General features: G+C 40.9%; 3 protein-coding genes across 4 annotated transcripts; all 3 read left to right on the top strand.

Moving 5' to 3' along the window:
* The first annotated feature begins 43,858 nt into the window (after positions 1-43,858).
* LOC134841477 (eukaryotic translation initiation factor 2 subunit 1-like) lies at positions 43,859-48,269 on the top strand. Its single transcript, XM_063857487.1, has 6 exons — positions 43,859-43,997; positions 44,860-44,970; positions 45,240-45,575; positions 45,647-45,744; positions 47,151-47,294; positions 47,747-48,269. The coding sequence occupies exons 1-6, from the start codon at positions 43,862-43,864 to the stop codon at positions 47,939-47,941; spliced, it is 1,020 nt and encodes a 339-aa protein (XP_063713557.1). The 5' UTR covers positions 43,859-43,861; the 3' UTR covers positions 47,942-48,269.
* A 1,194-nt stretch (positions 48,270-49,463) lies between these two features.
* Positions 49,464-67,728, top strand: LOC134842325 (transmembrane and coiled-coil domain-containing protein 3-like). 2 transcript variants are annotated; one of them, XM_063858608.1, is made up of 5 exons: positions 49,464-50,184; positions 50,421-50,652; positions 60,237-60,452; positions 60,858-61,325; positions 66,550-67,728. In XM_063858608.1, exons 1-5 carry the CDS (start codon positions 49,474-49,476, stop codon positions 66,993-66,995), a joined length of 2,073 nt encoding a protein of 690 aa, XP_063714678.1. In that variant the 5' UTR covers positions 49,464-49,473; the 3' UTR covers positions 66,996-67,728. The 2 variants fall into 2 exon arrangements, with proteins under 2 accessions (XP_063714678.1, XP_063714677.1); XM_063858607.1 differs by lacking the exon at positions 66,550-67,728 and adding an exon at positions 61,847-62,933.
* Positions 67,729-69,876: 2,148 nt separating this feature from the next.
* On the top strand, positions 69,877-72,038 carry LOC134841524 (uncharacterized). The gene is made up of 2 exons (XM_063857554.1): positions 69,877-70,898; positions 71,005-72,038. The coding sequence occupies exons 1-2, from the start codon at positions 70,038-70,040 to the stop codon at positions 71,614-71,616; spliced, it is 1,473 nt and encodes a 490-aa protein (XP_063713624.1). The 5' UTR covers positions 69,877-70,037; the 3' UTR covers positions 71,617-72,038.
* The last annotated feature ends 51 nt before the right edge of the window (positions 72,039-72,089 follow it).

Here is a 72,089-nt window from a genome sequence, read left to right as displayed (position 1 = left end):
ATCCCCCCACTCTAGAAAATAAGAACGTCCCCATACTTAGGTCTCGAGATACCCAAAATACACGAACGCCGTTAAAAACAGGGTCAGAACAATCCGTTAAGTTACTTTTTATTGGACAAGAAGAAGAAGAAGAAGAAGAAGAAGAAGAAGAAGAAGAAGAGACTTTATTAGTGAATGATACTACATATAAAAGTGAAATTTTGAGTTTGCGTAATTCAAGCTTTGAGTTAAATTGTTAATGTTCAGGAACGACATGTGTTGCAACGGCATTTGATGAAAAAAGTGCATGGATTGTTGAGATTGAAGGTTGATTGAAGTTGCTGTTTAAGGAAATTGAAGAGTAGAGTCTTCGTTTGTGAGACTGTAGTTGTAGAGTTGATGTCGACTTTTGCTAAAACACTATTGACGCTATGAATTGTTCTTTGGAAAAAGCTCCCAAGGGAACAGAATTTGCGGGTAAGAGGTACAGAGAATACCATTCTCTGACTGGATCTGTTACCCGGTCTCGATTCACCAACAGCAACATAGTCATTAATATCGAAGTCATAACAGTTATGTAACAGTTTGAAGAAGAGAAGACAATCAGTAAAAATAATTTGATAGCAAATAGGCAGTATGTTTAACATCACAAGACTGTCTGTATAATTAGTGGAACCAATTATCCACTTTACTGCCTTTTTCTGGAATTTTTCCAAATCACGTAGCTTTGATAAATTTGGGTACCAAATACAAGAGTTATAAAGTAAAATGGACCTCACACAAGAAATGTACATTTGAAGCTTAGCTTTAACAGGTGAGTTGAAAGGAACATTACGCTTTAAATAATGAAAACACTTCGTGGCTTCACCAAGTTTCGCAGAAACATGGTGATTCCAAGACAAAGTAGGCGAGATATAAATACCCAAGTCTTTAATATGATCCCAATGATCCCAAGACCACTGTCCCAAGACCACTGTCCCAAGACCACTGTCCCAAGACTACTGTCCCAAGACCCCTGTCCCAAGACCAGTGTCCCAAGACCAGTGTCCCAAGACCACTGTCCCAAGACCACTGTCCCAAGACCACTGTCCCAAGACTACTGTCCCAAGACTACTGTCCCAAGACGAGTGTCCCAAGACCAGTGTCCCAAGACCACTGTCCCAAGACCACTGTCCCAAGACCACTGTCCCAAGACTACTGTCCCAAGACTATTCAGTGTTGTCCCAGTACTTCTTGTTAGTGTCCCAAGACTACTGTCCCAAGACCCCTGCCCTAAGGCTACTGTCCCAAGACTAGTGTCCCAAGACCACTGTCCCAAGGCTACTGTCCCAAGACCACTGTCCCAAGATTAGTGTCCCAAGACTACTGTCCCAAGACCACTGTCCCAAGACCACTGTCCCAAGACCACTGTCCCAAGACTAGTGTCCCAAGACTACTGTCCCAAGACCACTGTCCCAAGACCACTGTCCCAAGACCACTGTCCCAAGACCACTGTCCCAAGACTAATGTCCCAAGACTACTGTCCCAAGACCACTGTCCCAAGACCAGTGTCCCAAGACCAGTGTCCCAAGACCACTGTCCCAAGACCACTGTCCCAAGACCACTGTCCCAAGACTACTGTCCCAAGACTACTGTCCCAAGACGAGTGTCCCAAGACTGTTTCGTACCAAGACTGCTCTGGTCCAAGACTGCACCGTTCCAAGACTGTCCCAAGACTGCTCTGTCCCGAGACTGTCCCAAGACCGTGTTGCTCCAAGACTGTCCCCAGACTGCAATGTCCCAAGACTTCTTCGGTACTGTCCCAAGACTTTTCACTCAGTGTCTGGATGTAGGATCTCCTCTTCTTCGTTGTGGGGACTCTTGAACCACTGTACCGTTTACCACCACTTGAGCTCTAGTAAAAATTTACCCAAAACCCAAATACTGACCCCACTGTATTTATCTCCCTCTCGTCGTTTCAGGCTATTTGGAACCCTAAATTGCCCGCAGGTATCTTGTGATCACCTGTTCGTTCGTATATCAACAACAAATATTCACCAAAACGTCAAAATTTAAACAGGAAAAATTTCAAAAACAGAGAGATGGACCCACCTAAATTTCAAGGTTGACAGATGTCAATCTTTGTCCGAAAAAATGTCTGGTAACCGATTGCCACGCGTTTTCCTCCCCCTGCTAGCGATCTTATGGGGTATCACAAAAACTGTCTATGTCCGTTCCCCCCTACCGATCCGACCAGGGTACCTACCTTAACCTGATGTTAAATTTGGATATCCGCTTCTTATAACCAACGCGTGTAAGTATCTAATGTAACTAAATCGACGATGCCGAACAATTAGTTACTCTAATGTCTCCCCCCTTTTTTTATCATTTATAACCGCTAACCTCTAACCTAACCAGCCACCCTTCTAACCTCCCCCCTCTTTAACCCCCCTCTTAAGCCGAAAAATCCCTTAAGCGCCGGGTGCTAAACCTCTCGAGAGAAAACCGTAGACCTGTTTCCAGGCCTGCTTGTGTAAAAACTTCCTCAAAACAATGGGGCTCGGCTTATCCAATTTTACACTTATCTCCTATAATGTAATGTGGATTTTAACGATACCCGTTTGCCCAACTTGAGAACACCCCTGTGCGTCCTCTTGTAGTGATCCCGTGCTGGTTGTCTCCGTTGACGTGCACTGCACTTGACAGCAGCACCACCTTCCCACTTGGCTGGTCACCTCTTCCAGTCAAGTTTCCTAGCGGTTCAGCTCAGTCCCTCTGAACCACTTTCCCACTCGGCTGGTCACCCTTTCCAGTCAAGTCTCCTAGTGGTCTGGCTAGGTTGCAATCTATCTGAAAAACCTTAACAATGCCCCCCACTCGGGCACCTTATTGAAGTCACTGATTTAGATTGCTAGATTGATCGAAACGATCGGTCTTATAAAACAGTATGGGTATACTATTTAATTAATATAAAGATTTGATCCAAATGATCTGGTATCAAAGTCACTGTCTTTTTTGTTTTATGGTTTTTGTTTCTTTTTCTATCCTTTTTTCTTGTTTTTGTTTCGCTTTTTGTCTTTTTGCTCGTGTTTTTATCCCCCTAGTTACCCCCCCTTACTCGGTTAGCTAGGCCTCGTTCGGAGAGCGTACCAGGAAGTTTTCTCAAGTTTTCTTAAAAAGCTATCACGGTACAACCGGAAGGTTTACACGTTCCCGCTGAACCGTACCACCGGTACTCTAGAATGGGCATGCAGCCCGGAGCTGTGTCAAGTGGGTTCGACTCCGTAGTCATGATGTCGTAAAAACACCCAGGAGCGCCATAAAAACACTATGTAACAGTCGCCTACTTCGGTCACATATGAGGCTTAAGAAAAATAGGCCCTATTACCATTGGCTCAAGAGTCAGGGACACTATCTCTTGTGTTTTTCTACCTCAAGAACGGTCGGAGCCAATTCGGTTCGCTTGCGACAAGAGACTAGAACCCGTTACAGCTTAAAGGCCACTACCAAAATATCCCCCCATTTTAGAAAATAAGAACGTCCCCATACTTAGGTCTCGAGATACCCAAAATACACGAACGCCGTTAAAAACAGGGTCAGAACAATCCGTTAATTTACTTTTTTTTGGACAGCGGAACTTTGATCCATTTCGGATGGATCAACCTAAAAATCGCCTTATCTCAACATAGCAATCATAAAACACCCTCGAGAAAACTAAATTTGGAACTCACATGTCGACACACTCGAGAATAGGGAGTAATTAAATTGATGAGCAACTCGAGAATTAAATATAATAACTTGAGTAGTTCAATACTAATCAGTTTTAATAAAGGAAATATGTTTAGACTCTAGAATTGAAGTTTTAGTCTGAACCATTGGGACACTCCAGCCGTCCACCTTTCCATTGAAGGTTCACTCTGGTTCAGTTCGAATAATTGTACTCTTCTCTCGTGATTGTCTCGCCTACTATTTCAGGATAAGACGGCTCTACTCGTGTCTTATTTTGTATCTGGAAATTGCGAATAGCAATTTCCTGCTGTTTTCTCAAGTATTTTTTACCCGCAATTGTAAATTCGGTCGTTCTGATTTTTCATTTTATGTTTTCAGTTGTTGCGAGAAAACTGAGCATGACAGGCTCCATTCGAAATTTTGAAAATTAAAACTTCACTCCAAAATCACGTATATTCGTGTCCCTCAAGGTTAAACTTCCAGACATGACCGACTGGCACATACTCCCCGGACTCAAGATCGATGTCCTCATCGCGTGCTGCCTGTGTCAGTGAATCCCCAGAAACCCGAGTGTCACTCAAGATACAGTGCCAGTGGTCATTTACAGAAGTTTGCAGCAGACTTAAGTTTATCTACCTTCCAAAATTCACAACCATATAAAGTTTTCACACTATCGCTAAACAGCAATCAAAATCTGCACACACCTGCACCTATGAATTCTCGCTTTTTAAGCTAGTAATTTAAAATTTCTTTTGTCCTATTCAATCAGGAAATTGTCATGCAGCATTTTGATTTATATAATAGATATAGCATATTAATAACAATATCTCATTTGTTAAAATTTCTTTTTGGTGAACCCAGATTTCATCCGAGTTCACCCTCGAGCCCCCTCCCTCTCAAGACTCAAGACTCTAGAATTTCCTTTCGAGCCACCGGCTCACCTCGTGTTCTTCGCCCTCGAGGTACCAGACCCAGATATATTTGACACTGTGATCTGTTTCAATAGTGCCTCTTCATCATCGGAGCTGATCACAATCTCCTGCCAAGCCTTCAGCTGTTCATAGGATCGCATCCACTCCCTTTTCTCCTGCAATCTCTTCGCTTGATTCGGTAAGTTCTTCACCTTCGACTCTCGGTTCAAACAGAAGGAATTGTGAAGACTCAGGCTTACATTCTTCGCCAGGTCTTCCTCTAGCATCTCTAGTGTTGTTTCTGGATACTCTACCCACTCTTTTCCACCCCGTCGTGATCGCATTTCGATGGGTCAGCAGAGGTCTCTTGAAGGCATCTGGTCCTATCTCGGCCTGGAACTGTCGATTTTCCTTTTGATGTTTCCTCATGTGATCCCTCGTTACCATGTATAACCAGGACGTTAACGTGGCGCGAAACCAAGGAAAGAACCTTAAGCGGCTCCATACGTGTCTGACCTCCATTGGTATGGCGAACACCTTGCATGCGGTCTCGAACAACTCAAGTCTCCTGCTGTAATATATCGCGTGAATCGACTCTGCCGTAGGCGTCTTCGATTCCCGATATTTTGCTATATTTTCTGCAATCCATCGTAGGGCCAGCATCGTGCTCACCACCATGATGGTCACCTTTTGCTGATGATCGGGCAGTCCCAACGACCTGATTTCCTCCACATCCCAGATCAGGCAGAGATTGGCGTGGTCTGGGTACCACACTGTTTGCGCCAGACAGTGGCATGGACAATCCCCATGTGTGAGGTCGATGCTCCTAAGATTGAGTTCCCCCGATTGCGTTCTATCATTTTCTCGTGTATTGCGTCGATCTCTTCCAATTTTGGAGCACCAACCATGGGTTTCCCGATCACGTTTTGTCTCTCGTGGTCACTTGTGTTTTCACCCTCCAAACCTAGAAGTTCTTCACCCCAGATTTCACTCAAGTCGTCCCTCTGTTCTTTCGGCACTGTTCCTCGGATCTTCCTCAACAGCTTGTGTGAATGATGCGACATCCGAGCCAGTCTTACGCATTTGGGCACTGAGAAGACTTTGTCTATCAATACCTTTTGGCTGGATACTTCCACCATCGCCATGTGTAATGGATAGTGGCTGCCACATAGGTTGGCCATCACTGACCCCACTAAGGACTTCGCATTTAGAGGCAGACCATAGGCTTCGCTCATGGGAAATCCCATCTCCGCTTCAAGTCCAACCTTCCAACTCTTGATGTGTTTCTGGGTCACTTGCAACACCCCGGGCCATGACTCCAAGCTCAACGCGTTCACAAAGTGGTGTTCTGACTCTAGCCTCTCCAGTGACTGGAGACTGCACATTGTTGAGAAGAATCCCAGAGCTGTTGCTAGGTTTACCGTGGTACTCGCGTAACACTCAGCCACTATCTGTATCTCACTCTTCTCCCTTTCGGTAATGTCTTCAAATCAGGTGACTAGGTCTTTTTTCTGGAAAGACTGTATCCTGACGCATGATCATCCATCGCAGGTGTGCTCGCCATTCCCACACGTCGAATCAAGACAACTTCCCGGCTCCATTTTGTTTACCGACCCTGTTCCACTCGTCACTTCACTTGACTCCTTCACCTGAGGCATGATCAGTCTATGCACTATACTCAACTCCAAATCTTCATCCTCCGTCGGCGCTAATCTCACTCGTTCCGTGACTTCCTCGATCAGGCTCGCATGGGGATGTGGACACCAGGAGGGCCTCAGCAATTTCCACACCACTCCCAGATTCGTGGCCAACATGCCGTTCCCGTTAACCATCTTTAGTTCGACTCTTTTACTTGAGCGCGGCACACTTATTACTTCTGGTGTCTTCTCGAGAATCAAACATAGGCTAAGTCTCTCTCTCTCTCTCTACAGTGTCTATCTCCACTATCTTCTCTCTTCCAGAACTTCAGCAATTCCGCCACCTCTTAGTTTCTGTGGGCGCCTGCGGCTTCCGAGTCCAAGAAAGGGTTGTATGCCATCCCCATCACTCCAGACACATACTGGTACTCTCCCTTTTTGTTGGGTTTCAAGTACTCTCCTGTCGAAGCCAAGTTACGGTGTACGTCGTGTTTCTCCTCGAACTTCTTGTTGTAGAATCTCCGTATCTCATCTAGCTTCCTGTGGATCTCTAGAGACTGCCTAGAACCATCCTCCTTTTCTATCCCAGTACTCTGGTACACGTTCAAGATGACTGCTGAGACTCTCCTTTCCACAGTCTTTCTTCCGATTGCTCTCTGGTGACATGCTAGGATGGTACTATCAGTCATCATCGACATTATCCACCTCAAGAAACAGGTAGCATCTTTCCTCCTTGCCAGACTCAAGCCTGAGTTATCCCTAGCAACGTGTTGCATTAGTACTCGATACACCTCTAGATTCTTGCCTCCCAATTTCAACTTATCGTACGAAGTCAGTGTCTCTAACTCTATTCCCACCAGGCTCCACGCAAACATCAGTTGTCCTGCGGTTCTAATGAAGGGATTCGCCATCAACGGCGATGCCGATGAGGATGTTCTCATCGCTTCTTCAAAATGATCCCTCAACAAGTTCTGCCAAGTTCTCTTCAGTTGGCTCCCCAATTCCAATTTGTTGATATCAGCCTTCTGCTGGGTAGCCCAGTTGCGTCGTTTGCGTGACACTCCACTGTCGAGCTTCTTTAGGCAGTCTTCCAATTCCTGCAATGTTTCCAGGGCCACCCACCACGGTCGGGAGGTGTTCCTCGTTTTATTCTTCTCAAGAGGATCGCTAGTCACTTGCTTCCCAGTGGCCTGGTGTTCATTCGAGACCCATTCTTTGCCGACGTCCACTTCCCATGTCTGCCCGCTCGTCGAACTTCGTTTCATTTTTGTCCTCTGAGGCTTGAAGTCTTCTTCCGTTGTTGAGCTGGAGGGGATCTCCATCTCTCTTTCTACGTCGAGCAGTTTCCTTGGCTCGTAGCTACTCTTGTAGGCTGCTGTCTTCCATCGTGCCAGAACCATGGGGGCCGCCTCTCTCAAGTTTTTCTCCGAGACTGCATCCGCTGAAGGACTGCCCAATCCCTCCACGTCTCTCTTCCTCTTGCGAGACCTCACGTCTTTACTCGGGGGCGTTGTCGTTATCATTACTCATTCGACTTCTTTGTCTCCATCCAACGCTTCCAACTCTTGCCTCCCCCTGCTCGAGCCTTAAGGATATTAGTACTTTTATTTATATTACTAGTTTCGACCTTATCCCCCCTTACACTTTCAATTATTTTGTTGTCAGTTTTTTGTTTCAGAGTAGAGCTGTCTTTACATTTGTCTTCTTTGGTCTTCCGTGATGCCTTCCTCAACTCGACCATCTTGCTCAGCAGTTCTCCTCTAGTTTTCTCCTCTAGATCTGTCCCCATCAGGACAGCCTCTCCGAATTTCACCACCGTGTCCCACAGCTCCTCTTTGAAATCATCCAATGTGGTCTCGTCATTCACTTCTCGATTAAAATCGCTCAAGAATTCTCGCCAAGCGTCCTCATCCAGAGTGCCTAGAAAAGCATCCCTGTTTCCCTCGAAGGTTTTCTTCTCCCTTCTTTCTACGCCCAGGAAAATCATTCCCTGTTAGGATTCTCGCTCGTCAGTGGTAACTATAGATTCTTGCGGGGAGATGAGGTCAGAGGTGGCGTGGCAGTGTCTGCCCAATTTGCTCCGCTCAGATCCTTCAACAGTTCTTGAGTGGTGAACTCCTCCTCTGATGGTTTTGGCTCCGGTGTGTTTCCCACTTCCAGATCCTCTCCTGCCTCGCTGAGAGTCTCGTTCATGCTTTCCTCTCCCGATTCTACTCCTCTTCTCTCAAGAATCCTCCTGAGTCGATCTTCTACAGGGCCGCTCCTTTTATCCCCAGGAGTGCCCACCGATAGGGGTGATGGTGTCGCTGGACCCGTTTTCTTATACTCTGTCAGAGCCACATACAATGGGCCTGCTGCATCCAGCTCCTTCCCCTCCTGTCTCATCTCCACTTGCTCCAGTCCGTAAGGTGCCCGGTATCTTCTCGTGGCAAACATCATCTCATCTCCTTTTAGTGCGATGTGTCCTTCCTCCACGATCATCCTGCCATCGTCCCACACCGGCAACTTGTTCTCCAGACCTGCCCGCTCAAGTGTTCTCAAGACTTCTCGCACCTCGAATTTCGGGGGCATGGAGCCTCTCATTTTCTTGGCTTGAGTTGTCCATGAATTTATTTTCGCATCGCTAGCATGAAAATAAATCGCTGCAGTGTAGCCGATGAACAGGGGATCCCAGCCATCGATGAACTCCCTCTGTTGTTCTTCGGCTGCTGCTCTCGCGAACAGGGACGGGACCACCAGGGAGCTGTTCATCCCCAGGGTCATTCTTTTCACTGTTGGAAACTCTGGAATGCTTGCTGGTAGGACTTCCTTCTCCAATATCGCATCTAGCTCCCTTTTCACCAACTCGAAGCTTCTCTTCCATGCGGGAATTCTCAAGATCTCTTGTCCACTTGCTGTCAGGGGATTTAGGTTCCAGAACTTGGGGTAGGTTTCGATGGGGCCTTCGCGTTTACCTCCCATCCTACACTGAAGTTGTCCTCGGAAACTGTATATCACCAACTCCGGATCCTTCACCTTTCCGAAGAGCACCGTGTTGCTCATTTGTGCCCTTAGCACCTCCTGCTGGCACCAATTGAGTGTCGTCCCATCTAGTATGCTTATGAGGCTCAAGTGGGTCACTGAGTAGCGATAAGCTGTCACCAGAGGATCTGGAAACGCGTACGTCACGGCCGGTCCATAAATGCAGGTTACGACCTCCTCTAAACCCCGGATCATCCCCATGGGGTCCTATCTCATGTCCAGGCACAGGTCTGTCAACAAAAGCATGCCCCTATTCGTTTTCCTCCATTCATCTCGCGTCTTCGGGCTCTTTTCTTCACCAGTCAGGTGCCGGTTTTGCATCAGGAGGTACTGCACTAGCAGCGTCTTTAGTCCGGCAGCACACTTGTACGAATAGATGTCAATACTCGAGTGTGTTCTTCCCATCGACAGGGGCTCTCCGTATTTCATTAGCCGATGAAATGACATCAGTTCCCCATGGGTTAGAAGCACCAATGCCAAATACCCGTCAATCCGGAGTGTGTCCACGCCCCGACTGAACATGTACGCTGGGCCCATATTGAACAGGTACCTCGAGTAAACCAGGTACAGTGCCAACAACAGACTGATGGGCATGTTCAAGATTTCCTGTATAAAGGCTCCAAAGATGGTCTCTTTCGCGCTGTACACTCCAGCCATGAACTCCTTTCCCCAACAAGGACTCAAGAACTCAAGAATCTCGTGATCCTTCCTCGTCCTCAGCTCACCCCTTGCGTGCTCCCTCCAGAATCCTCCAATCGTGACCTCGTTGGCCGCTGTTACGAACCTGGCCACCGTCATTTCCCTCTTCTCAGCCACTTCCAGCTGCTCCTCAAGAAAATCCCAGATTTGCTTCACAAGAGGTGGGGCATCCTCTCTTGTCTTCTCCGTAGCGTTTTCCAATCTTGGTGTCAGGAAGGGCCATCTGCCTCTCTCTTGTGTCAGTCGATACAACATCGACTCCAGCTGCTTCTCCGCTGCGGCCACGTTCTTCCTTTCATTGCTCGGCCCTCTAGACTTACTGGTGGAGCTTGTGATAGTCAACTTCATGCTTCGAAACCACAGGCTGGCCGTCAGGTGAGTCACTATTGGATGATCATCCCCTATAGCCGGACTGAGCTTGAGTTGCCTGGCCAAGTTTGACATCTCCAGCAAGAGGACCTCGTCCAATACAATGAGGATGTCTGCCAACTCGTAGAAGCCCCTCAACGCGTGGAACACATCCGCCCACGCCGCCGCCAGTTCCGACTTGTGAAGTCTCAAGTTCGTTGGTTCCAACTCCCGATTGGGAGCTGCCATCAGAATACGCCAACCATTCCCTTCCGCTATCAAGATCAAGACCGCATAAACAAATTGCAGGGCGGGAGGCATGCTCGCGTACCCGGGGGACGTCGTGAACACTACTTTTGTCTTGGAGCCAAATCGTGAGGCAACGTTCTCTTGTACCTCGTTCATTGCTGCAAATAACGTCTGGATAGCTTCCCAGATTCTCTTCGGTGCTGATTCATCACCCTTGAGCTGCTCAAGAAACCCTGTCTCTTGCAAGTGATCATTGATTCCTGCAAACAGTAGTAGCTCGAACTCGCCAGGCATCTCCGATTTTATTGCTACCACCAAGGTTAACATCTGGTTTAGCTCCGCTCCCGGTAGTGAGTATCTCAAAGTTTCCGGCCAAAATAACTTGGGAGACGTTCCCTCAAAATCCGATCCCGCCACGATGACCACCCTCGCAGCGGCCGGATCTGCCCTGTCATAAACTGCCAAGGTTTTGGCCAGCTGTGTGTTCCCGCAGGGTTTCCCGTATCTAGGGTCGTCTGCTAATCTCGTACCCTCATACGCGGCGTCCGGTAGTTCCCTTTCCCTCGGGTCCAGCAGTTTGTCCACCACCCTCAACTGTGCTGGAGTTGCCAACCTAATCCTGGCAATGCTGGTTCGATGCTTGGGAGGCTCCACCACGAGTCCCGGACTCCCCAGCGACTTGAGAGGCCTATAGTTGATGGGTCCCATGATTGATTTCGTGGGAATCCCAGTCAGATCCGCTGTCTCCGTTATTTTCGCTCTTGAGAAATGCGTCTCGTGAGCCTTCAGCCAGTCCACGCACTGGTGTCTACCCAAGTCTTCGTGTGACACCCGCTCAAGACCCAAAGCTTCTGCTAACTCTTGCCTGCACTCCAGATCTTCCGAGTCCAGCTCCTTCACCTTCTCCACATATCTCGACCTACTGGTCTCCGCTGGCCTCTCCGGTTTCTTTTTCTCCGCCACCACCACCGAGGATATTACCGAACCCTGAGGAGTTGATGACGTTGCCTCCTCGGCCTCCATAGGTGCGGCGCCTGGCAACCTGGTCCGGCTGTTCCTCGAACTGTCTCTAGAATTGGCCGTCGCTCCCAGGCGACTGGACAAAGCTCTCGGGTTGAAGAAGGGTGGATTTGGGGGTGGTCCGAACGTGACTTGGGCCGTCTCTAGCAACTCTGCCTCCAAGGCGCTTATGTGCCTTTGGAAGACGTCATTTAACCACTCCACCCCTCTGGGCCTGTCAAAGTGAATCCCGTCCGAGGATGCATCGTCGGGGAAAGCAGATCGCTCCATCTGCTCGGCTACATCCAGTAGTCCAACGGGGAGGACGCTCCTTTGGTGTATCTGTCTGATTATTTCATTCAGGTTTCGCACCTTCGTGTTCATCTTCATCGCATGTTGATCCGCTTTCATGTTATAAGGAATGGTGCACACCGTGAGAATGGCAGGATCCATTTGAATCCGCAATTCCTCAAGAATGCAGCTCATCTTGTCATGCAGCCTCGTCACCTTCCTTGCCTCCCCCCTAGACACGTCATTCGTCCCGACCATCAGAGTTACCGTGTATACTCTTGCCATCCCTAGCATCTCAAGTGTTGCCAACATCTGTGGCGTTGCAGCTCCAGCGAAACTCAAGATCCCCGTTTGCCAATGGGATTGAATCCGGGTCAGCACCCGCAACAAGCTGTCCCCTATGATCAGGTGGACCGCCCCCTCAGGCACACGTGGCTGCGTGAGGTATTCCACCCAAGCCACGTCATGGAAGCAATCCCTCCTGTCTCTCTGCGCCGTGCTCCAATCCATCCGATTGTGCCTGTGGTATCTGCCTTCTGTATTCTTCTTGTAACTTGAGATCACCACACTCCTGACAGGTTGCTCCCTCCACGTCGAGGGTAGCTCCACTCTTGCTGGACTCTCACGACTCCTTAGCTGTAGCCGCTCGTTCAACTCTTTCAGTCGTGACGAGCTACCGCTCACCTGACTACTACTCGGGGTTGAACTTGGGGTATATCCAGGCAGCTCGACGTCCATCAATGGTCGTATTATTTGTGTCTCTAGGCCGCGCAGGGAGGACGTTGATTCAGTTGGTATCCACACCTCCAACCCCTCATTCATATGCTCTTGAGCCGCGCGATCAAGGTTAAATCGTCCCTTTGATCTAGGAGCTTTGTCCACCTCCATACGCGACTCTGGCCTTGAGCCGGTAACCATCCGCTCTTTGGGCCTAGCCCCTTTCGGCATGTCTAGCTCGCGTTGTCGTTGCTGGATCCTCTCAAGCTCCGACTTCAGCTGCTCACAATTCGCGGCATTCTCTCGTATTCTTTGTTCCTGTAGATGCTCCGCTTTCAACATATCCAGTTCCCTCCACGCTTGGTCCTTCTCGACGACCGCTTGATCTCTCTCAAGTTTCGCCTGATCTCTCTCAAGCTTCACTTGATCCCGGTCGAGGTTCGCCTTGTTCCTCTCCCGCTGAGTCCTCTCAAGCTCTCTCTTCATGATACTGAGGTCTGGATACGCTTCCCCCGTTTGTTGCGCTCGCGACATCGATGGCATCTTATTCGTGCTCTGGCTTGTAGATCTGACTGATGGTCTGATCGGTAGTGGGAACTCCCCTGCGCCATACTCGGTATTGTTGCTCAAGCCAGGGTTCCTTGCCAAGTCGAACCCCCTTATTGCTCCATCCACATTCCAGGACAGCCATCTGGTTTGCTCTTGGTTGGATATTCCATCGGTGGTGTAGCCGACCATCAAAACCGCTTCTGTCGCAGACTCCCGACATTCGCCCTGTTCCTCCAACTGGAGGATGGCATTCAGCATCACCGCCATTCTCTCATCCACTTGAGTGTAATCCAGGTCCCTCAGGCGTCTGTACAATTCATCAAGTGTGGGCCTTTTCAAAGCCGATGGCATGGACTTCCAGAATCGATCTGCCATTTCTGTAACTTCCAGGTGATCTTGAGTATTAACAACTTGAGTTTTACCTGAGCAACTTGAGTTTTACCTGAGCAACTTGAGTTTTAAATTAGCAACTTGAGTATTACTTCTTGAAGCGTTGTTCAATTTGCGTTTTCGTTTAAGGACTTCCTTTCTTCAATTGAATTCAGTTGGGTTGTCAATTTGTCTTTACCAAATCAATCTGAAAATAACACCCCATTTTTAGACTAACAGGCTATGTTCCTAACCTAAAAACCCCCTTTGCCACTATAATTAAAACAATATCCTTCTCGTCCTACTAAAATAGTTCAATTGGAAATTTTCTAAAAGCATGCAGGTTCATTTTATGTTTTAGCACCATCAATCATTTAAAATTTTAATTGTCATGCCAATCACCTTTAAGATCCTTTACCTATTTTGTACCCCACACCTAACTCGAGACCCCCGTGTACCCGACTCAGGCGATGCTCAAGTAGTATTTCTTGTGAAGATGTACCATTATCTCAGTTTCTGCGAAGACCACGTGTAGGATAGCGTACAATTCCCTTGGGCTCAATTTGCCCCTGTTTGGGTCATACACCGGCATTGAGACCTCCGTTATCCCTCTTTCAATCATGAAGTCTCGTAGTCTTGTTAGTGCCAACATCACGTGTTCGGGATCGATCGTGTTCCTGTCATTGACCCTCGTCACTAGAAAGCACAGGTATTTGCCCGGGACTTGTGCTACTGATGGTGGAAGCGCAGCCATTCCTCCCAATCCCGGTCTCTGTCTAAACAGAAACTCCACATTCTGGTACTGTCTCTTGAAGTCAGCCTCCAGTCTTGATTTGAAACTCATGTCCGCCGTGATACAGATTGCGCTAGTCCTGTCTGACAGAATGAAGTCACTATCCGTTATCAGGATATTTTCCGAGTATTCGTTTGATGTTTCAAACTTCGTTTTGAAATTCCATCCTATCGTAGGCTCGGCCTCCTCCCCATCCAGTTCCAGTCCGCACGTTTCTCTCACTTCCCTGAGTTTCTTTATCATTAAATTTTCGGTGTGGGTAACTCCTACCCCCACTCCCCGGACAAAAATATCTATCGACGTCCCCGTCGATGATGCTGGGTCTGAATTATCTGGCGGAATGTCGAGCGGGCTGTCTGTTGCCGTCCAGCCGAAAAGAGGATTCTCCGTTTTCATGTGCTTTCCCGCTGATATGTCAACTTGCTGTATGCTTTGTCCTTCTTCGCTTCCGTTCTTGACATCGCGCATCCATTCTAATATCCTCAGGTTCGTGTTCTCCCTCCTCTCTATCTCACTCTGTTCTAAATCCGTCACCCGCTCCGGTGTCGAGGAGTCTTCCTGTGGGTAGTGTTCATTATCATTGATGATTTGCCATTCACCATCTGCCGCCAGCTCGCCCACACTTAGTAGATCTTTGCCTAGGTCGTCGGGCTGTATCTTATCAATCAGGAAATCGTCCCCATACCTGTTATATTCATGCCCGTGCGTTTGCGATTGCCACTCCTTGTCCCCGCTGGTATTGATAAGTCTGGTTCTGTCCACTTCGGCACCTCACTTTGCTCCGGATCGTTCCAGTCTTCTTCCACAAAAGATTCCGCTTCAGAGTCCGCTTCTATTTTTTCATTGTCATCCAAACTCAAGTTCTCATTGCCATCATTCTTCTCTCTGGTGCCTTTTTCGTTCACTTCACATGCTGGCTCCACCAGTAGGTACTCTAGTCCCTCCATGTCCTTTGGTATACACCAGTCCTCTGGGGATGGGACATGAGGCTTCAGGTTCTCATAATGTGCTGCTCGCCCAGTACTCAAGCGGTAGAACCGTCCTTGTTGATGTACTTCCGTTATCAAGAATGGTCCTCTCCATTTCTTGATTAGTTTCTTTGTCCCTTTGGGCGGTATGGCATTCTGGAAAACCCACACGTACTGGCCCACTTCATACGGCTTTGCCTGTAATATCCTTTCATCATGTTTCTTGCGCTGTCTCATTTGTGCTTGGCAGATATTTATCCCAGTCTGTCATGTATCTTGAGCAGTATACCCTCAGCATATTCACCAACGTTCTATTCTGTCTCTCTACCAGCCCGTTGGCCTGATGATGGTAAGTCGTCTAGTGTGCTTGAGCAATGTGTGACCTCTTCATTAATTCCTTAGTCAAGTCCCCCACAAAGGCCTTGCCGTTGTCTGACTGAAAAGTCATTGGACAACCATACCTCGATATCCAATGGATTATCAAGTGGTCACAAGTCTCCTCTGCCGAAGCTGTCTGACACGGCACCGCTTCTGCCAGCTTTGTGAAGTGGTCAATTATAACCAGTCTCTGGTTATACCCCGACTCCGTCATGCAGATCTTCTGATGGTCTATCTGCACCACTTCATGAAATTCCGAGCTTTCCACCGACTTGAGTGGGAATTTCATCTTCCTTGGGTCTTTCACTTGCAGGCATGCCAGGCATGCATTCACCCACCTCTCGCAAGCTTTCCTCAATCCTGGTCAATCGAACCTGTGAAGTATTCTATGTTGCACCCTGTCTATCCCCTGGTGCCCCATTTGATCGTGCGATCTGAACAGCACCTCTGTCTGATACAATTGCGGTAATATGATGAGGTTGTGTTTGTGTAATACCTTCTCCTCGTCTTTTCTCTTGCATGCTACCACCCCGTCAGTTGTGTGATAGAGTAACTCTTTCCTTTCTTTGTAGAACTGGCTCAGGATCTTGTAGCTGTCTTTTTCAAGTTCCCCTTTCTCCTTGGACCCCATTCGGATCCATTTGGAGAGGTTACTTGTCATCTTATCATTCTTCTGGGCTCTTATCAGGTCCGACAGCCTATATCTCGCCTTGACATGTTCCTTCAGTGCCATGATCTGTCCATTCATTTCCCCAGGGTTGTGGATGTCGTCATTCAGCTTCACGCATACTATCCTCTTTACTATCTTCATGTCATCTTCTGACACCAAATTTGTTCTGACATTTGAGTTGCATGATAGTTCCCTGAATGGTTTCTTCGAAACTGCAATTCTTTCAAGTTCTTCACCTCCTCGTACTTCCTGTACGTCCAAGTTGAAGGTTCCTGACGACGGATCTGTTTGTAATTCCCTGTCGCGGTGTCTAATCTTTTCTTCTGCCAATATCATGCAGAGACTATCTTGATTGTCGCTGCTCTCGTCCGAGTCCTCATCCCACATTCCACACTCCCCGGACAAATTTCCTCCTTCAGTATTTCCTTCCTCCGTGGACGTGGACCGCTCCCCGGACTCTTGACCTAGTACCAGGTATTCAGCCTCTTCCTTGAACTCCGCTCTCTTTTTCCTAACCTGAGTCTGTTCAAGTATGTCAGCCGGGATTTTTTCAACCAGTGACTGCACCACTTCCTTCCCATCAGGGTTAGTCACCTTCGAGGTGTTTCCATCACTAACTATCCCGTCTTTTCGCAGTATTGTGACCTCAGGTTCCTCCTTACTATTTTCATGGATCACGGGCTTATCATCTGCTAGTTTCTCGAGTAACCTCTTTAAGTCATCGATTATTTGTGCCTCTCCCGTCTCCACCTGGTTAAGATCATAGCTTTTTGCTTTGAGCGTCACCCTCACGATCTTTGACTTGAGAATTATTCCTATCGGCATCCCTCGGTTCTTTTTTAAGATTGTTTTCTCCGGAGTTTCTTTTGGTAATTCGGGGTGATCTTCTATTGGTTTGCCTGATTTGTCCAACCATCTCGGGAGTGGAAGACTGTCGTACGTTTCCTTGTCCATGAAGGAGAAGCCATCCTTGATCTCAGGTCTATCTGCCTCCCTCTGTTCTTGTCTCTCGTAGAACTCCGTCTTCTTGCTCAAGCTGTCAGCATTTTGATGTTTATCTCGTGTTCTATGCTCAATTATCATGTTGTATCCGTCCAGGCGAACTATCCACCTCCCAATGTAACTTTGGTCCATTGAGTACGTTTTCAGCCAGCTTAGTGCCCTGTTGTCGACTCGCAGCTTGAATGGCTCGCTGCCTAGGTATGCTCTATATTTCTCGACAAAGGTAACCACCGCGAACATCTCCGCTTTCGGTGCCCCGTACTTCATTTCCGTGTCACTTAGGACTTTGCTCCCGTACGCTATTGGTCTCAAGACTGTCTTCCCGTTCCACTCTTGTTCCTGATGGAGAATTCCAGAAATCGCTACTACCGACGCATCCGTATCCAGCACGTACATCCCTTACTCCGTTGGAATCCCTAGTACTGGTGCCTCGCACAACTCTTTCTTTATTCTCTGGAATGACTCTTCTGCTGCGTTGTTCCACGTGAACTTCTTGCCCTTGTGTCTCATTAACTGTTGCGTCGGATAAACCTTGTCTGCATAGCCTTTGATGAATTCTCTGTAGTAATTTGCAAAACCCAGGAAGCTCATCAATTGGTGTTCCGTTTTTGACGATTTCCAAGTTAGAACTGCTTCTACTGCGTCTGGATCTGGTCTGATGCCGTGTCTGTCCACCATCCTGCCCAAGTATTTTATCGAATCCTTGAGTATCTCACACTTTGATGGTTTGCACTTTAGCCCCGACCTCTTCATACACGCAAATACTTCGTCAAGTCTCTCAATGTGGTCTTCCAGTGTGGGTGTCGCTATTACCACGTCATCCACATAGCACATTACCAGATTGCCGTCAACCGCTGAAATGTGGCAGTGGCATTGCAAAGACCAAACGGCATCCGTTTCCATTGAAACAGACCCAACTCGCAGGAAAACCCTATCTTGTCCCTGTCCTGCTTCCTGAGTGGTACCTGCCAAAAGGCCGAGCCTAAATCAAGAGTCGTAAAAAATTTTGCATCACCTAACTTCGAGAGGCTCTCATCAGACCTAGTTATGGGATAGGCATCCTTCACCGTGACGGAGTTCAGGTATCGAAATTCACAACAAAACCTCAACTGGTCGCCTTTCTTTTTGGCCATCACTACTCCACACGCCCACGGTGATTTGGATGGTTCTATCATGTCATACTCTAGTAGCGTCTCAATCTCCTTTCTACACGCATCCGATTTGTGTGGGGTCATGCGCCTCGCCCCCTCCCTGTGCGGTATTGCGTTTTCCTCAAGTTCTATTTCATTCTCAACAAAATTACAACACCCGATGTCTGCCTTATGTCTTGAAAAAACTTCCTCGTTCCGTTCTAGTACGTCCTTGATGGCTTCGAGCTGTTCGTCCGTTAACTTGCCTCTTAAATGTTCAATTTCCGGTAGGACCGGTTTATCACTCTGCATTTCATCTAGTGTGGGCCATTCCGGGAAATTCGAACAGCTCGATAGTCCATCGTCTGTCTCTGACTTAAGTGACTTCACAAGACCTGATGAACATTTTATTTTCTTCAATCGTCTCAAGATACAAATTTTGTCCCTATGATTGGGACAATCAACAACTTCATTTTGTTTATGGTTTTCAGTCATTTCATATCGAGTTTTTACGGGTAAAGCATATCCCAGTTTCCTCCCCCACTCACGCAGAGACCGCTCTTCGTTATCGAGAAGGATCTTCCTAAAACAGCAGCACTTTGACTATTTGGATTTGGGACTATGCATACCTGCTTGTTGTCACTTAGTTCATTGTAACTTTTCATTCGTAAGCTTACAATCGCCGCTTCGTTCGCCTTTAGCCTCACTCTCCTACTCAAGAATACCGGTGCTTTGGTCTCATTTGCCATTATTAAATTTACCGGTTTGATTGCGTACCTTCTATCCGGGTTCCGTATCCTGAACATTGCGTTGTTTAGATCAATCGCTACATCAAAGTTCCTGATGAAGTCTCTGCCTAAAATAAATTGGTCAGACTCATCTAGGTTTTCTACCACAAGAAAGCTCATCCACAGGTTGCGTTCCCCCAGATTCAAGGCTATTATCGGCGTTCTGCCCAACACCCGCAGCGCCCCTTTGTTTGCAGCTGACAACCGTATTCTTGAATCTATCAAATCATTTTTGTGAAGCCCATTCGTTCCCAAGTTTCTATTGGTATTACACTCAAGACCGCTCCCGTATCAAGTAACCCACGTAACTGAGTCTTCTTGCCACTTATGTCGAGCACATCTGCTGCACATCTGCCTCTGTTCCGATGTGCATTGCATCTTCCTCAAGCATGGCGCAGTGTCCAATCGATCTCACTTTCAACTCTTCTTTTCCCACGTAGATTTGCCCTATTAGATCTTTATCACATGTTATCATTGTTTTCGTATACATGTTGATTCCATCTATATTTAGCATCACCTCATGCGGACCATAAGCTTCTGTGTACCTGTTATCAACTCGGACTGACTTGCTACCCCCTCTCGTGAGTAGTGCCCTCAATGCTCTAGAAGTCGTTTGTGGGCTTATACAACTCAAGTAATCTGCGTACACGTCAATGTGCATTATTGTCTGGTCACTTGGTTCGCTCAAGTTTCTCGTTACCTCATGGCCGCCCACAGTGATTATTGACATTATTCTTGCCCCGATCTTTGTCATACCGAATGGCTTCCCCGTCACCATCTTTACAGTGTTGCAGTTTCCATTTTTTGTCGACCCCGCTACAGCCTCTGGTATTGATTGCGAGCAACTTAATGCTTCGTTCCTTTTCTGTCTTTCGATCTCTTGCTTCAGCCGTTGTTCTATTTCTTTCGCTGCCAGGTCCTGTTTCACTTTGTTGATAGCTTCCGCCGCCGCCTTCTCATAATTTATCTCTAGGGCGTTCCTTGCCGTGGCCTCTGTTGCACAGTTAACTTGCATTACAGCTTTCACTGTTTTCGTCGGCAGTTCCGCACTTGGTGCTTCTAGATTTTTCGTTTGAAATTCACCTTGTCCATTTCTCTGGTTCTGTACCGCTGCTAATGCCAACTTGTGTTTTGGATGACTCTGATTCTTGACCGCCTCCCAAAACAACGGACAGTCCATCCTGAAGTGCCACTCTTGGTTGCAGAAGAAGCATCTTGCACCTATTTTGATGATCAAGCCACTATAGAACTCGTGTTCCTCCATCTGGCTCAAATCTTCCTCATCGGGTGCATATCCCAAACTCTTCATGCCCTGCTTGTACGTCGTGCAATCCGCCCCATGATGGTCAGCTGATCCGCAGTTCGCACATGATCTGCGTTTGTCCATATCATCTCTGGGCTTGTACCGTGACGACCTTTGTGGCTGACTCCCCCCTTGCGTATTCCTGTTGTCTGAGTACGAGTATTTCTTGGGTTTCATTAGCATGTATTCTCTTGACTTCTGCCTCATCTCTTCTGGAGTTGGTACACTGTCTTTCGACAACGTATAGTATGTTGCTAACATCGTTCTCAAGTCATCACTCTTTACCCCATCAATGAACTTTGAGGCGATGCTGAAGTTCCTTCTATTGGTAGATTCTTCCGGGTCACTCCTTCTTCTCAAGCTCTCAAGATCATCTAGGAACCTGTCTATCGATTCATCGTCCCTTTGCCTTCTCTTTTCAAATCGCATCATCGCTTGATGACCCTTCATGCCTGAGCCGAATCGATTTAACAATATTTCGAAGATTTTGTCCGCTGTATCGCGTTCCTCTTCTTTCTTCGCAACCACGCATTTCAATGCCGTGCCTTCCAGGTTGCTCAGTATCGCTGTGCATGCTTGCCTCTCATCGTTCAAGTTGTCTTGTTCCAAGTGTAACCTCATGACTTCTACCCAAGTGTCAATGCATCCGTCTGAATCATCTTTGAATTCTTTTGGTTTCTTGAAAGTTTTCCTGGATTTGTTGCTTCCTCCGTCACTCGAGTCGGTGTTCCTTGTGGCGAAGGCTTCTAGTGTCCTGTTCATCATTTCCCAGGTGCTTGCCCATGTCATGGCATCCGTTCCCACGTTGTTGTGAGTCGTGGAGTCCCCTGGACCACTGGTTGTGTTCGCTGTTCCACTTTTCATAATCGCCTTGCCCCCCCCCCCGGTGCCGTACTCGCAGCCTCCCGGGGTACTGGTAACGGTGTTGACTGTCGTTTGTTCCTTTGTGGTTCCACGAAGTCAACTCTATTACCTTGTGTCCGCTCCGCCGCTGGCCTGTCTTGTGGTGTTCAATTCCTCAAGATAGCGTCTAACTTTGTGTGTATTGCACTTGAGCTCTCAGCCTGGTCCCTACTCATCGTATCCATTCTCGTTTCCAAACTCCCCAACTGGCTATTCACTGCGTCATATCGCTGCTTCATTTCTCGCATGTCTTTTCTGATGTTCTTGTCTCGCTCTTCATCAGTGGTGTCTATTTTGTCCGACATCTGCTGAAGCTTTTCCTCTGTTGCCCTCGCTAGATGGAAATAACTGTCCAGGTATTCATGTTTGTTGTTTCTTATTTCCTTCCTTATCACATCTCTATCCTCTTCGCTGTGCTTCAGTTTTTCGTCTATCTGATCTAGCTTCGCCATCAAATCACCTAGCTCAAGAGTAGCTGTTCCATGGTCCGTTGTTGTCCTGTTGTCAGGACAGTTGTTGGGACAGGTTGTCCTGTTGTTGGTCGCTGTTCCCGGTCTTTTCTGATCCTCGTTTTGGTCGGTGTCTGTCGTTCTTGTGGAAACTGTTCCGAATGTTTTGCCTTTCTCGGCTTTCGTCTCCTCCACTGCTGCGTCTCTCGATTTCATTCCGACCATCATTGCCAATCTTTCAGTAAAAGACGTTCTTTTTGCTTGAGACTCGTCCTTCACCGTTTCTGGCGTGTTGCCTGTTGTGTCTTCCACGTTGTCTATCGGTGAGAACTCCATGGGCTTCGGATTAGGTTCTTCCGCATTGGGCATCGGAGTTGACTCTGTCGTTTTCTTTCCCACTTCATCCACACTTTGATCCGGTGTCTCTAGTTCAATCTCGATGGTGGGTTCTGCTCGTTTCCCTTCCGTGCCCTCTTTTGCTCTGTTCTCTGTATTACTCCTCGTGTTGACCATGCTAACTGAAAAATTCTTCTTAGTTACCTTTGGACCCATTGACGTCGTTTTACTTAGCGACGAGTTATACTTTGTCTTCGCTTCGGTAGATCTTTTATCAGCCACCGGTACCCTGCTCCGCCTCATTATTTTTATTTACAATTGTTCCTATTTACAGTATTACTATCTACAAAATTCTACTCTAAGGTTAAAACCTCTTTTGACAAAATCTTATAAAAGGAAATTTACAATTTGCTAAAAACAACGTTTCCTGAGCTTTTTGAAAATTTTATATGTTCCTTATCCCTATAGTACCGGATCTTTAGGATTGGATTGAAAATTTGATTTTGCGTTTGGTTACTTCAACCAGTCTTAGTACTCTTTTACTACCGTCACCCCCTTCTTTATACTGTTCCAAGACTTCCTCTCTACTGTCCCAAGACTATTCAGTGTTGTCCCAGTACTTCTTGTTAGTGTCCCAAGACTACTGTCCCAAGACTAGTGTCCCAAGACCACTGTCCCAAGACTACTGTCCCAAGACCACTGTCCCAAGACTAGTGTCCCAAGACTACTGTCCCAAGACCACTGTCCCAAGACCACTGTCCCAAGACCACTGTCCCAAGACTAGTGTCCCAAGACTACTGTCCCAAGACCACTGTCCCAAGACCACTGTCCCAAGACCACTGTCCCAAGACCACTGTCCCAAGACCACTGTCCCAAGACTAATGTCCCAAGACTACTGTCCCAAGACCACTGTCCCAAGACCACTGTCCCAAGACCACTGTCCCAAGACCAGTGTCCCAAGACCACTGTCCCAAGACCACTGTCCCAAGACCACTGTCCCAAGACTACTGTCCCAAGACTACTGTCCCAAGACGAGTGTCCCAAGACTGTTTCGTACCAAGACTGCTCTGGTCCAAGACTGCACCGTTCCAAGACTGCACCGTTCCAAGACTGTCCCAAGACTGCTCTGTCCCGAGACTGTCCCAAGACCGTGTTGCTCCAAGACTGTCCCCAGACTGCAATGTCCCAAGACTTCTTCGGTACTGTCCCAAGACTTGTCACTGAGTGTCTGGATGTAGGATCTCCTCTTCTTCGTTGTGGGGACTCTTGAACCACTGTACCGTTTACCACCACTTGAGCTCTAGTAAAAATTTACCCAAAACCCAAATACTGACCCCACTGTATTTATCTCCCTCTCGTCGTTTCAGGCTATTTGGAACCCTAAATTCCCCGCAGGTATCTTGTGATCACCTGTTCGTTCGTATATCAACAACAAATATTCACCAAAACGTCAAAATTTAAACAGGAAAAATTTCAAAAACAGAGAGATGGACCCACCTAAATTTCAAGGTTGACAGATGTCAATCTTTGTCCGAAAAAATGTCTGGTACCCGATTGCCACGCGTTTTCCTCCCCCTGCTAGCGATCTTATGGGGTATCACAAAAACTGTCTATGTTCGTTCCCCCCTACCGATCCGACCAGGGTACCTACCTTAACCTGATGTTAAATTTGGATATCCGCTTCTTATAACCAACGCGTGTAAGTATCTAATGTAACTAAATCGACGATGCCGAACAATAAGTTACTCTAATGTCTCCCCCCTTTTTTTTTATAATTTATAACCGCTAACCTCTAACCTAACCAGCCACCCTTCTAACCTCCCCCCTCTTTAGCTCCCCTCTTAAGCCGAAAAATCCCTTAAGCGCCGGGTGCTAAACCTCTCGAGAGAAAACCGTAGACCTGTTTCCAGGCCTGCTTGTGTAAAAACTTCCTCAAAACAATGGGGCTCCGCTTATCCAATTTTACACTTATCTCCTATAATGTAATGTGGATTTTAACAATACCCGTTTGCCCAACTTGAGAACACCCCTGTGCGTCCTCTTGTAGTGATCCCGTGCTGGTTGTCTCCGTTGACGTGCACTGCACTTGACAGCAGCACCACCTTCCCACTTGGCTGGTCACCTCTTCCAGTCAAGTTTCCTAGCGGTTCAGCTCAGTCCCTCTGAACCACTTTCCCACTCGGCTGGTCACGTCTTCCAGTCAAGTCTACTAGTGGTCCGGTTCAGTCCTTGTGAACCACTTTCCCACTCGGCTGGTCAATCTTTCCAGTCAAGTCTCCTAGTGGTCTGGCTAGGTTGCAATCTATCTGAAAAACCTTAACAATGCCCCCCACTCGGGCACCTTATTGAAGTCACTGATTTAGATTGCTAGATTGATCGAAACGATCGGTCTTATAAAACAGTATGGGTATACTATTTAATTAATATAAAGGTTTGATCCAAATGATCTGGTATCAAAGTCACTGTCTTTTTTGTTTTATGGTTTTTGTTCCTTTTTCTATCCTTTTTTTTTGTTTTTGTTTCGCTTTTTGTCTTTTTGCTCGTGTTTTTGTCCCCTTAGTTACCCCCCCCCCCTTACTCGGTTAGCTAGGCCTCGTTCGGAGAGCGTACCAGGAAGTTTTCTCAAGTTTTCTTAAAAAGCTATCACGGTACAACCGGAAGGCTTACACGTTCCCGCTGAACCGTACCACCGGTACTCTAGAATGGGCATGCAGCCAGGAGCTGTGTCGAGTGGGTTCGACTCCGTAGTCATGATGTCGTAAAAACACCCAGGAGCGCCATAAAAACACTATGTAACAGTCGCCTACTTCGGTCACATATGAGGCTTAAGAAAAACAGGCCCTATTACCATTAGCTCAAGAGTCAGGGACACTATCTCTTGTGTTTTTCTACCTCAAGAACGGTCGGAGCCAATTCGGTTCGCTTGCGACATGAGACTAGAACCCGTTACAGCTTAAAGGCCACTACCAAAATATCCCCCACTCTAGAAAATAAGAACGTCCCCATACTTAGGTCTCGAGATACCCAAAATACGCGAACGCCGTTAAAAACAGGGTCAGAACAATTCGTTAAGTTACTTTTTATTGGACAAGAAGAAGAAGAAGAAGAAGAAGAGACTTTATTAGTGAATGATACTACATATAAAAGTGAAATTTTGAGTTTGCGTAACTCAAGCTTTGAGTTAAATTGTTAATGTTCAGGAACGACATGTGTTGCAACGGCATTTGATGAAGAAAGTGCATGGATTGTTGAGATTGAAGGTTGATTGAAGTTGCTGTTTAAGGAAATTGAACAGTAGAGTCTTGGTTTGTGAGACTGTAGTTGTAGAGTTGATGTCGACTTTTGCTAAAACACTATTGACGCTATGAATTGTTCTTTGGAAAAAGCTCCCAAGGGAACAGAATTTGCGGGTAAGAGGTACAGAGAATACCATTTTCTGACTGGATCTGTTACCCGGTCTCGATTCACTAACAGCAACATGGTCATTAATATCGAAGTCATATGAGCTATGTAACAGTTTGAAGAAGAGAAGACAATCAGTAAAAATAATTTGATAGCAAATAGGCAGTATGTTTAACATCACAAGACTGTCAGTATAATTAGTGGAACCAATTATCCACTTTACTGCCTTTTTCTGGAATTTTTCCAAATCAAGTAGCTTTGATAAATTTGGGTACCAAATACAAGAGTTATAAAGTAAAATGGACCTCACACAAGAAATTTACATTTGAAGCTTAGTTTTAACAGGTGAGTTGAAAGGAACATTACGCTTTAAATAATGAAAACACTTCGTGGCTTCACCAAGTTTCGCAGAAACATGGTGATTCCAAGACAAAGTAGGCGAGATTTAAATACCCAAGTCTTTGATATGATCAACAGAGCATATTTCTGACCCGTTAAGATAAAGGTTGAAAATAAAGCTATTGTTTGAAATGAATTTAGTTTTGTCTGGATGAAAATCAAGACCGTTTTGGGTTGCCCAGGTCTCTACCGAATCTAAATCAGACTGAAAATTGTCATGACAGTTGTCTCGATAAAGCAGTTTCAGGTCATCAGCAAATAAAGACGGTGAGGAATACTTGACAACATCCGGGAGGTCATTGATATAAATAAGGAATAAAAGTGGTCCTAGAATGCTTCCTTGTGGTACACCGCTAGAGATGTAACCTTTGTAAGATAGAATATTGTTAATACGTACTCTTTGTGAGCGATTGGAAAGATAAGATGAAATTAACATGATAAAATTTTCGTCAAAACCAAAAGAAAACAACTTGTTCAGCAACTGTTTGTGTGACACAGAGTCAAAAGCCTTTTGAATGTCAAAATATACAGAACAGTAATTTTGATTGGCATCAATACATTTGTAAATATTTTCAACATATTCCAACAATTGTGTAAACGTGCTGCGCTTTTTAACAAAGCCATGCTGTCTACGAGAAAGTTTGTGTCGAACATTAGAATAAATGAAATTAAAAAGCAGTTTTTCCAAGCAAAGCGATAAGCGCGGTAAAATACTAATTCCACGATAATTTGTAATGTCAGATTTTGACCCGCACTTATGAAAAGGCATGATAAACGCCTCTTTCCAAAAATCGGGCCAAATACAGCAGGTAACAATTTGACTGAATAGAATATATACCATAGGCGTGAGTGCATCAGCATTACATTTGAGAACAAATGGTGGAATGCCATCAGCTGCAACTGCTGTGGTATCTGGTACCTTTTTAAGTAAACTATTTACATCACTTTCACCAAACGATAATTCGCGCAAGTTAATGAAAGTATTATCAGAACAACCATTATACGTAAACGTTTCGCTTTTGTACACAGAACAGAAAAAGTTATTAAACAAATCGGCTTTGGTGTTATCAGTAGAAGCACATGATGCTCCCAATTTAACAACAGAAGGAATTGGTGTGCTGCCAGAAAGTTTGTGAAGAATTTTGAAACAGTCGTTAGTATCAAGTGAATGAAGAGAAGACAGTAATGTAATTTTGTCTAGCTCAATCGAGTTATTCAAATCTCTTTGAAGATCAGACAACAATGTCGAATAGAGCAAATTGAATTTCGCCAATTTACGCTTCTCCGTAGAGACTTTGTTACTGAGATGTACGGAATGGCTAGAAAAATAGAATGGTAACATAGATCTTTTCTTGCATTTCAGGCAAATAGAAGTCTGAACCGACTTGATCATAGCATCATACCACGCAAGATAAAAATCAGTCGGAATCATTTGAAAATAAACTTGGAAAAGGCAATCAAATATAACTAAAGAATTCATGAAAACATTGATGTTAAAAGTGTTTTTAGAATAAATTGGAATGTCATTAGGTAAATCAGAAGTGATGCTTTCAGAATTAGACACATGGAAAATAACTGTAACAGGATAATGCTCGGATGTAAAATGGTCTGGTTCCACATTCACTGAGCACAGCTCAGGTTGATTTGTAACAAAAATATCTAACGTGTTGCCGCAAATATGCGTCGGCTCAGTCACTAGTTGGACACAATTCAACGAATCAAAATTGTCGATCACAGCCTGGGAACTAGCGGTAGTGGCAGAGTGAGATATCCAACACGCGTCTGGCATATTGAAATCACCAAAAATAGAAATAATACCACAAGGAAAATCATGCAGAAACTTTGAAGTGTATAACTCCAGACACTGAGATAAATGTGTGGATGATACTCTATAATTTGATGTGGCGGGGGGATTATAAACCGATAAGATAAGGATTTGAGGATCTGTACTTAAGACAGTGCCGCAAGCAAAATCAAAATCAGGTAAAGTGCAGTCCCAAACCGCCAGGTTTAAACCATCACGCACAAGTATTGCAACTCCGCCGTGATTGCCATTTTTTCGGGCAGTTTGTGAATTTGTGTAATAACCTGTATTAGGTAAAATATTTGTGTCATTGGAGCTTAACCAAGTTTCGCATAAACACAAAACATCAGGAGACATGATTTGTAGAAGTTTGATACAGGATAAACGTTTGTCAAGGCTGACCAAACTACGAGCATTCCAAGATACAACTGTTACACTGGTCAGTCATGCAGTAATATCCACGACAATGTCTTTGTGAAAGAGTTGTAAATTTCAAATTTTCAGATCTTGCTTTGGAATTCCGCTATTGATTAATTCCCAGCGTTTCTTGAGAATTAGTTTTTCCAATGCAAGTTCATCACTTGTTAGAGACTTCGATATAAACACTGGTGTGCGAAATTCTTTGAGAAGTTGTGCTTTTTTCAGAACTTTGCTAGCAGTCCATTCATTGGAAAATTTCACCAAAACAGACCGAGCTCGTGTATTAGTGGATTTGAATTGACCCAAACGCTTAATTGAGGATACATTATGTCGATCCCACTAATTCAAATGCTTAAGTACATCAGATACAAGGTTTTCATCAGACTCCATCCTTTTCAACTGTGTTTTATCAGTTGGTTCAGGAAGGTTCTGAATGCGAATTTCAAGTTTGCGTTCTAGATTCTCAGTAGATACTCTTGACTGAGTGTTAACAGCAGGTAAAATAGTAGATAAGTTGTCCTTCACTAATTTATCAACAGTATTAGGTAACTCTGAAAGAGCTTCCTTGATAGCATGTTGAACAGGAACATGAGAAACAGGTAAAGCTTTCTTTGATAAGCAAATATTGCATCTGAATAACAGTAACTTAGCTTTAGTAATTTGTGGGATAAGATCAGGTGGTAGACCGCAACAGGCATTATGAAACCACTCATCACAAATATCGCACTGTATTTATTGTGATCCAGGTTCTCCAGTCTTCTTGCATTTCGCACAGTTTCCGCTATCCGTTGTGACAACACCCGTTGTGGATACTGAGTCTGCACGTCTGAAGAAATTTTTGCTAAAAAGTAAATTTCAAACGTTTTCGCAACTATGTGCATCGTCAGGATTTTTACAATAAACTACTCTAAATGACAATAAAACATCAATTTACAAATGTTATTTTCAATAAATGACATACAATTTGGTTCTAAACCATCTGCACGTCTGGTTCGCATACTCAAAATATGAAACTATTTAATAAGTGGAACTTTGATCCATTTTGGATGGATCAACCTAAAACTCGCCTTATCTCAACATAAAAATCATCAAACACACTCGAGAAAACTAAATTTGGAACTCACATGTCGACACACTCGAGAATAGGGAGTAATTAAATTCATGAGCAACTCGAGAATTAAATATAATAACTTGAGTAGTTCAATACTAATAAGTTTTAATAAAGGAAATAAGTTTAGACTCTAGAATTGAAGTTTTAGTCTGAACCATTGGGACACTCCAGCCGTCCACCTTTCCATTGAAGGTTCACTCTGGTTCAGTTCGAATAATTGTACTCTTCTCTCGTGATTATCTTGCCTCCTATTTCAGGATAAGACGGCTCTACTCGTGTCTTATTTTGTATCTGGAAATTGCGAATAGCAATTTCCTGCTGTTTTCTTAAGTATTTTCCCGCAATTGTAAATTCGGTCGTTCTGATTTTTCATTTTAATTTTTTCAGTTGTTGCGAGAAAACTGAGCATGACAGGCTCCATTCGAAATTTTGAAAATTAAAACTTCACTCCAAAATCACGTATATTCGTGTCCCTCAAGGTCAAACTTCCAGACATGACCGACTGGCACAGCAATTGGTAGAGACACGTAAAGCTCTTTTTATACGCTAGCCAATCATTAAGGATTGAGTTTTATTTTCCGTCGATATGTACTACCGGCAAATGTTACACAATTAACTTATAAATGGAGTTATTTGGCCTGTAATTCATTGGCAGACGTTTAGTCTGTATCTTTTAAGAGTAACGACATGCCAATAATGACGTTGTTTTGTATTAACTAATGACAATACAGTGATGGAAAAGAATCTTGGGGATAAGAGCAATTCAGAAATGGAGTGCTCTGTATGTCTGCACCTTTTCCAACAACCAGTAAAGTTGTTGCCTTGCAAGCACACTTTCTGCGTAGAGTGCATAAGTCAGTGGTTGGCTGTCAAACGGGACTATCCCAGCTGTCCAAAGTGCAGATCTGTTCCCCGAAGCGCATGCGTAGATCGTGAATGTGAAAATGAAATCAGCAAATGTCTCGAAAACTTTCCCAGAAAGCGTTTCGAAAAGAGCGAAAGGTTCGAAAGAACTGCTTTTGATACTGTTAACTCTCTGGAAGATCGTTTTGGAACCCACCACGATGTTATGAACTCATTGAAAAATCATGATGAAGTTGAGATTGGAGTTTTTGAAGCTCATGGAAGCAGCGTTTGGTAAGGGATAAGTTTCTCTCATGTCCAAGTTGAAGCTATTTCTGAGCATTACCAAATGTTACTTACTAATACAGGGGCTAGGACAATTGGTTACTAAGCAGTTTGTCAGATTCTCTGGCTCGTAATTTTTTATCGTTTTTTGTCGTATTTCGACAGTTAATGCATGGCAAACCACAGAACTATACCACAGAACAGCAAACCACAGAACAGCGAAGAACGAGCAAACCACAGAACTATACTGGTACGAGTAACCTGTCCAAGAGAAATAGACTTGATACTATCATCAACACCGGCCCTCAAAAATTATGACAAAAATGTCTTCATAAGTAAGGAACTCTCAGTCGAAGAAATGAAACTGGAAAACGCCATCCTGAGAGAACGTAGAAATCTCATCAGCAGTGGTAAAAACCCCAAAAATCTTCGAATCAGAAACCTAGAACTGCATGAAAAAGTAGACGACACCTGGACAAAAGTTACAATTAAACCGGAGGAAAACAGCACAATTCAGACTAGAAATGACAACTGACTAGAATCGCTGAATGTTATGTCATTCAATACACGAAGTATACTGGATATAAATAGACGTATGAAACTTATCGATAGTATTATATTCAGCAATATAATACTATCGAACGATTATGACATCATTTGCTTAAGCGAAACTTGGTTAACTGAAAATATCCCTGACAACGCGCTTTTTCTGCCTGCACACATAATAACTAGATGTGATAGACCTACCAACTCAACAAAATCGAAACACGGGGGCGTGCTTATTGCTGTTAAGCAATCCCTAGCTTTCACAAAACTTGAAATACACACTACGGACTGCGTTGGACTCCTCCTTAACACTCCGACACCTCTCATCCTATGCTGTATCTACAGTGCCCCGAACGAAAGCAAATATAAGCTATCCACAGATGACTTCAACAAACTATTGAATATGCTAACTGACTACTCAAATGAATTTCAATGCCCAAATATTTTATTGGTTGGTGACATCAACTTCGCTAATACGCATTGGCAAACCTTGCAATCAACCCAAAAACACGAACAATTAGTACTGCAGACTTTTACTGATATGAACTTTCAACAGTTTATCGAACCCCCTCATGACCAATTAGATATTGTCCTTTGCAACAACCCCGACATTATTTTAAACACCACGATAGACAACCATATGAAAAAACACTTCTCACACCAGGAAAGAGAATTATCAGACCACAACCCTTTTCTAATCACGATATCATCTCTTACACACAATGACGAAAAAGCCACTCCCATACAACACGGATCCGACTTTCTGGACTTTGGTGTCTTCTCATTAAACAACGTCGATTGGATTACTTTAAACAAATACATTTTGGAACACCCATTTCAACCGTACTGTTACTCTAACTTTGACCACTTAATCAACTCATGGTACCTCTGGCTATATATAGCACTAGAAAAACACATGAAAAAACAGACCAAACACCGTATGAACCTAGCACCTTGGATCACACCTGAAACCTCCAATATTATCAAAAGACTCAACACAGCATCAAAAAAAGTAGCCTTTAAAAATACTCATACTAATAACCGCAATCTTGAAAGACTTAAAAACCTTGTAGATCATTTATCCGAATTAGATCAGAAAAATTTCGAAGAATCAACTTTCAAGGGCAGAAATTTCTCAAAGCTCCAAAAATACTTTAAAGGCATACGAAAAAAACTCAAGTACTCCAAAAACAATGTACTGGAATGAAAAAACCGAATCAACAGAGCACGGTAAAGCTAATCTTCTAAACAATTACTTCGTAAGCGTTTTTAACATTAAACAGAATGAAAACATTTTACCAATAGCTGAATTACCTGGCTCAATCAAATGCTTCAATTTCTCTGAAAATGAGATATACGACATCCTTAAAACATTAAACCTCCAAATAGCAAGAGGACCAGATAGACTCGGTAACACAGTCCTAACCAATTTAGCAGATAGCATAACTTCATCTCTAAAACTGATTTATAACACCATCACAAACAAAGCAACATTTCCAACGATCTGGAAACTTAGCCAAATCATCCCAACTTTTAAAAATGGAAACAAGCAATCGGTCACAAACTACAGGCCCATCAGCCTGCTAACTGCAGTATCCAAAGTCTTAGAGAAACTTATCTTCCTTAAAATCTCACCAAAGATCTTCTCGCAAATCCATGACAGCCAATTTGGCTTGTGTCCTAAACGATCGACAACTCTGCAAATGCTCCAATTCCTCGACAAAATCTATGATGACTTTGATAACCCTAATATCAAGTCTCTACAGGCAATATACTTAGACTTCGAAAAAGCTTTCGACAAAGTTCCTCACGACTTGTGCATATATAAACTCAATAAATTTGGCATATCAGGAAACTCACTTAAACTATTAGCAAACTACTTAACCAACAGAAAACAGCAAGTACGAATAGGTGCGGCAGTATCCAGCCATCTTGAAGTTAGTAGCGGCGTACCTCAAGGCTCACTGTTAGGGCCAGTATTCTTCATTACAATCATCAACGATTTACCGTCATCACTCACCAACTCGTGCTATGGTTACGCAGACGATTATAAAATTGTTGCAACGAACCCTTCCCTGCTCCAACATGACCTAATCACGATCAACTTATGGTGCAAAGATAATTCCATGAGTCTTAATTTGAAAAAAATGTCACAATATAATATTCAAAGACCCCCAACTTGACCTAAACATGTATCTCGGTGACCATATACTTGAAAAAACCTGTTCAGAAAAAGACCTTGGTATACAAATAACCAACAACCTAAACTGGTCAGCACACGCAAAAATAAGAGCCCAAAAAGCAATAGGCTGCTTATTTTTAATTAAAAGAAATATTTCAAAATCAGCGAGCTTAAAAATGAAACTGAACTCCTACTGTGGATATGTAACCCCAATTGTGTCATATGGCTCACCCATATGGAAAGCAAATAAGTGTGAATTAAAAATTATTGAAGATGTCCAAAGAAAAGCTACACGTTGGATACTGTCATGTAACAACATCAACTATAAACCTGCTTCCACTGTCTCTCTACCACGAAATGCACGACATTCTCTTGCTTCATAAAATAATAAACGACCAATATAACTTCCATTGGAGACAATTTGTTCAGTTCAAAGAATCTACAGCCCCAACAAGAAGATCAACGAAAAATAACTTACCGCATAAAAATTATCATTACGAAAAATCGAAAAGCAATTTCTGGCACAGAACACCTATACTAGCAAACAAAATTTTACAGACTCAGGAAGAAGAAGACCTGTTTGCGATGAAATACGAAAGACTCAAATCAAGCCTCAAAAACGTTTTCTGGATATATTTCATCAGTAAATATGAGGAAAGTGTCCCATGCACATGGAGAATAAACTGCTGCAATAGCTGTGTAAACTCAAAGAAACTATAAAACTCAGTTTAAAACTCCCAACGCGGGGCATTTTAGCCCCATGGCTTTATGTCTAAATCCTTGTTTATTATTATTATTATTATTATTAATTGGACCTTCACACTAATATGAAACACTAACCTTCACACTAATATGGCATTAAAATCATGATGCTTCGTCAGGTATCCAATCTACCTTTAATGGTTTGGGTATCAAACAAAGCGCTCAATTCGTTTTTTTTTGTGAATGGAGTGGACATGTACATAGATCTCGGTAGATTTGTTAAGTACATTGATCTTAACGACAAGGTTGAACGCAAAACTGAAAAACGGCTCGAATTTTTTGCGCTTTCGATTGATGACTGGAGTAGTGCATCGACACATAGCGTATACATATTTGCCAGTATTGCGAAGTGTATTTCAGTTAATACGACATCACTCGCATTTACGCCGCTGTGCGAAGATCGACTAGACTCTAGTCGAAGATACCTACAGCGCGTGCGACAAAACATTAGTATATTTGCATTCCTTCTTTGAAATGATTTTTCAGCTCTAGTGTCTAGTCTCATCATTACTGATAGCTTTTTCCAGCGTCCAATTAATGTATCGGCGATTCCCTTAAAGAAAAAAAACCTATGTAAAAGCAAGGCTGTGTTCAGATGAGGACTATCAAAAAGGTACTGGAAACTGCTATACGAAATGTTTTTTTTATCTGTCATTGAACGAAGTTCAGACGATTTAATTCGCGTGGTTGTTTTTTCGTTGTAGGACAAGTTTCGATCATGGTTTAATTTGGGTTTTGCAGTTTGACTTTGATTTCTTTACGCCTGAGATTATAGCAAGCGTTATGAAATTGGAATTTAGACTTTTTTCGGGTCTACAACAAGTTTAACAAAATCAGTTGAATCACTTATGATGCTGTTATGCAGCTGACATTCTCAATATCATGAAAATTAAAAGTTACCTACTGGGTTATTTTTAGTTACTACTGGTATATGCTATAACTAGAACTGAAACCATTGTTGTATAATTACAGATACTAATTTTCTGCTATATATAAAGATATAAAAATATAAAGATATTTTGTTTAAAATTAGGCTGTTTTTGTTCTCCTCGGATTAGAAAAATGGAGATATCGCCAGAAAACGTAGATGAGTTTGTTTCAAAACTTAATTTTAACAGAAGCAGAGTGTTTTGTGATGGTACGATGCAATTTTCTCCAACCTAAGTCGCAAATCATATAGCTGCTTTTGCCGCACTTTCGCCAATGTGAAAGCTACTTTTGGGGCATCTTTGAAGCAAGAGGCAGCATTGGCAGTATCAAATTTTGTCTTTACCCTTGCAATGAGCAAGGGTATTGCAATCGGATGCTAGACTTTTTTCCCGTAAATAATTGTGCTCACAGGACTCATCTAACCTGGTTCATAATGCTTTCCCGGTACTTTTAGCCTGTAATTAACGAATACGCCTGTATTTTTAGGTCTATCTCTGGAAAAATGACTTTTGATTAATTTTTCTCCAATGAATCGTTAATTTGATGAAAAGGAGTCGAGTATAAAAGATTCTTGAACTTCACACTTTAATTTAAACATGAAAAAAGTTTTAAGAAAAACGTTTTAAACTTGTGTTATAGTATGAACTATATTTTTTTCCAACCTAAGTCGCAATTATTGTTGCGAAGCAAATATTGTTGCGACAAAATATGTTCATTTTGATCTGTTCCTTTTGAACATTAACTAGCTATCAAGTACAGCCGATGCTAAGGATATTAACACAGACTAATATATTACAAATAGCACTTTATCATCAAGGTATCATGGATCTGTAGCGTAGAGTTCGGGAGGGAGACCCGCAATAGAGTAAGAGGGTTCGAACCTGAGCAGGTTCGGATGTTTTTAATGAACTTTTTCGTATACCAGCTAAAATGCGTCCCCTCTATAAATTGAGGCATGTTAGTTGGTAAATTTCTTTTTTTTTTTCAAATTAATTGGTACTGCTAATGAGTCATGATTGGCTTGCGTCACTTAACAATTATGTTTTTCCCAGAAGCGTTATCGGTCATATTTTTGCTTGTGTATGCGAAGCGCAACTTCGCCTCTGTGTCAAAAAAGTGTTTCTACCCAGTTGAAAAATTGTTTTTCAAATTAAAAAAAAAATTTTTTTCTTTCCAATTCATGTTTTCCAAATTTGTAAGCATTTTTAAGAGAAATAAGTTCAAGATTTTTTTAAGGAAGAATGACTTTTACCTCCATTTATTAAATCGCTCAAACTTCGCTATTCGCCAGCTGATCTGCTTCAAACCGCTGATCTGCTTAGTGGCGTCGAAATCCCTTTTTCAATTATACCTTTTTTGGACCTGACTGGCGATTGAGTTTCTTTATCGCCCATACTCGTTTACCTTCCAGCGTTTTCAATCTTACAATCTTACCTAAAATCGAGCTATGAATACCTTTTTTTTACTGTTGCCTCTAAACTGTTTAAAGTTACAAAAAGGTATTTCGTCTCAGCCTTATTCCTGGTATTGTGCTGAGCAACCAATTGGGCGTTCCCCGAGCAACCAATTAGACTTCAATCGAGTGATTTTAGAATAATGAAAATATAGGCTAATTTTTTATTCAACTTATAGAGCAATTTGTCCAAGCAGTTAACGCATGCAAATAGGCAAGGGGCAGTACAACAGTGCCGAAGTATAATAGAATCGAAAACAGTAGCAGATTTAGGGGAGTCCCCCTTTTGTACTATTTTGAGATATCCATTTTTGGCTGACCGACCTTAAAATTTTTCGAAAGGCGCCTTGGGCAATATATACTAATTTTGAGGGGGGAGCGCGCGCCAAAAAAAAACGCTTTTTTGGCCTGTTTTTTGAAAAATTTGGTCAATATAGGGTCTTACAGTGGTTTGAGAGAGCTCAAGAAAATCAACAAGGTCGACACAATTTTCAAAAATGTTGAGTGAACATTCAGATAAAAAGCCAATTAGTCTAAATTTTCAGATAGTTTCAAAAACCACTAGATTTGTTTAGGAAATAGAAATTTCAATTTCGCCTAATTAAAAATTCTACTGCGTGCACGCTAATAAAAATCGCAAATTTGATTAAGCAAAATTTGAAAAAGCGAGTCTTCAAACTACATTTTTTTACATGGACATGCTACTCGATCCCATTTAATTCAAATTCACGGAAGATGAACACAGAATTGTTTTGTTTAATTAATGCCGCATGTTAAACAAACAAAAGTTCCCCCAAGTGCGGCGTTATAAATTTTTCTGAATTAACAATTGTTTTTATTCAGGTTTTGCTCCACTGTGAAACGTCGAAAGACAGTTGTAAAACAAGAATCAATTCTCCTTGTTATGTTATAATCATATAAATAATATAGATAGTTTAGTATTTAAATTATGTCATGACAATGAAATAATTACAACTTAAATCTTTCATAAGTTGTAGAGAATGAATAGAGAGCGCATGATGTTAAGACTAGAGTGGATTGGCAGGTCGGTCACGACCTTGACAGATAATGGAATTTAGCACGAATAGCTAGCACACTGTTGACGTCATGTTTAAATTTAAGTGACGAAGCACCACATTTCCCCCTCTCGGGAAAAAGAATTCAAACCGTGTTTGAATTTCTTTACTATAAAAGTACAAAATTACTAAATGCGCTCTTACATATGAAAACCGTGAAGAATATCAGGTAGACAAAGAGATTCATGGAAATTGACTATCATATATATATAGAGAAATTTGATATGAAGTTTAAAGTTTGTAGCAAGAACAAGGTACAATAGTTTGTATAAGTTCTGGACCAAATGCTGAATTCGATAAATGCAAAATTTTTATTTATCTGACCGACGAAGGATAGTCGGAAGTACTCTTTTTGGGGAAGCGAATAAATTTCCTATGTAAGACTGCGGAATCCTCGGGTATATCTGCCCTAGACTGCCCTACTTGGTTTGATCGATCTGAACCAGACACGACAAAACGGACTTTCTTGTCCGGAGAGGCAGGTGTTGACGGAGGAGTAGTTGTTGACTGGGACTGAATGACATTAACTGAATGTCTAATAGGACTACCGTAAAATGTAGTCTGCTTTTTCCGTCGAGATGAAGACCGTGACCAATTTGACGATGAAGACATATTCCCATCCTGTTCCGAAAGTATGACGTGACTATCTTGGGTGTTAGAGCCCGATGCTACCAATTTTGATGAAGTTCCTACTTGTGACTTCGGGATTGACGATTCCTCGGCTGAAGAAATGGGAATAAGATCTGAGTCTGCTGGGGTCTTTATTGGAGTTGGCGACCCTGTCTTGATGCTGACAGGAATTTCCGTTCCTAAATTACCAGACTTAGAGGAGGAGACAATAACTGTAGACTTTGGTTTGATGCTAATAGACTTTGGTTTGATGCTAATAGGAGCCTCTGTTCCTTGATTACCCGACGTGGAAGAAGATACTGTTAAGTCTACCACCTGAGGTCGAAACTGCTGGCTGCGCCATGTGAAACGTCGAAAGACAGTTGTAAAACAAGAATCAATTCTCCTTGTTATGTTATAATCATATAAATAATATAGATAGTTTAGTATTTAAATTATGTCATGACAATGAAATAATTACAACTTAAATCTTTCATAAGTTGTAGAGAATGAATAGAGAGCGCATGATGTTAAGACTAGAGTGGATTGGCAGGTCGGTCACGACCTTGACAGATAATGGAATTTAGCACGAATAGCTAGCACACTGTTGACGTCATGTTTAAATCTAAGTGACGACGCATCACATCCACAGCAAACCACTATTCACACAAAATATCAAACAATTTACTAACGGATTTTAAAAAAATTTCAACTGTCATCAGTTTTCGGCTTCGTTGAACACATTTCCAGTTTCGGCACTGTTGTACTTCGGAACTGTCGAACGCCCTCATAGGCACGCATGTACTTCGTGACGGCGGCTATTCTCATGCGCGAAGGACCGAATGAGCGAAAAAAACTCGTGAACACAAATTTAGCCGAAAGACAATTTTTTAAAGAAGCAATTGCCATTCAATTTAAATGAATAAATGAAGCAATATTTTTGCTTCTTTAATTACGAAACCCTTGAAATATAAAGTTTGTCCCAATTTTGCGTCGGTCAATGACAATTTGAAAATTTTGCATATTTCCGCAGTTTTTATATTCGGCCAATATCAATACTCTAGGAAATGTTTACCCTGGAAATGTTTACTTTCTTTCCAAATTTTAGATTACTGAAACCTGATTGGCTGATTTTTATTTTCGCGCTTTCGGTCCTTCGCGTATGAGGGATTGCACCCTTCATGACGGTCCCGAGCTAGACAACGGCGTTCAAGCATGCATGAAGATTACTGGCATGCGGTAACTGCTTTTTTCAGGCATGTATGTTGTGCAATAAGCAAGCCTTTGTAACAAAAAACTGATAAAGCAATAAACCATTCATTAATTCACCCTCACCTGTAATGGCTTAAATCGAACGTTAATTGCCCGCGTAAAGAAAGACCAACAGGCTCCCACCGACCTGTAATGGCTTGGACCGAATTCTGACTACCTCACGAGGAGTTGGCTTAACTTATAATGCTAATTCGGTTTATTGCTATATCGACTAATTAGACTAGCACCATCGCTATTCGCCAATTGCAAGTTCAAAACAAAGGAGGCCTTAAAATAAATCTAAGATGATAATCGAATATCATAAAAATTGCTACGCCTCCCTAGACGGGGACTGGCCTATTAGGATGTGTGTGATCAGCATATAGTTTGAAGACTCGCCATTTCAAAATTATGTTTACTCAAAGTTGCAGTTTTGTCAGCGTACCTTTTGCCGAATTTTTAATTAGGCGAAAGTGATTTTTTTTCCTGAAAAATTCTAGTAGTTTTCGTTACTATTTGACATTTTGGACTATGTTTTTTTATCTGAATGCAGACACAATTAAAACAATTATCGCATGCTAATAGGGACACATGCTAATCGCTACACCCCCTGCCTAGACACTGAACTGTAATGAGCCAAACAAACAAAGTGAACACGCGGGTCGCGGGTAATTGAGCGCCATTTGGTGGGAACGAAAATGAGAATATTTTGAGGCAATTAATGGTACTAGTTTACTTCAAAATAACTGTGGTCCCTCAAAATAACTGTGGTCCTTAATAAACACAGAGATACAGTATTTGGGTTAATTCAGTAATTTTCCTATCTTGGTGACACAACTGGCTTAGTTATGGCTTAGCGGGTACGAATATGGTAGGCCAAAAGTGTAGATTCGAATCCCGCGCTTGCTTTTGTTTTAAGATATAGGCGGGACCAATCAGCTAAACTAGGTTTCTCACAATCAATCATCTAAACTAGTAAACTTGTACCGCTAATAATTATCTTACTACCGGTCTGCACAGCTGAAACATTTCACATCTGTTTTGATTAATTGTGATTAATTTTTGGTAAAAGTGTGATAGAGGGGTCCCGGTAGAAACCAAGTATGAGATAGGGGTCCCAAATTACATAAATGTTAGTCAAATACCGCAAATAAATAATTCAAAATGCGCAGGTCGGTCGTTTTAAAACTTTTTCTCAAGCGTAAATAACCTGCCTCATTCGCACAAATCTATTCAACTTTTAAATTGAGATAATCAAAGAACTTAATTGAACAATTTTGAGGCACTATTTAAGTTAGGGACCCGGTAAAGTTTTTGGGACTATCACACTAGCACCAAAAATTGTTCTCATATTTGATTTGACTAGCTTGGTTTGTTTCATTGGATCAACCGTACAATCCCCCCTAAGTGACCTGCCGTAAAATGTCCTTCCCAAGCATGTAATAATTTTAAAATTCAATCATGTGTGAAGTATGAATTTCGAACAAAACTCACAAATAAATTGGTTTTCAGTGTTTATGTGGGATTGCATTTGAGCGCTGTTTATGACCTAAGTTAATGTATTTTCAATCAATTTTCTCGATTAAAACTATTATTTTTGTATAAATCAAGGCTATGTTCAAAGTTGTTTCCTGAAAAAGAAACTTTTTCTTACCCCTAAATTGGTTTGGGTTGGGGGGATATTCTACAGTTGATCCGTTTTATTGTAGTTCATCTTAGGGCACCGTTCTTTTTAGCGTAAAAAGTGAAGTATATGATTTTAATTGACAGATTTTCTGAGGAACAAAAATTGATGCACAATTTTTCAACAAAACTCGAAGCAAAACAGACTAGTTTGTGGCAAACACTAATTTTAACAATTCCTCTCGTGTCGAATGTAAGCGCAGCAGAGCAAGCCGTCGCTTCTTGTCAGTGCCGCGCGTGTAGTTCATGTTTTGATTTTTAAATTGTTTTGAGTTGCTGAAAAACTGTCTGCTTAAAAACGTAGCCCCTTCGTCTTACTTGCATTTTAAGTTCAGTGTTTAGAGCAGACTTGTCTGAATGGTATATTACGATTTTCGCCCAGGTTTAAGTTAAACTTCGAATGCTTTTGGCTCGTCGCTTGTCTCTTCCTATATTTATGGATTTGTTAAGGCGAAACAAGAGCGATCCAGCAATTTTTCTCAACTACAGTGACAAAGATGTGTTTTCGGAAAGCATTTATAACCTGATAGAAGGCTAGGAGCTTGTCCTCATTTGCTGTAACCAAGTCAACAAAGACAATTAAAATGTGTACATTTTTCTTGCGACATGAAATTACATATTTGTGCACCTTAACTGTCCACCATAATTAATTATTGTTTGTCATTACGCTAGCGAGCAGCTAGTGTTTTAGTACGAACCTTTCTTTTTTTCTAACCTAGCTCGCAAATAAAAGTGTTCATTAAAAGTGTTTTATTGTGTGCTTTTTTGCTATAATCACGATCTGTAGCAGTGGAAATTTCATAGCATATGTTTTCGGCTTTCTTTGTTGCTAGTGTTTATGATGGACTAAATGTCCGTGGTTGAGTGGCTAGTGCGTGAGACTCATAATTTCTAGGTCGCAGAAGGTTGTAGGTTCGACTCTGAGACATCACCGAACTTAACTAATTCGAGTCTTATTTTTACTTTTTAGAACTCTAGAGCTGCTTTTTTGTCATGTACTTGCTATTGTTTGTGAAATGCAGCTTCCCTTCTGTGTTTATTAAAATGAATAGATTTATCGAGAAAAGAAAAAGAAACGATTTTAAAGAATGGAGATAGGTCAGCAAATAGCGCTGTTGACACTTCGTCTGGTGGGACAGGATTCATTTTTCAACCATCCGATGAGATGCTGAGTTCCTTGAAAATGTACGATTTGTATGAACTACCGTTTTAGGGTCTTACGCACTAAATGGTCCAAAATCAATTTTTCGGTATCGTAAGCTAGAATTTATGCGATCGAATTGTATTGGCTAATTTTAGCCAATCAAATTCAAGTAACACGGATCAACAATTCCAGCAGTTATAAAACTGGTACCGAAATTTTCGAAAAGGAACATAATAAAATAATCAAACTAGTTTTGAGTCACTCGTGAAACCTTACCCAGACAAAAATTCAGTAAAAAGCTTGACAAAACAAATTTTATTTTTTTTTTATGATTTGGACTAATTATTTTTTTTTGCTTGAAATTTCAATTGGAATGACAAAGAATGTCGATCGAGCTTGATTGAATAATTAGCCAATCACATTCAACCACAATAATTTCAGTTCAGGAGATTAAAACAATTACTTGAGCACCTTATTTAGACTTGCGAAGCGAGTGTATTAGTACGAACCTTTTTTTTTTTAAACTTAAGTCGCAAATATTGGTGCCTCTGTTTGAGGGCACCTTTACAGCTTTTTGATAGCATGTGCTTTGACATTCGAATACTAATAAGTTAACAAAACTGATGCATTTTTAAGTCATCAAATGAACCGAAAAAAGTTATTTGTTTCAAACAACATAATAATAATGAAACTCGATTTCAAAAATTTTCCAATCCATAACTTGAGATTTTTTTGAAATGCATAACTTATACATAATGTGGCTTTATGCTTTGTGATTTGTTACATTCAAAGTTAGTAGAGGATGCCTTCAGTTTGTTATATTGCAAACTATTACTTTGAGCAAAATTGAGTTTTTTTGTGCCACTTTTGCTGAATTGCATTGGCAAGTTATTAGCATATGTAGCTGCTTTTTGCGTGACTGGTGTTTGTCGGTTGTTAAGCTTGGGTGGCTGAGTGGATCGCAGTAGGTCTCTTGATTGCAGTAGTTCGCAGAGTCGAATCCTACAAGCAGCCGAGTTTTTGCTAATTCGAGGCTTATTTCTACTTTTTCTTTTTTCATTTAATAGAGCTGCTTTTTGTTTGTTTTCTCGCAAGTGTTTGCGAAGCGCAGCTTTGCCTTTGTGTTTTACTCATTTGGTGACCCTTGCCTGAGTAAATCGTTCAAAACTAACGAGAAATTACATATTTATCCAATTTTTCTCAAATTGCGTTGATTTTGTCAAAAAAGTGTCAAACATATTTTTTCGTTTTCTTGCGTTTATTGAAACTTTTCCAAATGTCTGTACACTGTGTTGTTTTTCGATTAATTTTACTGTAGTTTCTTTCACTATATATAGATAAATATAGATACTTGAGTTGTTCCCTCACAAAGTGTAACAGCATAATACACCCTGCAAACATCCGGATAAAGTTTGGCGATTGTAAGTTTTTCAGCCAGTGTTGTCAAAATAATCGGTAAGTCATCGGGATGCATATTTAGCTTTGGTGGCATACAAAGGAGCCTCTTACAACCTTAGCTTTTCACTCATCCATGTCATCAACATCCTCTAAAGCATCCAAATCGACCTGATGCAAGAACCTCCGGCAGCATCGGTTCTTATGGTCGGTTGGAAGCGCTTCCGAGATAACATGAGCTAATTTCATGATATAATGGGGGATCATGATGGGACGACGGATTAATTGGACTTCAAAAATACTGTTACTGGCTTCATAATTATCAGGTCTCATGAGGTTTGAATTTGGCCATCCTCTTTCAGGTGAGAAATGTCCTCTGGGATCCTGAACTGCAGGTTCTACAGGGCCAAGTTCCCTGCACCTGATGAGTTAGTCATGGTCACCATAAAACAGATCGAAGACATGGGCGCTTACGTGCAGCTCCTTGAATACAACAACATCGAAGGTAAAAGCACTTCATTTGCTTTTATGACGTTAATTTTTTATGGCGTCCTGCCTAAATTTATAAGCGAATTGAATTGCGTTTAGGATGCTAGGATGCTAATGCCCCACGAAACCTTTTAATTGCTTCACTGAGACTGGAACTATAATAAAAACAACGGCGTTATAATGAAAATGATAAAACTTTTAATTGATTTAGTTTGAAATTAAGTCTTTCAATTTTTCGAGTGTTGTAAAACATAGATTAAGTATTGGGGTCCTGATTAAGTATTGGGGTCGAAGCTCTATTCGGTGTAATAAAAGGGAAGGATTTTGACTTGATCCTTTTTAACTATGAATCCTCACGATAAAGTATCAATAAACGTAATGAAAGTTGTTTTTGCCTTTTTTCAGTTTTTTTACGAAAAAGTTGTTCGCGCTCGAAATTGAGGTTTCGCGGTTCCACTGTTGAATTTTAGAGGCCAAGCGCCATAAATTATCCCGTAAAAACGTGAATGATTTTTCGTTTCAAAAATGGAATTCTGCCGAAGTTAACTGCGTAAAAGATTTCCCTGCGGAATAAAAAACTCAATTCAGTTCTCTCAAATTGGGTCAGCTGCATCAAGAAAGGGTCAATCATTGAATTCTCTGGAAAGTTGAAGAGCCTGATGGTGATATATGTCTCCTTGAAACTCGAAAATTGAATTTTCGGAAAAGTCAATTATTTTTTGGTAATTTTTTAGTCACTTTTCAACTTTCGTTGGCTATTTTAGAAAAGGATTAGATGCATTTATTTTTTCTTTTATATAGAGATCTGGCGTGAGACTCGCACTAAGGGTTCTTTAAGCGTGCTGGACTTAAACAACAAACTGTGCGTTTGTTTGCAGGTATGATCCTGATGGGTGAGTTGTCGCGTAGGAGAATCAGATCAATCAACAAACTGATCCGAGTGGGCAGGAACGAAGCTGTCGTCGTAGTGAGGGTAGACCCCGTTAAAGGCAAGTATGACGTATGAATTGGTTATTTGAGAGTGATACAATTGAGAACAGTTGATTCTTGAGATGATCTTTTGTTTTTTTGAACACTTCAAGTTGGTCATTTTATCAACCTTATTTCAGCAAAATTTTCATATCAACTTTTCGGAAATTGTCTGCAGAACGAATTGTAAGTTGGTGCCTTAGATATTTGTATATAAGAATTTGTACTTTTAAAAAATGAAATTTCTCGAAAGCTAAGCAGAGAGATATAAAATACCTAGCCGTTGTAGGATACATTGATTGTTCTAAACGGAGAGCTAGTCCCGAAGACAGAGACCTTTGCCACAGCAAACACGCCAAGGGCAACAAAATCAACCTCATCCTCAGAAACGTCGCACAGAAATTACAGTACAAAGAAGACAACCAACTAGAAGAGCTATACAGCAAGAGTGCGTGGTACTTTGACGAGAAGTTCAAGCAAGATAATGCCTCGTTCGAGTGGTTCAAGAAAGCGGTCGCTGACTCTTCAGTTTTGGATGAGTGCCCACTTGACAATAATGTGCGAGAAGTTTTGCTAGCCGAGATCCAGAGGAGACTGGCGCCCAACCCTGTCAAAATAAGAGCTGGTTAGTGTTATGAGAATGTTCTAGACCACTAAGAATTTGTGTATCTTGAAATGACATTGGAACTTTTTCAGATGTAGAAGTATCCTGTTTCAATTTTGAGGGAATCGACGCAATAAAACGTGCTCTGAAGCGAGGAATTGCTTGTTCAACAGAAGAAATGCAAATATCAGTAAGTATTGTTTTAAGTTCTGAATTATGAAGCACCGAATTTAAATTTCTTGACCAGACGTTTTTTTTGGATTCTTTAACAATCCCTCGCCTTTTTGCAAGAGATAAAAAATCGTTATCAAATTAAATACTCGCATATGCTGAACCGTTGAGTAAGTCTTTTATAGGGGTGAATCTTTGAACTAGGAACCACTGGAAGGTTACTAAAATGACGTCAAGCTACAAGGCTCTCAAATAAGTTAGTTTTAAAAATCGATGAACGTAGTTCCGACTCTTATATAGGTTGCGATGATTTTTTTTCAGTAAAAGTCGTAAAATTTGTTTAGGCTCAGATTTGATTTTTCGCGGTCTGACTTTTCATTTCTTTTTAATGTTAATTAAATGGATTTTATTTATCAGATTTCCACAAAAAATTTGCCACAAAGAGTTATGGCCCTCGGAAAAGCCTTATTTTAGATTTGTTGACCGTTTTTTGGACTTTTCTTGCTAACTATCCTGCCAAATCTGATTCATCAAATTTATAGGAAGTTTAATCAAAATAACATGATGTTGAAAGCCTACCTTTATAACTGGCTATGCCAGTTTTGTGTAAGAAAAAGTCATGGCCTTTAATTAAGTCAAAGTTTAGAGTTTTGGCAGTTTTCTTCTTGGGAAAATTCATTTTACCAAATTTTTTTAAACTCTTTTTCACTTAATTTGGTAGAGAAACAACTATGGTTTTGGGCAAAGTCCAATTTTTGAAATTACACTATTCGTGCCGCATCAGTATAGCAAATTGATTCACGTACCAAACACGTACCTCCAGCTTACCAAACACTTGCCGAACATGTACCAGAACATTTCTCGTCATAGAAGTTAGGGTATTCCTTGCGTAAGCATTTTTTTTCGATTTTGGTTAAGAATACGCTATAGGTTTCAGAAACATTTGACTTTATGACCCAATTTTGAACTTTGCTAAGTTTCCCAAAAACTACCATGACAATTCAGAAAAAAAAGAAATTAAATGGAGATGTAATCTCCTCTGCGACAGCGTGTTATCCGTAGTTTTGGTAGGAATCATCTATGGACTTGATAAATGTCCAATTTTAAACATTTTGACTTATTTTGACATATACACTGCCATTCGCGCATTTCTGTACAATTTTTTAAAATAATTATCGAACAGGTACTTTAGCTGGGCTTTTAGTGTTTTACTATTGTGAGCGGCCATGGAGCAGATGCGAGGAAGGTGACTTTTAATCTCCAGGTTTGGGGGATTGATTCCTACACATAGCGGAATTTATACAATTGTTACCTTTTTAAAAAAAATTCTGCCTATTTTTGCCCCTTCTCTTGCTTGTGTTTGCGAAGTGCACCTTTGCCTCAGTTAGAATAAGCTACGTTAGTCTAAATATGTTTGTGCTATAGGTAAATTTAATAGCACCGCCTACATATGTGTTAACGGTGACTACGCTAGACCACACAGACGGGTTGGCAGCGGTGAACAAAGCTATGGGGGAGATAGAAGAGAGCATCGAGGAGTCAGGAGGCAGTTTCAAAGTGGTCTCTGAGGTACGAAACTAAGAAATTGTAGCCAAAGTAACCAGCATTTGTAGGGTGCCTTATTTGGAATTAATACATTTTAACCTACTCGGTTAAAAAGTAAATCTGAAACTTTTCATTCTACCAACTCAGATTGCCCAAAGGTCACTGTGTTAGTTGGTAATATTTGCATTTTTTGGAAATGTAATCAAAGCAAACAATAGGTAAGTAATGAATTACTATTAAAGGGGGCGGTGGTGAAATGGCTGATTCTTCACCTTTTCAATTGCAAGGTCGGTAGTTCGATGCCTACTGTGGTAGGTTCTTGTTGCTTGAGTTCTTGATAATAACATTACCAGCCCCCCCCCACCCCAAAAACAAAAAAAGAGGTTCTCCGTGGAAGAGCAGAACATTTCGCATGTTGTTCATTTCTCTCGTTGACAAATGGGTTTAAAAATAAAGCAAAAAATGTCATTGTTTAGCCAAAGGTAGTGAACAGGGCGGACGATTTGGAGTTTGCGAAGCAGTTGGAGAAATTGGAGCAGGAGAATCAAGAGGTGGCCGGTGACGATTCCAACAGTGAGGGGGAGGAGACAGACTCAACTACAGGGGGAGGGGGAGGGGCTAAAATGGCTAACGGGAAAGGAGACGCTGCAGAGGAAGAAGAGGAGGACTGAATTATTTGTTACTAGATCCGTGATGAGATTAATTGTTCATTGAAGTTAAATTGCAGCGGACCTTCTAATTTTCTTCAGCAGGTTCAGAAATACCGAATCCATGGTTGAAACTAAAAACAACTTGGCCATTGGCTGTACAAATTCTGTTGATTACTCAACTTGAAGTATGTCAACAATGTTTTTTTTTTGCTGAAATCGAACGTTTACAAATGGTTCTGCTGCAGTTGGTCTGATAAATGTTTTAAATTTATTGCTATAATTACTGGCTTGGCGATTCTTTTCCAAGGCATATTGTCGCTTTTTTCGCGCTTGCATAACGCTTTCTCGTTGAAAATTTATTTTTGAGAAAGTAATATTTTTCTAATAAGGAGCACTTTGTCAAAATTTTTAATGCACATGAGTTGAAAGCAATTTTAGAGTGATTGGAGAAATTCTCGATGAGTACTAATGCATTACAAGTGGTTATATTTATAAGCTAGTTACACAGGCAAAGCTTGTGTTTTAGTATGAACTCTCTTTTTTTCCAACCTGAGTCGCAAATATTGATGCGACACAAATATTGTTGCGACAAAATGTGTTCGTTCTTAAAGTGTTCATTTTGATCAATAACCTGCTATTAAGTACAGCCAATGCTGAGGATATTAACAAATACTTTTATTTTACAAATTGCACTTTAGCCTCAAGGTATCATGGATCTGTAGCGTAGGGTATGGAAGGAGAACCGCAATAAAATAAGAGGGTTCGAACCTGGGCAGGTTCTGATGTTTTGAATGAACTTTTTCGTATACTAGTTAAAATGCTTCCGCTCTATAAATTGAGGCATGTTAGATAGATATATTTTTTAAATTGACTGGTACTGCTAATGCGTTATAACTGGATTGCGTCACTTAGCAGTTATGTAGACTCTTAATTGGCGTGCGTCACTTAAGAAGTTTTCTAGACTAAGTTTTACTCATTCAGTTTTTCCCAGTAGCGTTATCGGCAATATTTTTGCTTGTGTATGCGAACTGCAACTTCGCCTTTGTAATAATCACTGGAACACACAAAATATTCCATCCTTCCCAATAGTGGTAAGTTTCGTCAGTAGGTTCTTACCTATGGTACTAGTTACTTGTTTGGTCCCGTAGAGAATGAAGGATCAACCGTACAATTTCTCCCCTAAGTGACCTACCGTAGAATGTCCTCTCCAAGCATGTATTAATTCTGAAATTTATTTCGGCATAAAATATTCATTTCAAACAAGCGCGCAGAATATACGACTCGAGAAAATGTTTTACACGGAACAGCTATTTTTTACTGTTAGTAACCTAAGATATTAATTGTTTTGTATCGATAAATTTTGCCCTGGAAATTAATTTCGGAAAAACCGGTATTTTATCCCCCCATAATCGATTTAGGGGGCAATTGTACGGTTGGCTTGTCAATAGAGCTTCTGGGTTGTTTTAAGTTCATAGGCATTATGAAGCGAAGTTCTTGCAATGTATAATATATGTATTACATTATGAATTATGCTTTTTAGATTTAAAAAGTATATGATAATGTGCCCCTCTAGGGGTTGTTGCTGTGTAATGGTAGCAACCATTCTTATCATCTCGACTAAGGCAGGTCTTGGGTCTGTCTTTTCAGCGAAGGCAAGGAATGTTAATCAGTTACCAAAGCCAATAGCTTCCCGAAACTCGCAATGGTTTTCGAACGGCTGTAGTCAAGTTTCAACTCTGCTTACAAAAAAGGCCAATGTTGAAGCACATGTGAATAAGTTAATGAAACAACTATCAAAGTCATCTGAAATCGGAAGTTCAGAGATCGAAAAAGAAAAATACGATCTAAAGTTGGAGTTGTATAGTTTGTTTCTGAAGGAAATCAACCAATCAGAATACTTTGTACTATCAGCTCTGGATTCTTTCGGAGGAGTCTTAAAAGGCGACGTCAACGACATTGAGCTTCTTAAAGCTAACACTAAATATCGCATAAACCAGTTGCAATACGCTATATTTGCAGAAGAAAAAGAGCTGAACGAAGTATCTGAAATTGAGACAAAGCTGAGTTCGCTGCAGGGTTTTCGGAAACAGATAAATGAATCTTCAAGCGTTAAGCAGATGTTTGTCGATATGATGAATGAGTTGCATCTGGCTGCCGCGGATCTTTCAAATGGTGATGGTGATGATGAGGATGGATTTTTGAAAAAAGAAGATTATCAGCAGTATCGTGAAAAGCACATAGGAGAAATTGAAGCTGTTTATCAGGTACTTTTGCACAATTCATGTACCCGTAAGTACTTTCACTTAAATTATCAGCCGCAGAGGTTTAAAAACCGATTAAGGAAGCTCGTCGTTCGTTGTAAGGCAAGACTTTGATCTTGATTATCAGTTTGAATGGAAAACGCTGATTTCCACATATGGATAGCTTACCATTGCATTCTTCAGATGCAGTGATATGCCTTTTTCTCTGTTGACACAAAAAGTAACCCAACCTTTTGTAGGTCCGAGAGAACAGAGCTCTTTTGGATGGCAACATTGGAGATCGTCCAGCTGGAATGTTGATTGACAGTCGGGACAACAAATATGTCCTCTCCAGACCCAAAGATATCACTCTTTCTTTGGAGGACCGCAAACTCATCGTGGATATGTTTTTGGTTGTTGTCTCTGCTTTCTTCATGTCCCATTTGTGCAATATGATGATGCTACCATCTGTAATTGGATTTATTGCTGCTGGTTCGTATCATATCGAGAATTTTTTTAAAAAAATTATATTTACCGGCGATTTATAAAGTTTTTAAACTAGTAAACTACCAGTATAATTTTTTTTCACTTGCGAGAGCAAGTGACTTGTAATCGGGAACTAGAAAATTTTCCCTTAACCAATTTTTCTTAACCCTCGCGATAAGCATGGGTGTTGCGATCGGGTCCTAGACGTTTATCCCGTAAATAGTGTTGAAGCCTAAAAAAGACATCTCAGCTTTCTACTTGAACTAAATCTACGATTGAACTGATTTACTTATTTAAAACCGCATTTAACAAAAATCAATTGACTTCTATCTATAACTCATGAAATAATTTACACTCTTTGCGAATCACTAGTTTTATTCAGTCGGATTGGTGATTTTTCGTTTCCCAACTTTTGCTGCACAACATTTTTGGTGCAACGCGACTCACGAACGAACCAAAGATTAGAAACAAAGAGGAAAGTTAAAAATGTCATCACCTGCTAGTGACATGAGCAACGTGACGCTCACTCTTCCTGCTTTGAAGCGATCAAGAAGTGCTAACATCGGTGTCATTACCCGATCGGAAAATGCCGTCTCAGCAATCTTCAACGAAGAGGCATCTGCTCTAACCTACAAGGAAATTGGAACTCTCAAGGCCAATCTCACGATGTGCGAACGAAAGAAAAAGGAACTGGAAGAGCTTAATCAGCAAATTTCAAATGTTCTAAACGATGATGAAGATGCACTTGAAGTTGAATTGGAAGAAGCCGAGAAAATCTACCTTCAAGTAGATTGTTTGATGGAAATGATCACAACTATGTTAGATGACCGAGGAAAATATTCAACTGAATCGGTCAAAGATGACGACAGCGCAAGTGGAACAGGATCCTACAAATCCACTTCCCAACGTGGTGCTGGCCGAAACCAAGATACTTGCCTGAAGTTGCCGAAACTGAATTCGCCAACATTTAGCGGAAGGTATGATCAATGGCTACCTTTCTTAGATTCCTTTGATGGAGCAGTTCACTCAAATGCATCGCTGTCTGATGTTCAGAAACTGCAATACCTAAAGGGTGCCCTCAAGGATGAACCGTTTCGTTTGCTATCCCACTTGCCTACTACAAACGCGAACTACTCAGTCGCAAGGGAACTTCTAAAGGATCGATATGCTGATGTCAAGATGATATCACGCGCTCACTTGGAAGCAATTTTTGAATTCACTCCAATAAAGCATGGGTCATCCGCTGCAATACGTCGCTTGATTAACATCTACTCGGAAAACACGATGGCACTGACAGGACTTGGACTAAAAATTGATCAATGCGATTTGATCTGGGTTCACGTTTTGGCCAAGAAATTAGATCCTGAAACTAGAAGACAATGGGAACTTACCTGCGCGGGAAATGACGTGCCAAAAATCAAACAGAGGAAGAAGATCTTGCAGGAACGATCTCGCAGGAACGATCTCGCGCCCTAGAAGCTACGAAGGACCTCCAGTTACCTTCAATTCATAGAAAAAATCATCAAGGAAATTCAGACCAATCTGGAAACTCTAAGAAAGATGACAAGGTACAGACATACCACACGAACTCTGCTAAGACGATCATCTGCCCATGCTGCAGTGGTGATCACCGCGTGTATCAATGCACAAAATTTCAGGAAATGTCTATTTCCAATAGAAGACAAGAAGCCAAATCAAAGCGATTATGCTTCAATTGCCTGTCCCTTGGACACCAAAATCATGAGTGCAAGTCGAAGTCAACGTGCAAAACCTGTCGAAAGGGTCATCACTCGTTACTTCACATCCATACAGACCCAAACAACCAACCGGGACCTGAAAATAAGTTTGCGGGTCACGGGGGTACTACCGGTGCCACTACCATACTGGGAACTGTACTAATTGAGGTAAAAACTGCAAATGGCGGTTATCACAATTGTCGAGCCTTACTGGACAGCGGATCTGAATGCAGTTTCGTTACAACCAGCTGTGCTAACTGACTCAAGCTACCAATCAAGAAATTGGCGGAGGAGTAAAAACTGTGAAATCTGGTTCTGTCAATCTGGAAACAAAGGATTCTCAGAATCAATCTCTACATATTGAAGCCTTCACTCTTCAAAAACTTTCTGGCTACCTGCCCAGAGAACGGGTGAATATACCGAACAGTTTGGATATCACACGTCTTAAGCTCTCGGACCCAGACTTTGATAAACCAAAGGAAATCGATATAATCCTAGGCTGTGATGTCTACAACGACATTGTTGGCTGCGAAAAGATTAAGCTTACAGACAAGCTTTATGCACGTGACACTCTATTTGGTTGGATGATTAGCGGCGGAACACCCGGTCCTCCAACAAATTCTTCAAGTCATTTCATCTGTCTATTGACGATAGTCTAAGGATTTCCATCTCATACTTTGAAGATCAAATAAATCGGATGAAATCAAGCATCTCAGGATGACACGTGTTACATATGGAATAGCTTCGTCAGCTTTTCACTCAACAAGATGCTTCAATGAAGTAGCCGATCAATCTAAGAACCCAATGATCAAAGAAAGTCTCAAAAATTGTTTCTATGTAGACGACTTTCTTGGTGGCGCTAATGATAAGCATGAAGCAGAAAGAGTCATCTCTGATTTATGCGAAGAGCTGAACTCTCATGAATTCCCTCTACGAAAATGGACTTCAAGCAATGCTAAAATAATTGAAGGATTGCCAGAACATCTCCGCGAAAAATCGGATGTGCTGGAACTTTTCTCTGACGAATACAAAATCAAGGCGCTAGGAGTCAGTTGGAAGCCCAATAAGGACATCTTTTGTTTTTCAACTGCCTTACCAGAGATGAAACTGCTTACAAAGAGGACTCTTCTGTCCACAATTTCAAAATTGTTTGATCCGATGGGATGGCTAGCTCCATTCATCATCAATTTCAAATGTCTCATGCAACAGCTATGGGTCCAAGGTTTTGATTGGGATTCTGAAGTCGATCAGAAAACCAAGGAAAAATGGTATGAGCTCACCGGAACATTGCCTCAACTACTGGAACTACAGATACGAAGATCTATGAGCTCACATCCAATAAAGGATGTTCAACTTCACGTATTCTGTGATGCTTCCGAAAAAGCATATGCAGCCGCAATCTATGCAAGAATTACCAATGATGATGGCAAAACTTTTGCGTATCTACTGACCTCCAAAACAAAGGTTGCTGCGGTCAAAGCAATCTCTGTTCTCAAATTAGAGCTCTGCGGTGCAAGTTAAGCTACCAAACTTCTTAAATCAGTTCATTTAATTTTGAGGAAAACAAATCTCAAGATAACTTCACACGCCTGGACTGATTCAACAATTGTCTTGCAATGGCTTGCTCAACTTCCAAGAACGTGGAACAATTTTGTTGCAAACAGAGTTTCACAAATACAAGAGACCCTACCCAGAAGTGATTGGAAACACGTGCCAACAGCAGTAAATCCAGCTGATTTAGCCTCTCGGGGTGTATTAGCTGACACATTAAGATCTTCCTCACTCTGGTGGAATGTACCAGATTGGCTGACCAAGGATGAAAGGCACTGGCCCAACCTACAACCATCTCTAGTTGAAGCACCTGAAAAACGAACCGTCAAAGCCAAGACTAATGCAGAAACATGCTCAAAACAAAGAAATGACGGATGGAATTTTTCGTTTAAAGGACTACAGCACTTGGAACAAGACAGTACGCATCGCATGCTATGTACTATCATTTGTTCAACATCTTAAGCATATAATATGGACAAACTATCGGAGGCGGCTCAGATCTAAGCGGACATCTGATGTACAACTTGAAGAAGATTGTCTTAGTCCTAAAAATAGAATCATGGCAAAAATGCTATTTCTTTGTTTAGACCAAGAAATACACTTCAAATCAGAGCTAAATTGTCTGAAGGTGAAAAGGGAGCTGAGTAAAACATCGAAACTACTCAATCTTAGTCCGTTTTTCGACAAGGATTACGATCTACTAAGAGTTGGAGGCAGACTTTCACAATCGAACTACCCAACAGACAAGAAGTTTCCAATACTCGTTTCGAAAAAATCTGATTTAGTATCCCTACTTATACGCAAATATCATGAAGATACTCTTCATGGCGGGGGGCAATTAGTACTGAACACAATGAGCCGAATATACCGAACAGTTTGGATATCACACGTCTTAAGCTCTCGGACCCAGACTTTGATAAACCAAAGGAAATCGATATAATCCTAGGCTGTGATGTCTACAACGACATTGTTGGCTGCGAAAAGATTAAGCTTACAGACAAGATTTATGCACGTGACACTCTATTTGGTTGGATGATTAGCGGCGGAACACCCGGTCCTCCAACAAACTTCTTCAAGTCATTTCATCTGTCTATTGACGATAGTCTAAGGAATTTTTGGGAATTAGAAGAAATTCCTGATTTCAAAAAGACAACAACAGAAGAAGATCGATGTGAATCTCACTTTAAGGAAACAACCATACTACAAAATGGACGATTCACCGTGCAGCTGCCTTTCAAGCCCAATAGTCAACTTGGCGACAGTTTAGCACAAGCAAAACGCAGATTCAATTATCTCGAGCGACGACTGGAACAGAATCCAGAACTAAAAGATCGCTATACCGCATTCATAGACGAATTTCTCGATATGGGGCATATGGAGTACATGCCGCCTGGAGAAATCGAAAAGCCAGTTGATAGCGTATATTATCTGCCACATCACTGCGTTTTCAAGGAAGATTCTACTACCACAAAGCTACGTTTAGTTTTCGACGGATCTGCAACAACATCAACCGGACAATCACTCAACGACACTTTGATGGTTGGTCCCACGGTAAAGGACGACCTCTACTCGATAATCATGCGCTTCAGGTTCTACCCAATTGCTTTATCAGCAGATATCGCAAAAATGTACCGACAAGTTGCTCTAGAGGACAAATCGAAGGATTTCCATCTCATACTTTGAAGATCAAATAAATCGGATGAAATCAAGCATCTCAGCATGACACGTGTTACATATGGAATAGCTTCGTCAGCTTTTCACTCAACAAGATGCTTCATTAAGGTCTCAAAAATTTATGTTGCCGTCTTTGTTTGTCTCGCGACAAAAGCTATTTATTTGGAAATGGTTACTCGTCTAACCAAAGAAGCATGCATCCTTTCATTGAAACGATTTACTGCACGCCGTGGCAAACCTGAGAAGATCTTAAGTGACAATGGAAGCAATTTTATCGGGGCTCGAAATGATCTGATCAAAATCAAGGAACTGCTCGACAAAAATGGAACGGACAAATCAGTTGTTAGTTTCGTCAATAGCCAAGGAACTGAATGGGTCACCATCCCTCCTCGTGCTCCTCACTTCGGAGGACTCTGGGAAGCAGCTGTAAAAAGTATGAAGAGACATATGCGAAAGTTATAGGACTGCAACGTCTCAGTTTTGAAGAATTTCTTACAACTCTTAATCAAATTGAAGCTGTCTTAAACTCACGACCGTTGTATCCAATGTCAAGTGATCCCTAACGACCCAACTCCGCTGACACCCGCTCATTTTCTGATAGGGGAATCATTGCTAACTCTTCCCTCTGCTGACATCCAAGTTTCAACCAATGTACGATATCGACTATTACAGAATATGATCAAGGATTTCTGGAAAGTTTGGAAAAGGGATTACCTCATAACGCTACAAATACGGAAAAAATGGTTCACGGATGGCCCAGAGTTTAAAGTTGGCAACCTAGTCCTACTTGCCGAAGACAATGAACGACCGCTAGAATGGAAAACTGGACGAATCATAGAAGTTTATCCTGGAAATGACTCGATTGTTCGAATGGTAAAAGTGAAGACCACAACTGGTGAATACATACGCCCAGTCGCGAAGCTGCGGAAGCTGCCAGTATAATAACCAAGTCATATCCAATGTGCAGTTCATTTAAAACAAGAACTTTATAGTGCTAAAAATCGAAAAATATCAAAAATGTGCAGTTTTCAAAATTTTAAGTGGTAGTATCCCCATGACCCTTTTGAAAGTAGGAACCTAAATTACCCCCTATGCAATGCAGTATGGTCTGAATCGTTCATATTGACCACTTTCATGTAAAATCCCAATGTTGTATGTTGATAAAAGTCGAAAATGATGTAAATTTTCATCAATTTTTGTGCAAAATCGTGCATTAAAATTCGAATGAGGTTGTACCCTCATGACCCAAAATGTAATTATTGTCTGAAAACAGCTAGGATACGCCTACGCTACTGTCTTGAATGTAATAATAGGCTCTCTGATCACGTCAAACTGTTAAAATGTTATCTTTGCCTTAAAATTATAATCAAAGATGTATTGTAATGATTTACAACCATTAATTCGCATAAAATGTTTTTCTAAGTACACAAACTTTCGCTCATGACTCGTACCGTTAATACTTCACTTGTATACTCATTACTTATGGTGCAGTCACATTTAGTTCATTTATTGAATAATTGTTTACATATTTACCGTTGAACAGTCATTCGCTGTCATGCGATTCGCTGTCATCTGGTCCTCTTCGCTTGTTGACCCTGCAGTGTTGCTGGCAGCGCTTCCACGCAGATGCTACCAAGGAAAGTCGAGTTTGCATCTCCGCATAGTACATGCAGCAGACCCTCTCTTCGTCGCAGAGAGTCAGAACTGCATGGCACCACGCATATGGAAGATACAAACTTTTCCCCTTCTCAAGAACACCATAGCGGACCAGTTTCTTGTGCTGAGAACCAAGGTTCCTCGGATATTTAGCAGCATCAGTGAACCCCATCTCCGAATCATTGCTACCGGCCAGGCGCTCAAGTTCACCAGAGAGATTAACTTCAGATGTCATCAGCCACAACTTTCGGCCCCCCAGAAGACACAAAACAGCATCATCTTCCTCATCCAAGTCTTGATGGAAAGTGCAGAAGGACGAGGACTCTACAAAAATACCTTGGAGAAGAAAAGAAAAGACCTGCTTCGGCCATCTGGTCTGACCTCCAGACATGACGCCAATAACGCCCTTAGCTGTCACACTAGGAGTCTCTCAACAGTTAACTCCAACCTCCCAGCCAGTGCACAATGACCCTTCTACGCTGAGGTCACTAATACGTTTAAGACTTCTAAAACAAAACAAACAATTGATGCACACCCGCTATACTCTACTACTATGATACAATGGAATAAATGCTACTCACAGTCTCAGCTTTCGGAAACCGCAGAACTGCCCTATCCACGATCGCAGCTTCCTTCCTTGAAGACTGGATCTCATCCAACGACTTTACAGGAATCGGAGTGAAACCCAGATCTCCTCTGGTCACTGCATCGAAGAAACCCTGCGGGTCCTCCCGGTCGATAGCGCCCCGCCTACTGGACCTTCGCACCTCGCCATGTGGAGGCAGACGTGGTGCTCTACCCGACTCCGCCCTACTCTTCCTCTCCTTCGTCTCATACACTGTAAATGGGTAGTCATATCCAGACATAATAACGATCTGAAAATTGAAGACACTTCAAGGGAGGCGGAATGTTGAAGCCTAAAAAAGACATCTCAGCTTTCTACTTGAAATAAATCTACGATTGAACTGATTTACTTATTTAAAACCGCATTTAACAAAAATCAATTGACTTCTATCTATAACTCATGAAATAATTTACACTCTTTGCGAATCACTAGTTTTATTCAGTCGGATTGGTGATTTTTCGTTTCCCAACTTTTGCTGCACAACAAATAGCATTGCTCACAGGACTCATCTCTAGTGGATTTCTTTACTCATCTCTGGCGAAACCTTGTTTCATGGTCATTTCAATTTCATAGGGTTCTGGGCCGACTTAGCCGGTATGTAATAAGGACGCCTAGGTTCGAATCTGACCAGTACCTTTTTTTTCAAACAGGAAATTTGATGTTTCAAAAAAATTATCGGCCAATTATTTGTCTGCTTTTTTTTTGCCGGCTTAATTGCGACATCTTAAATTAGTTTTTTAAATGTTGCCTTTTGTGTTTGATTAACTCCTGCAATTCGTAATTTTAGTTACCTTTAGTCGGCTCAAGTTTTTTCGGCATGTGTTTGATTTTTTTGGGTTGTTCCCAATGAAACTTTTTTTTACGCCTCCGCACTTCTTAAATTCGTACTGTTTTTACCACGTGATTTGCTGAAATTTCTTTCTTTTTGGCTGACTAAGTATTGACTTAGAGGCCTTGAAATTTTTCTGATAACACTTCTTTGGCGCAACGTGTGTCTGCTCAAGAATTGTCAGCTTGGTATGTTTTTATTGATGCTCCTTTCACATTGTTTACTTCTTGGCATATTTTGTCGAAAAGAATTTTTATTCAAGACAAAATTTAGACAAACTAGGAAAATTTTTGGTAGATCAATTTTGTATATATATTTTCAAAGTTTTTCTACTGCTTTTATATCCATTTCTGTTGGTTGGTTTGTCATGCTCTGTATGTGTTCTATTGCAAGGAAAGCGAAGCTCAGCTTCGCGTGTATCTGTAAAGTTTTTAATGGTGCAGGTAATTCATTTTCAAGATCTCGGTTTTTTTTGCAATTTTCATAGTTACTGCAGTTGCTTTCACGTGTGCAGGCTGACATGCTTAGTTTCTTGAAATTCAAATAAAATTACCTCTTTGTTCTTTTTAGATGTTAATTAATTTTTCATATGTTTTTTAAAAACGTTGGTTTTTTCGAATTTGTTGTATTCGTCCTAATTTCTGTCGGCTGATTTTCCTTTTTTTCAAATGCACTTCAGGTTATCTAGTACGCTTTTCAAACTGTTTCTTTCTAAAGCCTAGTTTTTTTTTCATTTTTGTTTCAAAGTTTTAATTTCAGATAAGTTTTTCCGTAGTTTGTAAATTTACCAACTCTGATTTGGAACAATATGATTCAAAGATGGCAATTAATTCTTTCTAATTTCTTTCGGCTGATTTTCGGCTTTTTTTCAAATGCAATTCAGGTTATCTGGTACGCTTTTCAAGCAGTTTCTTTCTAAAGACTATTTTTTTTGTTTCAAACAGTTTCAATTTCAGATAAGTTTACCCACTCTGATTTTGAATAATTTATTTTTTTTTTGGGTTAAACGGGTTGGGTAAATGTCTTTTTTTTGGTTTAGTGAACTTACAATGCGTAGTTTCAAGGGCGACTTTTTAATGCTTTTGCGTTTTTCAGGATTGATGAGTCGTACAAGTTAAGAGTTTTAACTTTATTGCTTGAAGTTTTTTCATGGCTACAGTTTCGTTTTCAACTTAACAATGTCGAACCATTGTTTGTCGCCTCAATTGCCGTTCGGCCATTGCTTTCCAATGTTCGTTAAGGCTGTTTATGAACATAATTCGAGGCAAAGGCATGAAATTTTTGTTGATGTAGTTTTTTGTGTCTTTTTTTCTATTAATTTATTCAAAAAGTTGACTTCATTTTTCCATTCAATATCTTGTAATGCAATGTTTTAATTTTATCGGAATTGTTGCGCTGCTCCGCTCCGCCTCTGTATGTATTCAAAAATCAATTATCAAAATTTTTTTAAAAATCCAGCTATTTTTTAGCATTCCAAAGCCAAATAACTTAGAATGATTCAGGATAACCTTCTTTTCAGGAGCGGTTGTCGGCCCTTCGTGTCTGAATCTGGTCTCAGATTTAGTTCAACTAGCGACTCTGGGAGAGATAGCAGTTTTCTTTGCAGTTTTTGATCTGGGATTCAATTGCGGACAGCTGGACAAAATAAGAAGCTACTGGAAGATAATCGTGTTTGCTTTTCCAGCTTTAGCACTTCTTCTTTTCTGTGTGTTTGGACCGTTTTACTCTTTATTTGGTAGGTAAAAAAGAAGTTGTTGTTGTTTTTAATTAAGTAGAACACGGTGCTTGTCCTTGTATTGTTAATTTGAGTTTAATTGAAATATTCGCCGACGGATCATTTATTAGCGGTATAATCGTAGCCGCTGCTATTATTCCAGATTACCAAATTGAGGCTAAGATGAAGATTAAGTTTTAAGAAGCAAGTGGTAATCGTACAAAAGCATAAAACTTAGATTTCTTGGGTTGAAAATAAGCGTTGATGGACATCTGAAGCATTCAGCGCAGTAAGCAGGAACTCTTAACGCGGGGAGATCAGACGAAATCTTGATTAATTTGCTGTAAAATCTGAAGACCCATCTGATATCAGCTGGACGGAACGCTCAACTTTCAATCTTAACTAGTTGCTACTAACTTGTTTCAGGCTCTTCCAAGCTTGAGATGGCAATTGTCAGCATTTGTCTATCTGTCTCAACTAAAAGTCCAAGTCACAAGTGCTCTGCAAATATACAACTTTCAACTTCGGTCCAATTCGACGACATTTTGAAAATGTTCTACATAGGACAGCATGTTTTCCTAGCAGTTGTTCTTGCCATCATGCCGCATCTACACGAACAACAGCGCCAGTTCAATGCTCAATTGGTATCTACTTTAGTAAAAACGGTTATCATGTGCTTGGTTTTATCAGGACTTGTATGTCTTGTGAAGAGAATGATGCCGATCTTAGAGGCATCAAACCAATTGGATGTCATTGATGTATCAAGACCACTCAATGACCTATCAAAATCCAAAGGGAAATCTAGCGGCATGTTTCTGCTGTTGACCCTCATCAGTGTTGTCGTGGTATCTGCTTGGGCTGAAGTGTCAACTGAATTGTCATGCATTTTCTTGGGTAAGATGACGGATTTCTTAAACTATATTCTCCTCGAGTACCTAGTAACGAATATATCCCTCCTATAATAAAAAAAATCAACAGTGAAGAAGAAGCATATAAGAATTTAGTAACGATTCTTCCCCTTTTGCAAAAGTGGGATATAGTTAAAGAGATCCAAGATGAATCACTCAAATGGGAAAGGCTTGAGAAATGGAATGATAAGCGATTTTTGCCGAAGTTAGGATTTTTTGTAGAACACTGTATAAGTTATTGACCGAGGGTACCTTCAAATTCTCTCAATTACCCATAAACGGCTGGATATGCCTCTGAAAGATCTAACTTCAATTAAAAACCATCGTCCACTATCTTATATGCACATCCTGTACATCAGATCGGAAGTCAGCTCATTCGAAATACGTATTACTGTTTGTGGAAAATTTGAGAAGAACTCATAATTCGCATATCTGATTTGTCTATTTATCATGTTTAATAAAGTATACTTAAATGATCCTTAAATACTGGCTAATATTCTGTTCCAGGCGCAATCGTCCGTTACGCTGGTTCAGATTTGTTGTCTTTGCATCCGAACCAAGAGAACCTGCAGATCCTCAAAGATGTCTTTGGTTCTCTATTCTATGCTTCTATCGGATTCCATCTGGTTCCTTCTTTTGTATATTACGAATTGTACATTGTAAATACGCTCACTGGTTTGGTTCTGTGTATTAAATTTTGTTTCCTCTTGTTGATATTCACCAAGTTCGTTCCTAATTTCACATCTGTGTATAAAATCAATGCAGCTATTTTATCATGCAATGTGGGCGAGCTCTCACTAATCGTTGGAAGCAGAGCTCGCTTGTATGGACTGATTTCAAAGGAGCTTTATTTATTAGTCATCAGCGTTTCAACAGTTACACTGGCACTGGGTCCGCTGGCGAATTTGGCATTTATTAATCGAATGGTGAACAAATTATCAGTTTACATGTAGAACTCAAATAGTTAACACATCCATACGTGTTCCTAACACCTAGTGTGATAAAGGCTGAAACTGAAATGTGTGGTAATTTGGCATAGGGTAAATTGGAGTAGATTAAATTTGTATATAGGGTAAAATGGCATAGGTTAGATTTGAATAGTGTAAATTGTCCTCCTACCTCAAAAACGACTGCGGATTGCATACAACTTCCGACCAAGAAAAGATCATTTTTAGCGCCCAGTTGTTTTCCATATGTCGTCAAATTCTATTCATTTTTAAAGCATGTAAATGACGTGTGGCTCGTTGAAATGTTCACGAAATTCAGAGACAATGTCTATAGAATGCAGTCCGAGCTTGGCGTGGTAACGTTAGCCTAAAATTGATGGTATGTTTCGTGCTGCCATTGATTTGTGCAAGATTTCCGAATCGTGATAAAGTGAACCTTAGCCAGCGCTGTCCTTACACTAAATGTTTTCTATCTAGGCACTCATCACTCCTGTACTGCCTGATTAACACTTCTAAAGTTTCATACGATATGATTGACTCCTCAGGTGAAAACCGAAGTCTGATCCTCTTAAAAACTAAACTGAAAGTTAAACAAGACTGCTCGTATCAGGGCAAAGCCCTGAATGTTCCGACTGCCTTTAAGGTTTATGGAGCAGTAATAAAATTAAAAAATTAAATGAAATTTTAAAAAAAATGAAAATCATCACCCCACACGCCATATAAAGTACAAAAGGATAGATGTCGCTACTTGTAACAAATCAATTATGGCAAATAAGCTTCGTTAAACCAATTTGGAACGATTTCTAAGACAGATTAAATCTCGCATACGCGTTAATAGCGCGAAATATATCGCGCGTTAATTGTCCCAAACTGGCCAAAATGGCAATCTTTTAACCCCCATAACTTTACGAAAAATGATCGCAGCTGAAATAGCTTTTCAAATTTGAGCTCAGGACAACAATACCTTTCGAATGATATAAAAAAATTCCGTCAAAAATGGCTAGTTAAAAAGTCGAAATTTGTCTGAAGAAAAAAAACCCACCCCGAGCACAAATATTCCGTTACTTTCGTATCGAAAGTCGGAACAACAAGGCTGCTCGTATCAGGACGAGGCCCCAAGTGTTCCGACTGCTTTTTAAGGTCTATGGAGCAGTAACAACATGAAAAATTAAATGAAAGAAAAAAATGAGTAGTTTATTTTTAATTTGAGATTTAGGCAAAAATCATCCCCCCACACGCCATATAATGTACAAAGTGATAGATTTCTTTTTTGGCTGAATAGGTATTGGCTTAGAGGCCTTAAAATTTTTCTGATAACACTTTTTTGGCGCAACGTGTGTCTGCTCAAGAATTGTCAGCTTGGTATGTTTTTATTGATGCTCCTTTCACATTCAATTGTCTACTTCTTGGCATATTTTGTCGAAAGGAATTTTAATTCAAGACGAAATTTAGACAAAGAAGGAAAATTTTTGGTAGATCAATTTTGTTATATATATTTTCAAAGTTTTTCTACGGCTTTATCTCCATTTCTGTTGGTTAGTTTGTCATGCTCTGTATGTGTTCTATTGCAAGGAAAGCGAAGCTCAGCTTCGCCTGTATCTGTAAAATTTGTAATGGTGAAGGTGATTCATTTTCAAGATCTCGGATGTTTTTTTGCAATTTTCATAGTTTTTTCTATTTTTAATTTTCGATTTCTCGCTTCATCTGGAAGAAATGATAGTCATTTCACAAGTGGTGCGAAGCTTTGCTTCGCCTTTGTTTACAATTTTTAGACATACGTTCAGTTACTGCAGTTGCTTTCACGTGTGCAGGCTGACATGCTTAATTTCTAGAAATTCAAATAAAATTACCTCTTTGTTCTTTTTAGATGGTAATTAATTTTTCAAATATGTTTTTTTTTAAACGTTGGTTTATTCGAATTTGTGGTTTTCGTCCTAATTTCTGCCCGCTGATTTTCCTTTTTTCAAATGCAATTCAGTTTATCTAGTACGCTTTTCAAACTGTTTCTTTCTTAAGCTTAGTTTTTTTCATTTTCGTTTCAAAGTTTTAATTTCAGATTATTTTTTCCGTAGTTTGTAAATTTACCAACTCTGATTTCGAATAATATGATTTAAAGATGGCAATTAATTTTTCAAACATATTTATTGAAAAACGTGGATTTTTTCGGATATGTGGTTTTCGTCCTAATTTCTGTCGGCTGATTTTCCGCTTTTTTTTCATATGCAATACAGGTTATCTGGTACGCTTTTCAAGCAGTTTCTTACTAAAGATTATTTTTTTTGTTTCAAACAGTTTCATTTTCAGATAAATTCTGTAAATTTACTACTCTGATTTTGAATAATTTATTTTTTTTGGGTTAAACGGGTTGGGTAAATGTCTTTTTTTGGGTTTAGTGAACTTACAATGCGTAGTTTCAAGGGCGATTTTTAAATGCTTTTGCGTTTTTCAGGAGGGATGAGTCGTAAAAGTTAAGAGTTTTAACTTTATTGCTTGAAGTTTTTTCATGGCTACAGTTTCGTTTTCAACTTAACAATGTCGAACCATTGTTTGTCGCCTCAATTGCCGTTCGGCCATTGCTTTCCAATGTTTGTCAAGGCTGTTTATGAACATAATTCGAGGCAAAGACATGAAATTTTTGTTGATGTAGTTTTTTGTGACTTTTTTCTATTAATTTGTTCAAAAAATTGACTTCATTTTTCCATTCAATATCTTGTAATGCAATGTTTTAATTTTATCGGAATTGTTGCGCTGCTCCGCTCCGCCTCTGTATGTATTCAAAAATCAATTATCAAAATTTTTTTAAAAATCCAGCTATTTTTTAGCATTCCAAAGCCAAATAACTTAGAATGATTCAGGATAACCTTCTTTTCAGGAGCGGTTGTCGGCCCTTCGTGTCTGAATCTGGTCTCAGATTTAGTTCAACTAGCGACTCTGGGAGAGATAGCAGTTTTCTTTGCAGTTTTCGATCTGGGATTCAATTGCGGACAGCTGGACAAAATAAGAAGCTACTGGAAGATAATCGTGTTTGCTTTTCCTGCTTTAGCACTTCTTTTCTGTGTTTGGACCGTTTTACTCCTTATTTGGTAGGTAAAAAAGAAGTTGTTGTTGTTTTTATAATTAAGTAGAACACGGTGCTTGTTCTTGTATTGTTAATTCGAGTTTAATTGAATTATTCGCCGACGGATCATTTATTAGTGGTATAATCGTAGCCGCTGCTATTATTCCAGATTACTAAATTGAGGCTAAGATGAAGGTTAAGTTTTAAGAAGCAAGTGGTAATCGTACAAAAGCATAAAACTTAGATTTCTTGGGTTGAAAATAAGCGTTGCTGGACATCGGAAGCATTCAGCGCAGTAAGCAGGAACTCTTAACGCGGGGAGATCAGACGAAATCTTGATTAATGTGCTGTAAAATCTGAAGACCCATCTGATATCAGCTGGACGGACCGCTCAACTTTCAATCTTAACTAGTCGTTACTAATTTGTTTCAGGCTCTTCCAAGCTTGAGATGGCAATTGTCAGCATTTGTCTATCTGTCTCTACTAAAAGTCCAAGTCACAAGTGCTCTGCAAATATACAACATTCAACTTCTGTCCAATTCGACGACATTTTGAAAATGTTCTACATAGGACAGCATGTTTTCCTAGCAGTTGTTCTTGCCATCATGCCGCATCTACACGAACAACAGCGCTAGTTCAATGCTCAATTGGTATCTACTTTAGTAAAAACGGTTATCATGTGCTTGGTTTTATCAGGACTTGTATGTCTTGTGAAGAGAATGATGCCGATCTTAGAGACATCAAACCAATTGGATGTCATTGATGTCAACGGTGAAGAAGCATATAAGAATTTAGTAACGAATCTTCCCCTTTTGCAAAAGTGGGATATAGTTAAAGAGATCCAAGATGAATCACTCAAATGCGAAAGGCTTGAGAAATGGAATGATAAGCGATTTTTGCCGAAGTTAGGATGTTTTGTAGAACACTGTATAAGTTATTGACCGAGAGTACCTTCAAATTCTCTCAATTACACATAAACGGCTGGATATGCCTCTGAAAGATCTAACTTCAATTATAAACCATCGTCCACTATCTTATATGCACATCCTGTACATCAGATCGGAAGTCAGCACATTCGAAATACGTATTACTGTTTGTGGAAAATTTGAGAAGAACTCATAATTCGCATATCTGATTTGTCTATTTATCATGTTTAAAAAGTATAATCAAATGATCCTTAAAATATGGCTAATATTCCGTTCCAGGCGCAATCGTTCGTTACGCTGGTTCAGATTTGTTGTCTTTGCATCCGAACCAGGAGAACCTGCAGCTCCTCAAAGATGTCTTTGGTTCTCTATTCTATGCTTCTATCGGATTCCATCTGGTTCCTTCTTTTGTATATTACGAATTGTACATTGTAAATACGCTCACTGGTTTGATTCTGTGTATTAAATTTTGTTTCCTCTTGTTGATATTCACCAAGTTCGTTCCTAATTTCACATCTGTGTATAAAATCAATGCAGCTATTTTATCATGCAATGTGGGCGAGCTCTCACTAATCGTGGGAAGCAGAGCTCGCTTGTATGGACTGATTTCAAAGGAGCTTTATTTATTAGTCATCAGCGTTTCAACAGTTACACTGGCACTGGGTCCGCTGGCGAATTTGGCATTTATTAATCGAATGGTGAACAAATTATCAGTTTACATGTAGAACTCAAATAGTTAACACATCCATACGTGTTCCTAACACCTAGTGTGATAAAGGCTGAAACTGAAATGTGTGGTAATTTGGCATAGGGTAAATTGGAGTAGATTAAATTTGTATATAGGGTAAAATGGCATAGGTTAGATTTGAATAGTGTAAATTGTCCTCCTACCTCAAAAACGACTGCGGATTGCATACAACTTCCGACCAAGAAAAGATCATTTTTAGCGCCCAGTTGTTTTCCATATGTCGTCAAATTCTATTCATTTTTAAAGCATGTAAATGACGTGTGGCTCGTTGAAATGTTCACGAAATTCAGAGACAATGTCTATAGAATGCAGTCCGAGCTTGGCGTGGTAACGTTAGCCTAAAATTGATGGTATGTTTCGTGCTGCCATTGATTTGTGCAAGATTTCCGAATCGTGATAAAGTGAACCTTAGCCAGCGCTGTCCTTACACTAAATGTTTTCTATCTAGGCACTCATCACTCCTGTACTGCCTGATTAACACTTCTAAAGTTTCATACGATATGATTGACTCCTCTAGTGAAAATCGAAGTCTGATCCTCTTAAAAACTAAACTGAAAGTTAAACAAGACTGCTCGTATCAGGGCGAAGCCCTGAATGTTCCGACTGCCTTTTAAGGTTTATGGAGCAGTAATAAAATTAAAAAATTAAATGAAATTAAAAAAAAATGAAAATCATCCCCCCACACGCCATATAAAGTACAAAAAGATAGATGTCGCTCCTTGTAACAAATCAATTATGGCAAATAAGCTTCGTTAAACCAATTTGGAACGATTTCTAAGACAGATTAAATCTCACTTACGCGTTAATAGCGCGAAATATATCGCGCGTTAATTGTCCCAAATTGGCCAAAATTGCAATCTTTACACCCCCGTAACTTTACGAAAAATGATGACAGGTGAAATATCTTTTCAACTTTGAGCTCAGGACAACATTACCTTTTGAGTGAAATTTAAAAAATTCCGTCAAAAATGGCTAGTTAAAAAGTCGAAGTTTGTCTGAGAAGAAAAAAACCCACCCCGAGCACAAATATTCCGTTACTTTCGTATCGAAAGTCGGAACAACAAGGCTGCTCGTATCAGGACGAGGCCCCAAGTGTTCCGACTGCTTTTTAAGGTCTATGGAGCAGTAACAACATGAAAAATTAAATGAAAGAAAAAAATGAGTAGTTCATTTTTAATTTGAGATTTATGCAAAAATCATCCCCCCACACGCCATATAATGTACAAAGTGATAGATTTCGCTCCTTCTAACAAATCAATTGGGGCAAATAAGCTTCCTTCAACCAATTTGGAACGATTTCTAATACGGTTTTAAATCTTCGCTTACGTGTTAATAGCGCGAAATATATCGCGCGTTAATTGTCCCAAACTGGCCGAAATGGCAATCTTTTAACCCCCATAACTTTACGAAAAATGATCGCAGGTAAACAATAGCTTTTGAATGATATATTAAAAAAATCCCGTCAAAAATGGCTAGTTTAAAAGTTCGGATCAAGTTAACATCCTAAACCCCCCCCCCCCCCCCCTAATAGACCAAGTTAAGATCCTCCACCCCAGCGCGTAAATTAAATTAAATTTTCTAAGCGCTGCATGTAAAATGCTTGATTCTGATTGGCTGAAAATTCTCAACTTAAAACCAAGTTGAGTTAACATCCTCACCCCTAAACGTGTTTAGGGAGGAGGATGTTAACTTGGTCCAAAAGTTCAAGCCAGTGAAAACGGAACAAATAGTCCGTATCTTTCGTTAAGGAAGTCGGAACAAAAATCATATTTTTGTTTCGTTTTCACTGGCTTGAAATTAAGTGTGAATGAGGATTGATTTATAAAAACTTGGTCGCCATCTGGTTTTTTCAAATACCTAAGGTAATTCAATTGTTTTTTGTTCAGTAGCACATATTTTTTGCCCAACAGTAATCTTCACTTTTCTCTATTGTATACTCTCTCACTTGGTGCTATAATTTATTACATTCTCGTGATTCATTCTTAATCGGTTAGTTGAGCTAAATTTCACTGAAATACATTTTTGAATCAAGTTGAGCTTTTTATGAACCAACGGCAACAAACCAAAATGCTATGTACTTTCAAGTTTTCTAAACTGCTATAATTAGTAGCAAAAAGTTCGGACAGACAAAAATATTTAAAATGAGCAATCAGTGTTTTTTGACATTTTTTGCATGCAAAATCTAAAGCCGAACGATCCTTGAACTTTTTGTCAGGCCAAACTCAAAATGCGAGATCGTCGGATATCCGAAGATTATGCTAGCCTAATTTTTAAATACTGCAATGAACATCCAGATTTTACTATAAAACATTTAGCAAAGTTAGTTTAAAAACGAGACACAGAAGAAAAAACAGATAAGGCCGCACCAAAAAAAAAACCAAACGGCACTGAAGATGATCAAATCATTTAAAATTTGGAAACTAATCGCAGAAAAACAATAGCCACCCTGAGTAGTAATTTTCCTGTTATGCAATTGCCCGCCGTGGTTATAATTTTCGAGCTAAACTCTGCTTTATGAACTTTCGACGTTATGTTTATTTCAGTTTTTATTTCAGCTGATGTCTAGACAGTTGCTCTTTTTAATTAAGACTGTCTGTCCGATTTTTTTGCAACTCTCTATACTTGCGGTCAAATCGTTGAAAAACAAACATATCAAGAATATTTAAATAAGTTCATATATTGTTCGTTTTTTGTGTCTGATCTCTCGTGACATTGAACTTTGTCTGAAAAAGTTGATAAAATAAAAGTTTTTCAAGGTTATTTGTTTTAGCATCTAAGCTTTAAAATTATTTTCTTTACCGGTTAGTCTGATGACCCCTAAAATAGTTAATGAGTTTTCTTATTAATCGGTTAACGTTCACGTGGACGCATTGTTTGCAATTCTTTCCATGTTCGATTCACTGAGACCAGAATTGTTCTAGTGAGATTCCAACTCAAATGCGGATTGAAACTACAAAATCTATTTGGTTATTATTATTATATAAATTACAGATTGTGTATTGTGCTTGAGTATTGCGAAATGAATGATGAGAATGGCGAGAGTAACGAGAACTCACGCCTTGACGAGAGGGACGAGAAATCACGCCTTCAAACTGTAAAGCAAAACAAGTGTCTTTCCTCCGATTATGGATCGGACTCGAGCTTCGTTCAACATTCTGGAAATAGCAGCTACTCCGAGTGTTCTGCGGATGATAGTGATCCACAGATAAGGCAAAATGGAATACTGAGTGCGCGCAGTGAAGCCAGCAGTAATTATGTTCAGAGCACTGAAGCTTCGCAAGAACACAATCAATCACCTGCCATTTCGAGCGAAAATACTGACTGTGCTTCGAATGAAAGGCCTCCTAAATGCTCTACACCCATAAGCAATTTTCCAGACGCGAAAAACCATTCCACATTTAGTGTTCAGAGTATGGACATAAGACATTACATTCCTGGCTGTTCGGTCGGTTCTATTGTTTACAGCCATATGAATCAGATTATTCCGGAGTGGTATGATGCAAGTACTCAATATTGGCAACATCGTATACCGTTTAATAATCAAGTGCTCGCCTGCCAAGTGATGAATGGCCATAACCAGCATATGCCTACAGTGCAAGAGGTTGAATCAATGCAATCTCAGAATATAGATCCAAACTCCTTTTGCGACCAATCGCAGCCGGGGAAGTTGAAACCCCCGCTTAAGATGTATCAAGATAGGTGTGCTGTTTCGAATTACGACAGGAAAAGTTCTTTTGTTGTTTATGCTATGCGCAAACGGGATCTGACTGGAGATCGTGCCTTGGGGTACATTGTCAGCCCTGAGTTCAAAAGGAGTGGAATAGTGTGGTCTTGTGTGATTTACCCGAAGGGGGTTCTAGAGGATTCGTCTTACATGGACGTAAGTGGGCTATAGACAATCTATTGTTAAATACGAACCAAAGGTAGAAATTCACAACACTTTTTTCATAGAGGAAATCGATCTAGATGCTGATAATTTTGTTTAGGTCAAAGTTCAGCTCAAAACCTACATTAAAGATGATAACCGCAGTGTCATATTCAGAGTATCTCTCCTAAGTGGCCAAATGGAACACTACGATGTAGTGGAGGAAATTTTGAGAGAAGATGGCCCGAGAGTAGAGGCTGACAACAAAGACGAATTCGTGTGTAAAAGTACGAAGCCCTACTATTTGAATGGACGAAATGATTTCTATGACAGAGATGATCCGCTGCTCATAAGAAATTTTGGTAGTAGCGAGTACTTGCGCTGTATGTTCCGAGGCGTGGACAGAGTCACTTTCCGAGTCGAAATGGAGGAATCAACTCAATTGTCGACTCGTGATCAGTTGAAGAGCTTCCTGATGTGGACGCATGCGGAAATAATTCATTCGCAGCAAAGTGGACTGGGTTTTGAAGCAGCAGAGAAGAAATTTGCACAAATGCCGCACCATTATCACAGATTAGCACAAGGCTTCTTAGGTCATTTTAAACTGCATCAACTGTCCTGCAATGCGTTTCAGCAAAGTCAGGTTTTGCAGCAGGAAATGGGACGAATAATTGAGGAGACGAATGAGAAGTTGGAGCAGGAAACCCATCAGAGGCGCATCCCAAATTATTGATTTTTTCAATTTTGTTTAGCCTTGTATTTTATTTCTGTATTAAACTGATTGTAAGTTTCGTTGATCTGATGCAAATTGTTGAACATGAGCAGATTTTTTTTGCTGCTAATTTGAGTGAATGCGTTCAACTCTGTTGAATCTGTGTGCTAATTTGGGTGAATACGTTTGATACGTATGTGCTAAATTTGGTGAATATGGTTGATACGTATGAATCTATGCTTATTCATCACCAGAAGCATTAACACCAGAAAAGGATTAATTCAACAGTTGTGCACTAGAGTGATAGTCAGAGAGCGAATATTGTACCTGGTAACATATTTCCACCCTATGGAAGGAGACGGGGGACATATTGAATCATTGAAGTTTTGCAGATGAACTGTTGAAACCAATACAAATGCCGAATTGATTTAGTGTAGATAACAGCAATCTTTTGAAAAAGCTACTTGAGGGCATTGAGAGTTAAGTACAGTTAG

This window comes from Symsagittifera roscoffensis, chromosome 3 (genome assembly GCF_963678635.1).
Source record: "Symsagittifera roscoffensis chromosome 3, txSymRosc1.1, whole genome shotgun sequence".
Lineage (NCBI taxonomy): Eukaryota > Metazoa > Xenacoelomorpha > Acoela > Convolutidae > Symsagittifera > Symsagittifera roscoffensis.
The sequence above is the reverse complement of the archived record's forward strand: the minus strand, read 5'-3'. Positions and strand labels throughout refer to the sequence as shown.

Bases quoted from the DNA above. Each gene is read 5' to 3' on its own strand.
- LOC134842325 (XM_063858608.1), top strand. From the start codon at position 49,474: ATGATAATGTGCCCCTCTAGGGGTTGTTGCTGTGTAATGGTAGCAACC. The intron at 60,453-60,857 runs GTAGGTAAAAAA...AACTTGTTTCAG, and splicing joins ACCGTTTTACTCTTTATTTG to GCTCTTCCAAGCTTGAGATG. The intron at 61,326-66,549 runs GTAAGATGACGG...ATTCCGTTCCAG, and splicing joins ATTGTCATGCATTTTCTTGG to GCGCAATCGTTCGTTACGCT.
- LOC134841524 (XM_063857554.1), top strand. From the start codon at position 70,038: ATGAATGATGAGAATGGCGAGAGTAACGAGAACTCACGCCTTGACGAG. The intron at 70,899-71,004 runs GTAAGTGGGCTA...AATTTTGTTTAG, and splicing joins AGGATTCGTCTTACATGGAC to GTCAAAGTTCAGCTCAAAAC.
- LOC134841477 (XM_063857487.1), top strand. From the start codon at position 43,862: ATGTCCTCTGGGATCCTGAACTGCAGGTTCTACAGGGCCAAGTTCCCT. The intron at 43,998-44,859 runs GTAAAAGCACTT...GTTTGTTTGCAG, and splicing joins TGAATACAACAACATCGAAG to GTATGATCCTGATGGGTGAG. The intron at 47,295-47,746 runs GTACGAAACTAA...GTCATTGTTTAG, and splicing joins GTTTCAAAGTGGTCTCTGAG to CCAAAGGTAGTGAACAGGGC.